Here is a 62202-nt window from a genome sequence, read left to right as displayed (position 1 = left end):
GTTACTGGCCTTTGTAACTCTTTGTAACATGATTGGTCCTGAAGAGTGAAAAATGATTGAAAATTAAAATGATTTTAATTCTTTTGAACACCACTCTATACTGAAATTTTCTAAGGTCATTTAATATTTTTGTGTAAAGGTGTCAGCCTCAAACCACAGAAACAAAATGCATTATATTATTATATTTTATTGTACATGTTTATGTGTAGAAATAACTTTAAAAACTAAATAATCTTTAGTTCTGGGCACCCATTGGAGCCAGGTGCACATTTATTTCATGTGTATGAGGATTAAATCAAAGAAAGGGCTGTGATAATAACTGTACTGAGTATAGAAAAAATGCATAATGCCATAAATGCAGCTGTAATTTCTGAACTTTTCCTCTTGTAAAGAATACAGAACATGAACAATTTGTATCATATGGGATGTTATGAGAGCCATATTATTCCAAATTTATAAAGAGAAAGTGAACAGATTAATGTAGACTGAAATCAGTACTATTAAGTGGCAGACATAGTAAACTCATTTTTCAAATCACAAGTTCTGTAGCACATGCCCTTAAGACCAATTACACTACAATTCCACATGACTGCATGTGGAAGAGCATGTGACCTGCTGCTCTGCTTAACTAACCACCAGACATATCCAATTCTTCTAAACATTTTATAACCTGTTGTTACTAATCCCATTTCTTTTTATTTAACTACTAAAAAGTCCACTAATGTAAAAGAATGTCCTCACTTCAATTAAGAAAATATGTACCATTATCAATAAACTTTTTTGAAGGCATTTGAACTTTTAATTTGGAAACTTTCCACCTTTTGAATCCAAACTCTGTAAGACGGTTCAAACCATTTTATATATTTACAGTAGCATATACTGTTGTAAAAATTACATTTTTACTCGGTAAACTCGGTAAACCTTTACTCGGTAGCAGTTCACTGAACAACATTGTTGTGTCAATAGTGCAGTCTCTAAGATGAAACTCCTAATCGACAATTGGATGGTAGAATTGGATTAATTTTTATTGTTATTGTTTTTTTGCTTGATGAGTACTTGAAAATTTGTTTGAAATTTGTTGTGGCAAGTAAATCTATCACAACTATCATCTAGCCCAATTGTAATCAGCCAGTCCATGTGGCATATTCATGATTTAAATTGAATTTCTCTGGTCCCATGATTTGGATTAAATTTGGAGCCCATTTTCCGTTAATGGACCTCACATGTTAGCACCACTATAGGGAAAAATACTGGGCAATATATTAACTTATTCTCCACAGTTGTGTCATTGTATTTTCAATTTGCATTGGGCATGCAGTCTCCCAGTTTATCTCTCAGTTGATTTGGCATGGTTGATGACAACACTGAGTTGTAAGCCAATCAGAAGGTTGAGGTTGCTAAGAAAGTTCTGGTTTTGGCTTTACTTAAATAGTCTGAAATCTGTTGTCTTATTTACACACTCCACACCTCAAGCACATTGTTTTACCTTCAAGCCACACTACCCTTCCTCAGAGACAACAACATGCACTGTAAAGATCAAATCAGGTAAGCATGCTATTTTTAATTTTTAAACAGTAACATGGATAGTCTTTAATTCTATTCATGTATATTAAAGTTTTTAAAGTATTTATATCTAGTCTTAAAATATAAAAGCATAATTTCATGAAATAAGTTTTTTTAAAGAGGCTTGTTATTACTTTGACTACTAGAAACTAATAAATACATTTTCATATTCAAATTAGTAAAAAAGTAACCAGCATTAATTGGTGGTTTTAATAGTAAACCAAGGAGGGCACGGTGGCTTAGTGGTTAGCACGTTTGCCTCACACCTCCAGGGTTGGGTGTTCGATTCCCACCTCCGCCTTGTGTGTGTGGAGTTTGTTCTCCCTGTGCCTTGGGGGTTTCCTCTGGGTACTCCGGTTTCCTCCCCCGGTCCAAAGACATGCATGGTAGGTTGATTGGCATCTCTGGAAAATTGTCCGTAGCGAGTGTGTGAATGAATGAGAGTGTGTGCCCTGCGATGGGTTGGCACTCCGTAAAGGGTGTATCCTACCTTCATGCCCAATGACACCTCAGATAGGCACAGGCTCCCCGTGACCCGAGGTAGTTCGGATAAGCGGTAGAAAATGAATGAATGAATGAATGAATGAATGAATGAATGAATGAATAATAAACCAAATAAGCCAAATGTTTAAGATCAATATTAAACAATGTTCATAACATCAATAAGTAGAATAAAAAAACACAATGATAACATGAACTACAGCTTAATTGACATATTTGAGGTTGCAGATTTCAATTTGCCTCCCCAATTCAGAAATTAAACTAAATATAATATTTTATATAGTCTAATATTTAGATGAAGTCCAGTGTTCAATAAGTTATAATGTAAAAGAATTTTGTTCATGACTTAACCATTAATGGAATACATTTAGTATTTGTTAACATTTAAAACTGTGTATTAGCTGTGTCTATTTATGAGATACATAATTTTATATTTATATAATATAAAAAATATATTTGTGTGTTCAGAAATTTTAAATCACCACAATTACCAGTGATTTCCCTTAAATTTATCATCACATAGACTAATTGTACAGCAGTAATGTATGATGAAAGATAATTATGAAATCAAACCACCAAAAGTAACAGGGAAATTACTAATATCTCTTCACAGTCACAAAGACTATCAGAAGACAGTGGATTGGCTAATTTCCCAAACACAGTATAGACCTAAAGTGGCCATCATCTGTGGATCTGGACTGAGCATGCTAGCTGAATCTCTCCAGTGCCAGGACTGCTTCAAATACTCTGATATTCCTGGCTTCCCCCAAAGCACAGGTAAGGTTTGGATATCAAAATGTGACAAGTGATCAATAACTTACATCAGACATACTTCATTTTATGACGAGAATAAATGTCCTGGGGTCTCATTTATAAAACTGTGCGTACGCACACCTGTAAGCAATGTTCCCGCAGATGTGCGTACGTGAACCAGCCTCATATCCCGCCCTGTACACGCGAATTTTTACACGCCCATTACACGCTCCACAACTGCACGGGCACGAGAGTGGACCTCATTATAATGCGCTCTGCGGGTTTAAAAATGGGGTGAGGAGCCAGCGTCTCAGTGTCAGCGCCACTGTCGCCTGCAGGTTATAATTATATTAAAAGCAACATTGTTATAATTATATTAAAAACAAAATTACTACAGTTTCTACTTTTTAATATTGTTAAACTCACCAAGAAGCCAGCCATCACGTACTGCGCCTGCATTTAGTCTGTTCCCTACACTGCTATGTGTAAAGGAATCATGTGTTGAACCAAGCCAGCATGCCACAATGTTTGTGAGGGTCATGTTGGAGTCACATATGATTTGCACATTAATAGAATGCACATGCTTTCTATTAACATAAGCAAATTCATTTTCAGATGGTGCCCTTTTAGCAACATTTGTGTCAATTGCACCGATTACATTTGGGAAACCAGACATTGCTGCAAATTGCATTTTAATTTCAGCCTGTTCTCACACAGTGTAGGGGAACCTGATGTATCGGCTACCCATATTAATATGCTTAAGTATACCATTCAAAACGACAGATATTATGGCACTCAGGGATGGATATAATATATCAGACATATAGGGTGAGATGATAGATCCCAATAGAATTATTTCATTTACAAAAAGGTCTTAGAGACAAAGTGAGGATTACTTATAGTTTTTTTATATAAACCGGGTCACCGGAGGATTTATATGTTTCTAGCAAATAGACTGATCATTAACACCTTGACAAAATCACAGAATTAATTTGTTGGCGAAAATTTAAGACGAAAATGTTATAGTGAACACATGCTTCTTCATGATGGTTTTGTAATGAACACCGTAATAGTTAGGACCGATGATGAGTAGCGCTTCATGACTGTATTTGCAGACTTTTTATGATATATGTACATTAAGGAAAATTTTTCGTTTTCGTTCTCTAATAAAAAGGTATTTCATGCCATTCTGTATCACATGTAGTCGCGCCATCTCCTCCTGTGCTCCCGTTGTAGACAATGTGACTGTAAGGCAGCGCTGAGTATTATTATTTTTTTTAAAATACATTTTGAATTACGTTTGGAATTTACTAGATGTATATAGCCTAAAGCAATTGTCACAAATAACACTGTTGTTGATGGTGCTTACAAAGCATCATTATTGTTATTCTGCATACTTATTATTATTATTATTATTATTATTATTATTATTATTATTATTATTATTATTATTATTATTATTGGTGCTTGCTAAAGCAACATTCTTATTCTCTTGCACACTTATTATTAATGTGCTTGCTAAAGTACATTCTTATTCTCTTGCATACTTATTAATGGTGCTTGCAAAGCATCATTATTGTTATTCTGCATACTTATTATTATTAAGGGTGCTTGCAAAGCATCATTATTGTTATTCTGCATACTTATTATTATTATTATTATTATTATTATTATTATTATTATTATTATTATTATTATTATTAATGCTGCTTGCAAAGCATCATTATTGTCATTGTTATTCTGCATAGTTATTATTATTATTAATGCTTGCTAAAGCACATTCTTATTCTCTTGTATACTTATTATTATTATGTTGGCTTTGGAGAAGCCAACATTCTGATTTCCGTTATAAGCTTATTATTGTTATTATTATTAGACAAAAATTTATTTTAAAAAATGCGGCCTAGAGCGTTCGAGCCACATGCACCAAATTCGGATATGTCGTAGACCTTGGTCTGAAGTTTGTTGCTTCTATTTTTATAAGCGATCGGAATTCCGGCATTCCCGGTACGGAAGCTGAAAGTGGCCTTTTTTCCCATAGACTTCCATTATAAACTTTTGAGGTTCATAACTCGGCAAGTTTTTGAGCGATTTACACCGAACTCGGAGAGGTTCTTTAGGACCTTACTGCGGACAAAGTTTTTATTTTTATAAACTTTCGGTTTTCCTGTAGTCGACGCTCGAACTTCCCATAGACTTGAATAGGGAATTCCGAAAAGTCCGCTAAGCTCTCACACACACAATACATCCAACATTAAGAATTACATGTACTGTTCTATGCAGTATAATAAGTAGAATCCCATAATGACTGCAGTATTGACATGAAATGTCCAAACCCTCAGTAGCCACTTTTTGCCAAAAGTATTGGCACCCCACCGGGTATTCAGGTGACGTCACTCGACACCACATGACGTCACGTGTAGCCCCGCCCCCAAAACAAGCGAAATAAAAAATTTGCATGGACATGTGACATATCAAAACACTCAGCACAATGAGGGGAACTGCCCCAGGGGTATTCTGGTCATGTCACGTGACGTCACTTGATGTCACATGTAGCCCCGCCCCAAAAACAAGCAAAATTAAAAATTTGCACAACATGGACATGTGACATATCAAAACACTCAGCACAATGAGGGGAACTGCCCCACGGGTTTTCTGGTCACGTCACTTGATGTCACATGTAGCCCCGCCCCAAAAACAAGCAAAATTAAAAATTTGCACAACATGGACATGTGACATATCAAAACACTCAGCACAAAGGGGGGAACTGCCCCACAGGTATTATGGTCACGTCACGTGAAGTCACGTGACGTCACATTTAGCCCCGCCCCAAACACAAGCGAAATTTAAAATTTGCACAACATGGACATGTGACATATCAAAACACTCAGCACAATGAGGGGAACTGCCCCACGGGTATTATGGGTAACTAGATTTGTAAAGTTCGTCGCAACAAACTTTGATGTTGGCTTTGACGGTGCAAGTATTCGAAAAGGCCCGTGCAATTTGGAGGCGAGTGGACAGAAAGATTGTGAAAGCTACTGGACCACTAGGGTGCCAATACTTTTGGAGGTGAGTGGACATGAGCATGTGACGTCACATGTAGCCCCGCCCCAAAAACAAGCAAAATTAAAAATTTGCACAACATGGACATGTGACATATCAAAACACTCAGCACAATGAGGGGAACTGCTGAACGGCTATTATGGTCACGTCACGTGAAGTCACGTGACGTCACATGTAGCCCCGCCCCAAAAACAAGCAAAATTAAAAAAATTTGCACAACATGGACATGTGACATATCAAAAGATGCTCATGTCCACTCACCTCCAAAAGTATTAGCACCCTAGTCGTCCAGTAGCTTTCACAATCTTTCTGTCCACTCGCCTCCAAATTGCACGGGCCTTTTCGAATACTTGCACCGTCAAAGCCAACATCAAAGTTTGTCTTGACGAACTTTACAAATCTAGTTATGTTGGCTTTGTAGAAGCCAACATTCTGATTTCCGTTAAAAGCTTATTATTATTATGTTGGCTTTGTAGAAGCCAACATTCTGATTTCCGTTAAAAGCTTATTATTATTATGTTGGCTTTGTAGAAGCCAACATTCTGATTTCCGTTATAAGCTTATTATTATTATTATTATTATTATTATTATTATTATTATTATTATTATTATTATGTTGGCTTTGTAGAAGCCAACATTCTGATTTCCGTTATAAGCTTATTATTATTATTATTATTAAAAATATTATTAATATTATTATTAGACAAAAATTTATTTTAAAAAAATGCGGCCCAGCGCGTTCGAACCACATGCTCCAAATTCGGATATGTCGTAGACCCTGGTCTGAAGTTTGTTGCTTCTATTTTTCTAAGCGATCGGAATTCCGGCATTCCCGGTAAGGAAGCTCAAAGTGGCCTTTTTTCCCATAGACTTCCATTATAAACTTTTGAGGTTTGTAACTCGGCAAGTTTTCGAGCGATTTACAAGGAACTCGGACAGGTTCTTTAGGACCTTACTCCGGACGAAGTTTTTATTTCAGAGTTCCGACGGAATTTTCGGTTTTCCCGTAGTCGACGATCGAACATCCCATAGGCTTGAATAGGGAATTCCGAAAAGTCCTCTAAGCTCTCACACACACAATACATCCAACATTAAGAATTGCATGTACTGTTCTATGCAGTATAATAAGTAGAATCCCATAATGACTGCAGTATTGACATGAAATGTCCAAACCCTCAGTAGCCACTTTTTGCCAAAAGTATTGGCACCTCGGTTTTCAGGTGACATCACTCGACACCACATGACGTCACGTGTAGCCCCGCCCCCAAAACAAGCGAAATCAAAAATTTACACAACATGGACATGTGACATATCAAAACACTCAGCCCAATGAGGGGAACTGCCCCATGGGTATTCTGGTCACGTCACGTGACGTCACGTGTAGCCCCGCCCCCAAAACAAGCAAAATCAAAAATTTGCACATTATGGACATGTGACATATCAAAACACTCAGCACAATGAGGGGAACTGCCCCACAGGTATTCTGGTCACATCACGTGAGGTCACGTGACGTTACGTGAGGTCACGTGAAAATTAAAAATTTGCACAACATGGACATGTGACATATCAAAACACTCAGCACAATGAGGGGAACTGCCCCACGGGTATTATGGTCATGTCACGTGACGTCACGTGACGTCACATGTAGCCCCGCCCCAAAAACAAGCAAAATTAAAAATTTGCACAAGATGGACATGCGACGTATCAAAACACTCAGCACAATGAGGGGAACTGCCCCACGGGTATTCTGGTCACGTCACAGGACGTCACGTGATGTCACATGTAACCCCGCCCCAAAAATAAGCAAAATTAAAAATTTGCACAACATGGACATGTGACATATCAAAACACTCAGCACAATGAGGGAAACTGCCCCATGGGTATTCTGGTCATGTCACATGACGTTACGTGTAGCCCCGCCCCCAAAACAAGCGAAATCAAAAATTTGCACAACATGGACATGTGACATATCAAAACACTCAGCACAATGAGGGGAAATACCTCACGGGTATTCGGATCACGTCAAATGCTCATGTCTGTTCTTCTCCAAAAGTATTGGCACTCTATCGGTTCAGTAGCTTTCACAATCCTTCTGTCAACTTGCCTCCAAAATGCACTGGCCTTTGCGAATTCTTGCACCGTCAAAGCCAACATCAAAGTTTGTCGAGACGAACTTTGCAAATCTAGTTATTATTATTATGTTGGCTTTGTAGAAGCCAACATTCTGATTTCTGTTATAAGCTTATTATTATTATTATTATTATTATTATTATTATTATTATTATTATTATTAGACAAAAATTAAAAAAAAATGCGGCCTAGGGCGTTCGAGCCACGTGCACCAAATTTGGATATGTTGTAGACCCTGGTCTGTAGTTTGTTGCTTCTATTTTTCTAAGAGATCGGAATTCCGGCATTCCCAGTACGGAAGCTCAAAGTGGCCTTTTTTCACATCGACTTCCATTATAAACTTTTGAGGTTTATAACTCGGCAAGTTTTTGAGCGATTTACACGAAACTCGGACAGGTTCTTTGGGACCTTACTCCGGACGAAGTTTTTATTTCGGACTTCCGATGGAATTTTCGGTTTTCCGATAGTCGACGATCGAACATCCCATAGACTTGAATGGGGAATTCCGAAAATTCCTCTAAGCTCTCACACACACAGCGTGCGCAGAGCTCAGGCACGGCTTCTCTCTCTGTGATCCACGCAGTATAACAATAAGTAGAATCCCATAATGACTGCAGTATTGACATGAAATGTCCAAACCCTCAGTAGCCACTTTTTGCCAAAAGTATTGGCACCCCATCAGATATTCTGGTGACGTCACTCGACACCACGTGACGTCACGTGTAGCCCCGCCCCCAAAACAAGCGAAATCAAAAATTTTTACAACATGGACATGTGACATATCAAAACACTCAGCACAATGAGGGGAACTGCCCGACGGGTATTCTGGTCACGTCACGTGACGTCACGTGTAGCCCCGCCCCCAAAACAACCAAAATCAAAAATTTGCACAACATGGACATGTGACATATCAAAACACTCAGCACAATGAAGGGAACTGCCCCACGGGTATTATGGTCACGTCACGTGACGTCACGTGATGTCACATGTAGCCCCGCCCCAAAAACAAGCAAAATTAAAAATTTGCACAACATGGACATGTGACATTTCAAAAGACTCAGCACACTAAGGGGAACTGCCCCACGGGTATTCTGGTCACGTCACGTGACGTCACGTCAGGTCACGTGTAGCCCCGCCCCTAAAACAAGCGAAATCAAAAATTTGCACAACATGGACATGTAACATATCAAAACACTCAGCACATTGAGGGGAACTGCTCCACGAGTATTATGGTCACGTCACGTCACGTAACGTGTAGCCCCGCCCCCAAACAACCGAAATCAAAAATTTGCACAACATGGACATGTGACATATCAAAACACTCAGCACAATGAAGGAAACTGCCCAACGGGTATTCTGGTCACGTCACGTGACGTCACGTGAGGTCACGTGTAGCCCCGCCCCCAAAACAAGCAAAATCAAAAATTTGCACAACATGGACATGTGACATATCAAAACACTCAGCACAATAAGGGGAACTGCCCAACGGGTATTCTGGTCATGTCACGTGACGTCACGTGAATTCACGTGACGTCACGTGACGTCACGTGAATTCACGTGTAGCCCCGCCCCCAAAACAAGCGAAAACAAAAATTTGCACAACATGGACATGTGACATATCAAAACACTCAGCACTATGAGGAGAACTGCCCCACTGGTATTCTGGCCAAGTCACGTGACGTCACGTGTCGCCCCGCCCCCAAAACAAGCTAAATTAAAAATTTGCACTACATGGACATGTGACATATCAAAACACTCAGCACAATGAGGGGAACTGCCCCACGGGTATTCTGGTCACGTCACGTCACGGGACATCACGTGTAGCCCCGCCCACAAAAGAAGCAAAATAAAACATTTGCACAACATGGACATGTGACATATCAAAACACTCAGCACAATGAAGGGAACTGCCCCACGGGTATTCAGATCACGTCACATGCTCATGGCCGATCACCTCCAAAAGTATTGGCACCCTAGCGGTCCAGTAGCTTTCACAATCTTTCTGTCCATTCGCCTCCAAAATGCACCGGCCTTTGCGAATACTTGCACCGTCAAAGCCAACATCAAAGTTTGTCGCGACGAACTTTACAAATCTAGTTATTATTCTTCTTAGACAAAAATTTATTTTAAAAAATGCGGCCCAGAGCGTTCGAGCCACATGCACCAAATTCGGATATGTCGTAGACCCTTGTCTGAAGTTTGTTGCTTCTATTTTTCTAAGAGATCGGAATTCTGGCATTCCCGGTACGGAAGCTCAAATTGGCCTTTGTTCCCATAGACTTCCATCATAAACTTTTGAGGTTTGTAACTTGGCAAGTTTTCGAGCGATTTACACCGTACTCAGACAGGTTGTTTAGGACCTTACTTCGGACGAAGTTTTTATTTCGGAGTTCCGACGGAATTTTCGGTTTTCCCGTAGCCGACGATCGAACATCCTATAGACTTGAATGGGGAATTCCGGAAAAGTTCTCTAAGCTCTCACACACACAATACATCCAACATTAAGAATTGCATGTACTGTTCTATGCAGTATAATAAGTAGAATCCCATAATGACTGCAGTATTGATATGAAATGTCCAAACCCTCAGTAGCCACTTTTTGCCAAAAGTATTGGCACCCCACTGGGTATTCAGGTGACGTCACTCGACAACACATGACGTCATGTGTAGCACCGCCCCCAAAAAAAGCGAAATCAAAAATTTACACAACATGGACATGTGACATATCAAAACACTCAGCCCAATGAGGGGAACTGCCCCATGGGTATTCTGGTCACGTCACGTGACGTCACGTGTAGCCCCGCCCCTAAAACAAGTGAAATAAAAAATTTGCAGAACATGGACATGTGACATATCAAAACACTCAGCACAATGAGGGGAACTGCCCCAAGGGTATTCTGGTCACGTCACGTGACGTCACGTGTAGCCCCGCCCCCAAAACAAGCGAAATCAAAAATTTACACAAGATGGACATGTGACATATCAAAACACTCAGCCCAATGAGGGGAACTGCCTCATGGGTATTCTGGTCACGTCACGTGACGTCACGTGTAGCCCCGCCCCCAAAACAAGCGAAATCAAAAACATGCACAACATGGACATGTGACATATCAAAACACTCAGCACAATGAGGGAAAGTGCCCCACGGGTATTATAGTCACGTCACGTGACATCACGTATAGTCCCGCCCCTAAAACCAGCGAAATCAAAAATTTGCACAACATGGACATGTGACATATCAAAACACTCAGCACATTGAGGGGAACTGTCCCACGGGTATTCTAGTCACGTCACGTGACGTCACGTGTAGCCCCGCCCCCAAAACAAGAAAAATAAAAAAATTGCAGAACATGGACATGTGACATATCAAAACACTCAGCACAATGAGGGGAACTGCCCCACAAGTATTATGGTCACGTCATGTGATGCCGCGTGTAGCCACGCCCCCAAAACAAGCAAAATCAAAAATTTGCACAACATGGACATGTGACATATGAAAACACTCAGCACAATGAGGGGAACTGCCCCACGGGTATTATGGTCACGTCACGTGACGTCAAGTGACGTCACGTGAGGTCACATGAGGTTAAGTGAAAATCAAAAATTTGCACAACATGGACATGTGACATATCAAAACACTCAGCACAGTGAGGGGAACTGCCCCACGGGTATTATGGTCATGTCACATGACGTCACGTGATGTCACATATAGCCCCGCCCCAAAAACAAGCAAAATTAAAAATTTGCACAGCATGGACATGACACTCAAAACACATATCAAAACACTCAGCACAATGAGGGGAACTGCCCCACAAGTATTATGGTCACGTCATGTGATGCCGCGTGTAGCCACGCCCCCAAAACAAGCGAAATCAAAAATTTGCACAACATGGACATGTGACATATGAAAACACTCAGCACAATGAGGGGAACTGCCCCACGGGTATTATTATCACGTCACGTGACGTCAAGTGACGTCACGTGAGGTCACATGAGGTTAAGTGAAAATCAAAAATTTGCACAACATGGACATGTGACATATCAAAACACTCAGCACAGTGAGGGGAACTGCCCCACGGGTATTATGGTCATGTCACATGACGTCACGTGATGTCACATATAGCCCCGCCCCAAAAACAAGCAAAATTAAAAATTTGCACAGCATGGACATGTGATATATCAAAAAATTCAGCACAATGAGGGGAACTGCCCCACGGGTATTATGGTCACGTCACATGACATCATGTAATGTCACATGTAGCCCCGCCCCAAAAACAAGCAAAATTAAAAATTTACACAGCATGGACATGTGATATATCAAAACACTCAGCACAATGAGGGGAACTGCCCCATGGGTATTCTGGTCACGTCACGGGACGTCACGTGTAGCCCCGCCCCCAAAACAAGCGAAATCAAAAATTTCCACAACATACACATGTGACATATCAAAACACTCAGCACAATGAGGGGAACTGCCCCATGGGTATTCTGGTCACGTCACGGGACGTCACGTGTAGCCCCGCCCCCAAAACAAGCGAAATCAAAAATTTGCACAACATGGACATGTGACATATCAAAACACTCAGCACAATGAGGGGAAATACCTCACGGGTATTCGGATCATGTCACATGCTCATGTCTGCTCACCTACAAAAGTATTGGCACTCTAGCGGTCCAGTAGCTTTCACAATCCTTCTGTCCACTTGCCTCCAAAATGCACCGGCCTTTGCGAATTCTTGCACCGTCAAAGCCAACATCAAAGTTTGTCGCAACGAACTTTACAAATCTAGTTATTATTATTATTATTATTATTATTATTATTATTATTATTATTATTATTATTAGACAAAAATTTATTAAAAAAATGCGGCCTAGGGCGTTCGAGCCACATGCACCAAATTCGGATATGTCGTAGACCCTGGTCTGAAGTTTGTTGCTTCTATTTTTCTAAGAGATCGGAATTCCGGCATTCCCAGTATGGAAGCTCAAAGTGGCCTTTTCTCCCATAGACTTCCATTATAAACTTTTGAGGTTTATAACTCGGCAAGTTTTCGAGCGATTTACACCGAACTCGGACAGGTTCTTTAGGACCTTACACCGGATGAAGTTTTTATTTCAGACTTCCAACGGAATTTTCGGTTTTCCGGTAGTCGACGATCGAACATCCCATAGACTTGAATCGGGAATTCCGAAAATTCCTCTAAGCTCTCACACACACAGCGTGCGCAGAGCTCAGGCACGGCTTCTCTCTCTGTGATCCACGCAGTATAATAATAAGTAGAATCCCATAATGACTGCAGTATTGACATGAAATGTCCAAACCCTCAGTAGCCACTTTTTGCCAAATGTATTGGCACGTCGCCGGGTATTCAGGTGACGTCACTCGAGACCACATGACGTCACGTGTAACCCGCCCCCAAAACAAGCGAAATCAAAAATTTGCACAACATGGACATTTGACATATCAAAACACTCAGCACAATGAGGGGAACTGCCCCACGGGTATTCTGGTCACGTCACGTGACGTCACATGATGTCACATGTAGCCCCGCCCCAAAAACAAGCGAAATCAAAAATTTGCACAACATGGACATGTGACATATCAAAACACTCAGCACATTGAGGGGAACTGCCCCACGGGTATTCTGGTCACGTCATGTGACGTCATGTGAGGTCACGTGTAGCCCCGCCCCCAAAACAAGCGAAATAAAAAATTTGCACAACGTGGACATGTGACATATCAAAACACTCAGCACAATGAGGGGAACTGCCCCACGGGTATTCGGATCATGTCACATGCTCATGTCTGCTCACCTACAAAAGTATTGGCACTCTAGCGGTCCAGTAGCTTTCACAATCCTTCTGTCCACTTGCCTCCAAAATGCACCGGCCTTTGCGAATTCTTGCACCGTCAAAGCCAACATCAAAGTTTGTCGCAACGAACTTTACAAATCTAGTTATTATTATTATTATTATTATTATTATTATTATTATTATTATTATTATTAGACAAAAATTTATTAAAAAAATGCGGCCTAGGGCGTTCGAGCCACATGCACCAAATTCGGATATGTCGTAGACCCTGGTCTGAAGTTTGTTGCTTCTATTTTTCTAAGAGATCGGAATTCCGGCATTCCCAGTATGGAAGCTCAAAGTGGCCTTTTCTCCCATAGACTTCCATTATAAACTTTTGAGGTTTATAACTCGGCAAGTTTTCGAGCGATTTACACCGAACTCGGACAGGTTCTTTAGGACCTTACACCGGATGAAGTTTTTATTTCAGACTTCCAACGGAATTTTCGGTTTTCCGGTAGTCGACGATCGAACATCCCATAGACTTGAATCGGGAATTCCGAAAATTCCTCTAAGCTCTCACACACACAGCGTGCGCAGAGCTCAGGCACGGCTTCTCTCTCTGTGATCCACGCAGTATAATAATAAGTAGAATCCCATAATGACTGCAGTATTGACATGAAATGTCCAAACCCTCAGTAGCCACTTTTTGCCAAATGTATTGGCACGTCGCCGGGTATTCAGGTGACGTCACTCGAGACCACATGACGTCACGTGTAACCCGCCCCCAAAACAAGCGAAATCAAAAATTTGCACAACATGGACATTTGACATATCAAAACACTCAGCACAATGAGGGGAACTGCCCCACGGGTATTCTGGTCACGTCACGTGACGTCACATGATGTCACATGTAGCCCCGCCCCAAAAACAAGCGAAATCAAAAATTTGCACAACATGGACATGTGACATATCAAAACACTCAGCACATTGAGGGGAACTGCCCCACGGGTATTCTGGTCACGTCATGTGACGTCATGTGAGGTCACGTGTAGCCCCGCCCCCAAAACAAGCGAAATAAAAAATTTGCACAACGTGGACATGTGACATATCAAAACACTCAGCACAATGAGGGGAACTGCCCCACGGGTATTCTGGTCACGTCACGTGACGTCACGTGTAGCCCCGCCCCCAAAACAAGCGAAATCAAAAATTTGCACAACATGGACATGTGACATATGAAAACACTCTGCACATTGAGGGGAACTGCCCCGCGGGTATTCTGGTCACGTCATGTGACTTCACGTGTAGCCACGCCCCCAAAACAAGCGAAATCAAAAATTTGCACAACATGGACATGTGACATATCAAAACACTCAGCACATTAAGGGGAACTGCCCCACAGGTGTTCTGGTCACGTCACGTGACGTCACGTGACATCACGTCTCGTGAAAATTAAAAATTTGCACAACATGGACATGTGACATATCAAAACACTCAGCACAATGAGGGGAACTGCCCCACGGGTATTATGTTCACGTCACATGCTCATGTCCGCTCACCTCCAAAAGTATTGGCACCCTAGCGGTCCAGTAGCTTTCACAATCTTTCTGTCCACTCGCCTCCAAAATGCACCGGCCTTTGCGAATACTTGCACCGTCAAAGCCAACATCAACGTTTGTCGCGACGAACTTTACAAATCTAGTTGTTCTTCTTCTTCTTCTTCTTCTTCTGATTATTATTATTATTATTATTATTATTATTATTATTATTATTATTATTATTATTATTATTTTTATTAATGTGCTTGCAAAGCACATTCTTATTCTCTTGCATGCTTATTATTATTATTATTATTATTATTATTATTATTATTATTACTATTATTATTATTCCGGACACTTTTTCGGCGCTTAACTTGTCCTGCAGCTTTTGTCCTAGACCCATAAATGAGGTGTCAAATCGACCGGCTCATTGAGGAGAGGTGTGCTATCTATTTTGTAAGCGATCAGAATTCCAGAACTCCCAGTATGGAAGTTCAAAGGGGTGTTTTTTCCCCATAGACTTGAATAGGGCAGCAGACACCAGTGAATCTGTCAGATCAGACAACGTTGGAAGAAAAAGATCAAGGACGGAAGTACATTTTTCGGTCAGAAACGCGTTTTGGATTAAAGCGTTTTGGATTAAAAGGCTTACATATTGCAGTTCCTTAGACTCTTGGGGATTTTTTACAAGCATTTGTTTTGGAAAATAAATTGAGAGCCAAAAACAAAGGACGTAAGTGGACGAAGGACGTAAGCAAAGGACGCAAGATTGTTGTTTACACATTTCGGTCAGAAGCGCGTTTTGGATTAAAAGGCTTACATATTCCAGTGGTCGCGTGCCTTGGACAGCACGGCGGTAACATATGTTGTTGTTTCTGCCATTTGTATAACTTTTTGTTGTTTTCAACTATCAGTGTAGTTTTTATAATTTTTATTTCACTTTAAACTAATGTCCTTTTAAGAACAGCAACGGCTCTTTTAAGAGCCACCCATTAATTAAAATTAAGCGCATTTTTTCTTTGTCTCCTCACATTACATAATTATTTTTTTAAACATATGACACGTATTTCACAAAAAATGATAAGAATGACTGTAATATAATAAAGCTTGGGTATTGTTAGATGCGCCATTCTTCACATTAGTGAATTGATACATAAAACCGCGACGGCGTTCTCGTCTTCCTGGATGGTCTAGTGGATAGCGAATCCGTTTAGCATGCAGACATTCGGGGTTCAAATCCACCCTTGCACAGTTTTTTTTTTTTCTAAAACTTTATAATAAAGGTTCATTAGTTGACATTAGTTACCACATTACTTAACATGAACTAATAATGAACTGCACTTCTACAGCATTTATTCATTTTGTTCATGTTAATTTCAACGTTTACCGTGTTAACATTACTTAATATACTGTGAACATGAACAAAGAATAAACTTTATTTTAACAATGATTACTAAATACAATAATTTATTACTCATGGTTAGTAAATGTTAGTTAATACATTACATTTGAACTAATGATCCTTATTGTAACGTGATTATATTTTTTCCCAGTAAAATCACTGATTGATGCTTTAGTTCAAGATCTTCATGGCGCTTGTTTCAGGAAAAGATAAATGGATTTTCAGGTGTGCTCTTTTGTTGCAGGTGAGAAACTAGTCTGCAAATATAACCATAGTAACTGTGCAGCCATACCCTAGCAACAATGTAGTGCACCTTATGAACCATATTGCAATATAAAGAAGCCATATCTCAGTTACACAACATAGAACGCTCAGCACGATGAGGGGAACTGACGTCACGTGTAGCCCCGCCCCCAAAATAAGCGAAATCAAAAATTTAGCACAACATGGACATGTCATATATCAAAACACTTAGCACGATGAAGGGAACTAACGTCACGTGCAAGCACATTCACATTTTCTTTAGTTGTATTTAGTAATCTTTGTTAAAATAAAGTTTATTCTTTGTTCATGTTAGTTCACAGTATATTAAGTAATGTTAACACGGTGTTAATAATGTATTAGTAAATGTTGAAATTAACATGAACAAAATGAATAAATGCTGTAGAAGTGCAGTTCATTATTAGTTCATGTTAAGTAATGTGGTAACTAATGTCAACTAATGAACCTTTATTATAAAGTGTTAGAAAAAATACTGTCCAAGGGTGGATTCGAACCCCAAATCTCTTGCATGCTAAACGAATTGCTATCCCCTACTCTATTCAGGAACATGAAGAAGTCTTTGCGGTTTTATTGTATTATTATTATATATATGTGTGTGCTATGACTTTTATAAGCGATCAGAATTCCCAGTACGGAAGCTCAAATGGGTTTTTTTTTCCTACAGACTTGAATGGGGAATTCTTAAAATTATTTTGTTCTCTCTGTAGATGTAATGCACACTCTCAATACAGGTAACTATCAACTCCACACTATCAATCCAATGATTCCACAAGTATTGGCCCCCACCCGGTATTCATGTGACATCACGTGTAGCCCCGCCCCCGAAATAAACAAAATGATAAATTTTGCACAACATGGACGTGTCATATATCAAAAGACTCAGCCCAATGAGGGGAACTGCCTCACGCGTGTTTTGGTCACGTCACGTGACGTCACGTGTAGCCCCGCCCCCAAATAATCGAGATAAAAAAGTTAGCGCAACATTGACATGTCATATATCAAAACACTCAGCACGATGATGGGAAGTGCCTCACGCGTGTTTTGGTGACGTTACGTGACGTCACGTGTAGCCCCGCCCCCAAAATAAGCGAAATCAAAAAGTTAGTGCAACATGGACATGTCATTTATCAAACACTCAGAATGATGAGGGGAAGTGCCTCACGCATGTTTTGGTCACGTCACGTGACGTCACGTGTAGCCCCGCCCCCAAAATAAGCGAAATTAAAAAGTTAGCACAACATGGACATGTCATATATCAAACACTCAACACGTTGAGGAAAAGTTGCCACGTGCAAGCACCATTCACATTTTCTTCAGGAAATGTACTGTTCTAGGACAAAACTTTGGCACGTAACTTGTCCCGCAGCTTTTGTCCTAGACCCATGAATGAGGAATCGACCGTCTCATTGAGGAGAGGTGTGCTATGACTTTTATAAGCGATCCAACCAAGGATGTTCGCACAGCGAATGACAAAGCAGCCAAAAAAGTCCCATAGACTTGAATGGGAAATTCCTAAAATTCCTCTAATCTCTCTCTCTCTCTCACACACAAACACACACACAAACACACACACACACACACACACAAACACACACACACAAAAGCAGCCAGCCTTAGGTGCTAGGAGCCCGGCCAAATCTGCCGCCTGTCCCTGCGCTCCAGCAGGCCCCGGGCACCCACACTTAAGCACTCCTCCACTGACGATGGTATGAGACAGAAAAGCACAGACAAAGAAGCCTGGCCCCTGGGATAACCACCCATTCATTTTGCACTGACCCCTGGTATAACCACCTATACTTTACCATGTTTGTCTGAGTTTATTCTGCCCTCAATTGATGATATCTTAAAACTTATTAATCAATCTAAATCTTCAACTTGTGTTCTTGATCCTTTACCAACTGTCCTTGTTAAGGCTACTGTTTCCTCTCTGTCCCCTTTTATTATGGATATTATTTATTCTTCCCTTACCACTGGATTTGTTCCTTCTCTTTTCAAAACAGCTGCTGTAACTCCAATTCTAAAGAAACCAGGTTTGGACACCAACAACCTTAATAATTTTTGTCCTATTTCTAATCTTCCTTTTTTTTCAAAAATTTTGGAAAAAGTTGTTGCTGCTCAACTTCATATCCATTTGTCTGGCAATAATCTATATGAACAATTCCAATCTTGTTTTCGCCCATTTCATAGCACTGAAACAGCTCTATTAAAAGTCACAAATAATTTGCTTATAGCAGCTGTTTATGGTTTACTATCCATCCTCCTTCTCCTTGATCTGAGTGCAGCTTTTGATACAATTTACCACGATATTCTTTTAGACAGGCTTTCCACTATTGGCATCACCAACATGCCTTTGAAATTGTTTCATTCATATCTCTCTGATTGCACACAGTTTGTTCAACTAAAATCACTCACCTCTTCTGTAGTTTCCTTTACCTTTGATGTACCCCAGGGCTCTGTCCTGGCCCCTTTGTTATTTATTACTTACCTTTTACCTTTTGGATATATTTTTCATAAACATCAGGTTAAGTTTCATTGCTATGCTGATGACACCCAGCTCTACCTTTCCACAAAACCACATTCCAAACTCCCTCCATCTTTCTGACTTTATTTTTCTGTCTCATTGACATAAAGTCATGGTTTTCAGCTAACTTTCTTAAACTAAATAGTAATAAAACAGAATTTCTCAGTATAGGCGCAAAAACTGTGCTTAACAAATTTTCAAATTTTCTTATTTCCATTGATGAATCTCTTATAGCTCCCTCATCTCAGGTTAAGAGTCTTGGTGTCATCTTTGATAGTACCATTTCTTTTACCTCTCATGTAAATAATGTTACTTGGGCTGCATACTTTCACCTTCGAAATCGACCCCTGGTATAACAAAGTGTTATTTTTTTTGTTTTGTTTTGTTTTTTGGCTTCTCTTTTGTGTCCTCCTATTGACTATAGATGTAAGGAGAATCTCAATACATGTAACTATCAACTCCACACTATCAATCCAATGATTCCAAAAGTATAGGCCCCCAGCCCGATGATGGGAACTGACGTCACATGTAGCCCCGCCCCCAAAATAAGCGAAATCAAAAAGTTAGCACAACATAGACATGTCATATATCAAAACACTCAGCTCGATGAGGGGAACTTGCCACATGCAAGCACCATTCACATTTTCTTCAGGAAATGTACCGTTCTAGTTTAGCTCATTAGAGATAAATAAAACTTTTAAATTTATAATTTTTTTATCCTGAATATATATACTAATTTAAAGCTGCTTTGCAACAATGTATATTGTAAAGCATGCTTTATAAATAAGAATTAACTAAATATATTTTTATAAATGCATCTCTAATATTCTTGGACTTTTTATTTAAAAATAAATCTAATCTCCTACTCATGCATGTGTTCTGTTGCAACTACATGGATAATTTTAATATTGGATAATTTTACTTAATAAATATTTATAAAGTATAATATTTTTGGCTTATTTGTTTGATAAGGATCACTTTGTCCACCTTTAAGACTTGTGATTTTTTAGGTCATATTTATGCAGAAATCAAGCATCTCGTTAGATCAGGCAGGCCACATCGTCAAGCTGTTAATCAGCTTTTCACAACACACACCAATCCGGTTACAACATCCATATTATCCGACCCTTTAAATTCACATTCATTGAGCCGCTTTCTAGCACATTGCTGCTGCTGTGACTTAAACTCCCTCCTCCAACCCCGACTCCACCTACCTGGAACCCGTTGTTCATTGTACCTGTTTACGTTATAAATCTTCACATATTTTTTATTTCTCCCTCTCTCTCTCTCTCTATTTATTTATTTATTTGTTTGTTTGTTTGTTTGTTTGTTTTCCAAAACATGTAAGTGCGCATATTTAATGCTATGCATGATCAATGCTTCTGCTGTTATACAAGGGTCTATTCTATTTTCTATTTGCTGCGCTGCCTGCTCTGTTCATGCATGCGCACAGACAGGTGCGTGGATTTTTGCCTAGAGCAGAACCATACCGCCAACACTAACTGTATGCATATCATCTAATAAATTCTCATTTGACAAACTGGTCCTGACTGAAATATAAATAGGTCAATAGGGTTCACAAGCATTCAAGGAGCACCTTAAATACTAAAAAAAAAAACTAAAAGATTCTACTTTTCATTGATGTTGTAGTCAGTATTGTAAATCTTTTGAATATAGTAAATAGAAAATACAGTTCAAAAGAATGAAAAATAGAATAATTTTTACATCATTTTAAGTCATCTCAGAAATCTGCACTCTACTGTGGATGTGATTATGAAAAATAAAGTAAGTATGTAAATATTTACTGTGTGTGTATACAGTGCAGGGACATGTTGGGAAGCTGGTGTTTGGCGAACTCAAAGGGAAGACATGTGTTTGTATGCAGGGACGATTCCACATGTATGAGGGACACTCACTGTGTAAGGTGAGACAAGTTTCTCTTAATATCACAGTTATTTTCTACCACAATTAAAACCATTATAATTATAATTACAAAACAATTTACACCAGTGGGGGCAAACCTATGACCTGTTGCCAGAACTGGAGGGAAAAGGTTTCAATGTTTCTTACATAATGAATATAGAATCTGTGTTCTAAACAAAAGCCATTAGCTGGGCCAGCTGAATTGAAAGAATGGAAGAAAACTAATCTCTGTTTTTCCATTAGGAAGAAAAAGGGTTAAATAAACCTGTCTACTTATGGGTGCAAATGAAAGAAAATATCTTTTAATTTCTTCCTTAGGAAGCATTTCCCCAAATAACCAGCTTTGTGGTTAATCTGGCTGACTGCAGAAGGGTTAATACTTATGCAATCACAACTTGTTCTAATTTGCATCTTTTATATAAATACTAATTTGTTAATGAACATATTTAAGAAGACTTATTAATTTTTAAATGACTATTTATGTGGCTCATAAACTAAATAAGATACTCCTGGTTTACACAGTTCTGTATGCTATAAAACTGAACTGTGTGAAATTCAAAGTATGATGGTTGGCCTGTTGTTCTGCATCTCCATAACAGGTCACTTTCCCAGTGAGGGTGTTCAAGCTATTGGGTGTGGAGACCCTGATTGTCACAAATGCTGCAGGGTCCATAGCAGAAAGTTATCACTGTGGTGATATCATGATTATTAAAGATCACGTTAACTTCCCTGGACTTGCTGGTTTAAACCCACTCACTGGCCCTAATGATGACAAGTGAGTCAAGACTGATCTGACTTTAACGACTGTGATGTTTAAGAATAAATTGATAAGCTTGGTGGACCTAAATTAGACTAACCCATTCATGCAACATTGCAATATTCACAAATGGTAGCTGCAAGAAATGTCTAGCTGAAACCCTCACATATTCAAAGTAACTACTCTAACTTATGTTCCACCTCTTAACTATGCATGGTTACTCCTTAGGTTTGGACCTCGTTTCCCACCTATGTCTGGAGTTTATGATAAAGATTTGCGAAAGCTGGCATTTGACATCTGTAAGAAGATGGGCGTCACCCAATTTGTCCATGAGGGGGTGTATGGTATGGTGGGTGGGCCTAACTTTGAGAGCATAGCAGAAGCGACGCTTCTGCACAAACTGGGAGTGGATGCCGTGGGTGAGCTTCTTTTAATAGTAAATGTTAAAAGTTTAAATAAGTCTTGTCTATTACATTTCTTAATTATTAATATAAGTAAAATTGTCTATGAAAGAGATGTCATATGTTTGCTTATTTGGCTTTAATATTTTTAAAAAATGTATTACTTTTGTATACTGCACAGCCTTTGATAAAAGTACTAAATGAAGCACTAAAGTATAAACATAACTAAAAAACCCAAAGGACTAAAGGGCTAATATTATTATCACCTTAGTGCAGTACAATGTTTGTTACAATTAGTACCAATTTCTTATTTCTCATTTCTTATGAGAGTGGTATTATTTGCACTGTATGTTAGTCAACGATTCAGAAAATATTATAATCTTACAATCTTTATGTTCTTGTCTTACAGGCATGAGCACAGCCCCTGAAGTCCTTGTGGCCAGCCATTGTGGCTTGCGTGTGTTTGGCCTCTCCCTTATAACCAATAAAGTGGTGAATACCTATGAAAACTCAGAGTCCACCAATCATGAAGCCGTTCTGGAAATGAGCAAAATGCGATCAGAAATGATGCAGAAGCTCATAACTGAAATCATTATTCATATGGACATTAATAACAATGAAGCATGACCATAGATCCAAGTATTTTCATTGAATCCACAGCCAAATCTAGCTAACCGAAGGTTTCTTTATTGTTTATTTTTAATAACAATAACTTCTTCTTCTTCTTCTTCTCATCATCATCATCATCATCATTATTATCATTATTATTATTATTATTAATTTTGTTGTTGTTATTATTGTTATTAGGTGGCCAGCCACTATGAATGAACACCTTGTTGTTTTGAATTTCTAAAAATATTGTACTAAAAGATGTTTAACTAATCACTCACAATACTACATTTGAGGGTGCTATAATATTGAAATAACACTGCTTGTTACATTTTTTTAAATGTTTTTGAATGTTTGTTGGTGTTCTGTAATTGGCCTTTCTGAGGAATTATTCTTTTTCTTAGAGACTCTGGTTCAAATAGATAATTTTACAAATATTCATGTTTCTTGGCTTAGGTTCTGATAAATCTAATCTGAGCATCACTGAGCTACAGATTAAGCAAGGCTCTTCGACAAACCTTCCAAGTTACCACAAGAAACCAAGCTTTTTTCAACAAACTGGCTAAATTCCATCGAGTTTAGTTCCACAAGGGAAGTCATTCTTAAAACTGTTTAGTGACATGTTTCATCATATTTTCTGACTGCTGATCTGAAATTTGTCCAGAAGACGATCATTGACACCCTTCACAAGGAGGGTAAGGCACAAACATTCATTGGCAAAGAAGCTGGCTGTTCACAGAGTGCTGTATCCAAGCATGTTAACAGAAAGTTGAGTAGAAGGAAAAAGTGTGGAAGAAAAAGATGCACAACCGCCTAAAGAACCGCAGCACTGAGAGGCTTGTCAAGCAAAATTGATTCAAGAATTTGGATTAACTTCACAAAGACTGAGGCTGTGGTCAAGGCATCAAGAGCTACCACACAGACATGTGTCAAGAAATTTGGCTACAGTCATATTCCTCTCATTAAGCCACTCCTGAACCACAGAAAACCTCAGGCATTTTAGCTGGGCTAAGGAGAAGAAGAACTGGACTGTTGCAAAGTGGTCCAAAGTATTCTTTTTAGATGACAGATAGTTTTGAATTTCATTTGGAAACCAAGGTCCTAGAGTCTGGAGGAAGAAGCTCATAGCACAAGTTGCGTGAAGTCCAGTGTTAAGTTTCCATAGTCTGTGATGATTTGGGATGCAATGTCAGCTGGTGTTGGACCACTTTGTTTTTTGAAAACCAAAGACACTGCTCCCATTTACCAAGAAATTTTAGAGTACTTCAGTCTTCCTTCTGCTGAACAGCATTTTTAAAGATGCTGATTTCAGTTTCCAGCAGGATTTGGCACCTGCCCACACTGCCAACAGCACCAAAAGTTGGTTATTAAATGACCAGATGTTGGTGTGCTTGACTGGCCAGCAAATTCACCAGACCTGAACCCCATAGAGAATCTATGGGGTATTGCCAAGAGGAAAATGAGAAACAAGACACCAAAAAATTCAGATGATCTGAACTCCACTGTCAAAGAAACTGGGCTTCCATACCACCTGAGCAGTGCCACAGACAGATCACCTCCATGCCATGCTGAATTGAGGCAGTAATTAAAGAAAAAGTATTGAGTACATATACAGTAAATTAACATAATTTCCAGAAGGCCAACAATTCCCCAAATGTTTTTTTTATTAGTCTTATGAAGTATTCTAATTTTTTGAGATAGTGAATTTGTGGGTTTTTGTTAAATGTGAGCCAAAATCATCACAATTAGTTTCACTACTTGAGTTGAATTACTGAAATAAATTTTTAAACTTTTCGAAGACATTCTAATTTATTGACATGCACCTGTATGTTTATTCCACCTGATCACAAAGAAATGAATGCAAAAACTAATAAAGTCCTATACACTGTATGGATAATCAAATAATGCAATAATTATGCTTCCCTGAAACATATCAAATCAAATCAAATTTTTATTTGTCACATACACATACATACAGAGTACGACATGCAGTGATCAGCAAACTTGATAATGTTAGTGTAGTTGGAAATGGCCACACAGTCATATGTGTATAGTGAGTACAGCAGGGGTCTCAGAACACAACCCTGGGGAGCTCCATTGCTGAGGGTGAGGGTGGATGAGGTGTGTTTGCCCACCCGTATGGCTTGCGGTCTGTCTGTCAGGAAGTTGGAGATCCATTGACACAGTGGCAGGCTGTTTCAAAATGGCCAAAATGCTATTGGTGAAAGAGGCCAGTTGTGATGACAAGGAATTTATAAACTGCTCCCATACACCATGGTTACATAAGAGGGGATGATTCCAATGAAGGACTGAAAGCAGCAGCACATATATTTTTTCTGTTCTAACAAGTCTAAGTGTGTCAATGTCTCAGCAAACGAATCCTCATCCTGAGTCTGAATGAAACATTCACACTTATTTGCTTATAGTTTAATCTGATGTTTCTGTAGTGTAAGCTACATAGATATACACTAGATGTCGCCTTGGGTACAGCAGTACATTGGAATGAATGCGTCAATAGAGCCGCCATCTTGGTAGAGGGGACCCCCTCCTCTTAATGCATCAATGTCAATGTAGGCAAAGAAATAAAATTACCATAAATCGTCATGAATGTGATTTTCTAGGTTTTTTGGTTCGTTCCAAAGGTCAGACATGTATTTATCATTAAGTCCAGAGAATTCCCTCTTGGACTCCCTTGGAATCTGTCTCTTAGGTGTTCGCACATAGAGACTTGTGTATTTTGTCCACCAAGGAGGAAAGCTGATTTTGAGGAAAATTGGGTTGTAGCTGCCTCTCTACATTACTACAATAGAAAAGAGGTGTTATTTGTGTAAAAAGAGCTTTTAGCTCTGGAGTTATTGACTGAGGAAAATCGAATCTGTGAATATGCGGCCAACTTTACTTAAGTCCAGTTTAGGCTAGTAACTAATAGGCCTATGCTGTTACTGTATATAGTTTATATAGAATTAAGTTAGCATTAGAAGAGTTGTTTGTTTTGCAGCACTGAGCAGTTATTTTACATAACTTTATCATAAAAAACAGTACAAATGCATTTCCAGATGACAAATATCAGTACATGCCTAGTAGTTAATGTTAATTATTGTTTTCTAAGAACAGAATGTCAAGTCAACGACATCCCAATCAATGATTAAGGCTGCAAAATCAGCCACCAGCACTCACAATAGAGCACATGTTAATCTGTGAACATGTTAATCACATGTTAATCCTATTTCTGTAAAATGTTTGTGAAAATGTAATGTAAATCTCCCAAGAAGTTCTGTACAGATACCAAATACTTTGACAATCAATATATACTTAGTACACTTCTGCTAATGGAAGGATTTTGTGTTTGTATTTTTTTCCACACCAAGCCCCGCCCCTCCATAAGCCACTCCCCATAACCAAAGCCCCACCCCAAATATCTCACTCTAAGCTGAACTCAAAAGTTGGCAGCCCTGAGGCACAGACAACCAGTGAAATTAAGCTAAAATGATGGTTGTGTATGCCATCTTGAGTCTCAACAATGTGATCACAAAGACCAAATATGTCATATTATAATTTTTTTTTAATTAACATATGATAAAAAATATCCAAATCAAATCCCTTTTCAGGCATAATGTCATTAAATGTCCTTAAGTGAAGTAAGTAAACTTGATAAAAGAGCATTCTGCTTGTGTTAAGTCCAGGACAATCTAATAAAATATGTTTGACAGATAAGGGAATCTTACAAAACATACATAAAGTTGGGTCTTCACTTTTAAGCAAAAAAAGCGGGTAAATTTTTAATGTCCTTATTAAGAGCTTCGGAATCTACAAACATTTTCCTAACTGTCAAAAACTAATGGGTAACTACAGTAGCATGGATTAGCTGCGGTCATTAACCAAGGACTGAAACAAACCAACATAACCAGAAATATAATTTCGTAACATTCAATATCATAAAACACATTCTCACTTGTGAAATGTTATTCCTTGCTGTTTGGTTTTAAGATTTCTTTCTTTTTAACATAGAAATGCAGCACAGACGTCTGGCATTCTCCATGAATTCAAAGTACAAGACCCCTGTACAAAGATGGGGCGGTTTCGACGCATTTTTAGGACCCCAAGGCAACATCTATGTATAGATATCTATGTGTAAGCTAGATAATATAAGTAAGTTTGTTGAACGTAGTTCTTGTTTTAAAATTGTTTGCTAAAAGTGTCCTGACTGTGTTTGGTTTTAAAATTTACAGTTTAATATTCCCTTACAGTCAATAATTTTGTGATGCTGCTGTTTTCCTTAAATTGTCCACTTGTGACGGTAGTTGGCCTTAAAAGGTTGAGTTCGGGCGCCAGGTGTAAAAACCACCACAATTATGTACTTATAACTTAATTTAATAGTTAGAGACACTACATGTATCAAGTAAAACCAGGGACCACCAGAAAGAAGAAGTTAAATTCAGAGTTTTCTAATCCGATTTTATTCCGACACAGGACAATTCAGTACATCATATTCAACTCAAAAGGGAAAAAAAATGGAATAATAAAAAAATCAATTGCTAAATTCAAACTCAGTCACATTTACCTTTTAATTACCTCAACAAGGATTGAGTGACAAATCAACAATAAATAAATAACTTGACTAAGTAATAGCGAGAAAATCAATACAAAAAATCTTATGCAGAGACAAAAATTAAGGAAAAGGCAATGCATGAGAGCAAAAACAGGCATAAGAAAAAAAAAGAAAAAAGATCATCTGCATCCAAAGTTCAAAAAAAGTAAACAAATTTATTTACTGTGCCACTCATGGACTACTGAGCCTGAAACATAACTCATAAATTATATTTAATAATATAAATAACACAAATAATAATATTTATAAGCTAATCTGGCAACTCAAATGCCAAAATAAACACAAAAGGAAAAACCTCCCTAAACAAAAAACCCTCCTCAAAACATACTAATGGCACGAATAATGATGCCCTGAATTAGCATCCCGACCATGACATACCCCAGATTTGAAAAACAAAGCTCTCTCTCTCACGCAACATGGCCAATCGCTCTTATCACAAGTTCCGATACTTGACGAACTCAATGAGGTAACCACACTCCTCAAAATAAGGATCGTAAGCATTAAAAAGCAAAAAAAAGACCGCCGCAAAGAACGTAGCATTACCCCATTAATGCAATGCGGCAACAACGGCCAATACTCACAAGCCCTCCGCTAGCGGCATGACTGGAAATAACCTGCACCTGACAACAACGGCGAGAGCGCTCGAGAGAGAGAGCGTGAAAGGTGCAATCACACTTCCTTTAATACTTCCTACCTGGTTTCCCGGATATACGTTCAACAGCGCCACCACAGTACAGAATAAATAAAGCATACTGACGACTGTCACATTCTTCCCCCCGTGGAGAAAGATCCCCTAATATTCTACAATACTATAAATATATGCTCGTCAACAGGAAAATGTCAATACATGAAACCCTGCAACAACAACAGCATAAAACACTAGTTCATGCATTTAGATTCAACCATTTGTAGATCATTTGCAATATACCTTGGAATATGGAGTACTATCTAATCCAGGTCATAATTCCATCAATATTAAAACCCTAGAAAATCCTCATCATCTGACTCCTTAGCAAAAACTTTCAAAACTTCCTCCCTTTCCTTACAATCCAACTCTGCAGCGGCAGGAAAGGCAGGCTTCAAATTGCACACATGAACTGTGCGCAAGTCCTCTCCATTGTCTTCACGCACCACCCGATAATTTACTGGACCTAATTTTTCAACAACTCGATAAGGCCCAACCCATTTCGCTGCAAACTTAGCTGCAAATCGTTGAGAGGCCTTGGAAAGGGGATGTGCTTTCAACCAAACCCTATCCTTCTGGAGTAAGTCACATTCCTACGTCCAGTATCATAAAACCGTTTCTGTTTCTCCTTAGCTCTAGACAAGTTCTTTTTTACCATCTCCTGCAAATCTTTAAGAACCCTAAGACTGGTCTGGTGTGGTTCTAGAGCACGCTCAAAAGGTCCTTTCAACCTTCCTTGCAAGAGTAATTCTGCTGGAGAGTCATGGCAAATAATGATCCCAATGATTATGCTCACCAAACACGTAAGATGATATCATCCCCTTAACTGTCCTATTCACACGTTCTGTGAAGTTGGTTTGGGGGTGGTATGCTGTTGTCAATTTTTGCACCACTCCCCACCGGCTACACAGCTCCTGCAAAATTTCAGAGGTAAATTGAGGACCCCTATCTGACAACAAAAATTTTGGAACACCAAACCGTGTCAAAATTTCCTTTCTTAGCATCTGTGCGATTGTCACTGCAGTAGCTTTTCGAAGCGGAAACAACTCCACCCAGTGGCTATAATAATCTACTACTACCATAAGCTGGGTGTTACCTTGCGTGCTACGAGGCAAGGGTCCCATAAGATCCATGCCGAGCAATTCCCATGGTTCATTTGCTTCAGTCTACTGTAACATACCAGCCGGTTTACGACACTCAGGCTTACATTGTTGACATCTGACACAGTTTTTCACAAATAACGAAACATCTCTCCATATATTTGGCCAAAAAGCAACTTCCATTAACCTTTTTTGTGTCTTATAACGACCAAAATGCCCGCTTAATGGATTAGAATGATATGCTTCCAACAGAGTCTGGCGCAGGACATGTGGGACATATACTTGAAAATAGGTTCCCTTGGAAGGGTGAGTCACCTTCCGGTAAACCTTGTCCTCTAAAATAACAAATCTAGAACTAGAATCATCAGGACTCTGCATATTATCAACTATACTCTGAGGACCTCTACATCTTGCTGTTGTGCTGTCCAGATATCCTCATCAGAGAGAGGAAACTGCAACACCAGACTATCCTGGGTTTGCTTATTGGTATATGCAGCAACTATTGGGGTAGAATCAGGGCTACTGACACGGGACAAAGCATCAGGAGCACTGTTAAGCTTTCCCTTGCGGTATTCAAGAGTAAATTCAAACTCTTGCAATTTCAAAGCCCAACGAATCAGGCGAGAGTTTGCCTTAGTAGTGTTAAACACCCAAAGGAGAGATGCATGATCCGTCACAACAATAAAAGACTTGCCTTCCAAATAATGCCGTGTCGGAAATTTTTGGAGAGCCACCCTCCAAGTGGACATATGCCAGGGGTGAATTACAGCCAAATTAATAATCAATTAATAATCAATAATAGATAATAGTCAATAATAGTCTTTCACACTTAATACTTTAATACTAAAATAAGTAATTTTATAATACTTAATATTTATTACTACTTAATACTGATCAATTAATCACACTTTAATCTTTATACTTAGTACTATTTGAATTTGAATAATAAGAAAACTTTCCAGACCTGGATGAGAATGAGCAAAACTCTTTATTGATGCTGATCGGCCACTGCTTCCATTGAGCTCAAGGAGGAAAAACTTCTAAGTCGAAAGTATCAAAGAAAAAACCCAAACAGTGCATCCCCATGCCACCCAAAAAGTTCCCCCACAAAAAAGCAAGCAAGCAGGAGCAAGAGCGCCCCCTCCAAAGGAATCTCCTCAATATATACCCTGGCACCTCTAGATGCGTCTATACCTTCTTACGTCAATCCACCTGACCCGTCTGACTTTTCTCCTGACACTACAGAATTGCCAGTGGCCCCCCTGCCTCATTTCCCCGAAAAACAAGTCTGCCCTTTTACCGAAAATTAAGTCTGGCCTGTTGTTGTTGTTCCCGCCGACTTTCTGAACTTCTACATTACTAAAAATATGCTGCGTTGACAAAACTATTGTCCAATCTCACCAATCTCCCTTTATACAATTACAATGAGTGAGTTTCTCTCTATCTTTTTCTATGTTTTGTATATGATGATTTGATATGATATGAATTCTCCGGATTATACGCCTATATACACATATACACATATATATATACATATATACATATATATATACATATATACACATATACATACACACACACACACACATATATACATATATATATATACATATACAAAATGATTACCTGTATTGTATACCTATACTACATGATTACCTGTGTTAGTAGTATGATTATCTGTATTGTACGCCTATACTATGTATGGTTATCATGACAATCACCTATAACCTATTCGCCCTACACTAAATTAATCACTTCTCTACATATAACCTAAAGATATTAAAGATGTAACTAATCAGCACAGTGATAATACTCAATTCCGCAATCACCTACCATCCCTATGATATAGGAGTTCTGATTTATGATATGATTAATATGATTATGACATTAGCCGTAGTTGACTTACAAGTAGGGTTTTTTATCTGGTTATTAGACGTACTGCAATATTCCTTAAGCTAAGCTTTTGCATTTTATAATGTTGTTTTGCATATATGTGGAGATCTGTTTATGCTGACTCCTTAAATTTGCTAGACTTATGATCTCAGTCTGTCTTGTTTGTCCAGACTGGGCCTGCACATGCATTCTATTTTAAGCCTTAGTTCCTCTGTTCTCTCCTATAGGACAGGTTCCCCTTCTTCTTGTTTTTCTCAAATTCTCAGAGTTTATAACTTCAATAAACCCAATAAACCACCTTATTTCTGTTAACACTTGTCTCGAGGTATCTAACACTATATATATACATATATTATATTATAATCATATAACTCATATAGCTCAACACTATTACAATATCTGGCCTACCCCCATATGTCCTTGTTGGAAAAAATCTTAGTAGAAATAATTAAAATATTATTCCTTACAATACTATAACCAAAGTAAAGTATTAGGCCTTGCAAAATATTACAATTGCTGTCATAAGACATATGTAGGTGATGTTGTAGGCCAAAGATGTTTATTGCAACCAGATTTGGGGCTGTCAGGCCTAGTCAGTCTGAGCACATTTGTAATAACAACTTGTTATGTAGAAGGGAAAAGACCATTGTTCCCAGACCTTAGCTCATAAATTGTTATGGAAAATGAAGAACACCATGGTTCTCAGACCTTGGTCCATAGCAATAACATGTTATGTAGAATGAAAAAAAAACAGTGGTCCACAGACCTAGGCCCTGAAAAATAAGGGGAGGAAAATCCATAAATGGGCATGTGGTGCTCATAAACTTGTTGTACAGACTGAAGAAGGCCCAGGTGTTTAGTCTGAGGTCATGAAAAATAAGGGGAGGAAAATCCATAAATGGGCATATGGGTGAAAGGTAATGGGAAATAATGGGAAATTGGGTCAGTGTATTTAGAAAACACAGGAGATGATTCCGGTAAATAAGGTGATATGGCACCTGGGCTCCTAGGAGCGCCAGGGTATATATTGAGAAGATATCTGAGGATTTTTTTTGGTTCTTCGGGGGCGAAGGTGTATGTGTGCGTGTGGGGGCGCGTGCGCGCGCACGCGGGCGCGTGCCCGTGTCCGCCGGTCAAGGTGGGTGGTTTTTATTTTTGCAAGGACGTCACGAGAGTTCTTGTTTTTCTTGATTGATTTTGCATGACATGCTCTTTTTGGGGGTTTTCATTTGTTACTTTGAATTTGGCAATTTGTTACTTTTGATTTGGCAATTTGTTACTTTTAATTTGGCAATTTGATACTTTGAATTTGGCAATTTGTTACTTTGAATTTGCCAAATTATAATTTGTTGGCTGATTGACCACAATAAAGAAGTTTGCTCATTCTCATCCAGGTCTGAGGAGTTTTCTCAGTATTTTTGTAGTAATTATAGAGTTAACAGTGAAATTTAACTAAAGGCCTAAGAGAAGAGATCACCCTGTGATGTGTCGACTTGGAGACCGGCTCTGAGTTCCGACATCCTACAACATCAATTGTAATAGTTCATATAATAAGAGCACATATCAAGATTTTTTCCAACAGCCGCCACCTTTCAACCGCCAAACAACGGCCAAACACTCCCTCTCTGTGGTGGAATAATTCCTTTCTGCCCCAGTAAGTGTACGGCTTGCATATGCTAGTACTTCTTCTGTTGTACCAAATGTAGATGGTCGTTGGCCAAGAACAGCACCCAAACCGGTTGAACTAGCATCTGTATAAACTATAAATGTATAAGCATGGTTAGGGTGTCCCAGTATTGGTGAAGAAGAAAGATGTATTTTCAAATTCTCAAAAGCAGCCTGACAGTCAGCTGACCACTGGAAACGAGCTCCTTTCCGTTTCAAGGCATTTAAGGGTTCGGCGATAGCTGAAAAATTAGGAACATACCTATGATACCATCCACTCATCCCCAAGAACCGCTGAAGTTCTTTTAGATTTTTTGGAACAGGGAAATTCTGGATTGCTTCTGTCTTAGCAGGATCTGCTTTCACACCTGCAGTAGTCACCACTTGTCCCAGAAACTTAATTTCTGTTAAACAGAAGTGACATTTCTGAAGTTTAAGGGTTAATCCTGCCTTTTGCAAACACTTCAAAACCCTTTGAAGATCTTGTATATGCTGACTGAAATTTGATGAATAAACGACTATGTCATCTAGATAAACCAAACAACACTGTCCTAAACATTCAGCCAACACCCTATTCATGAGCCTTTGAAATGTGGCTGGGGCATTCTTTAAACCAAAAGGTAAAACTTTAAATTCATACAACCCAAAAGGGGACACAAAGGCAGTCTTAGCCATACTGTCTGGGTCCATTGCCACTTGCCAGTACCCACTGTTAAGATCCAGGGTACTAAACACACTGGCTCCAGCAAGAGACTCCAGAATTTCCCCCACAGTAGGGAGCGGGAATGCATCACTTTCACTCACAGCATTTAATCTCCGATAATCAACGCAAAACCGCTGACCTCCATCTTTTTTTGGGACAAGTACAATAGGAGATGCCCAAGGAGAATGAGATAGCTGAATAATGTTTCGTGAAAGCATATCATTAATTTGTTCCTTAACTACTTCCTTTTTATGTACTGGTAACCTATAGGGCTTTTGCGCAACAACCACATCTGTAAGGACAGCAATCTTATGCTGAACCATATGAGTTCTACCAAGAGTGGGAGTACATACTTCAGGATGATCATACAAAAGAGTAAAAAGAACATGAGACTCTTTGTCTGGTAAATTACCCTCATTAACCTTGCTTTGCACTAGCTCGCCAAGTTCAGCACCAGTTTTTTCCTGCATATAATTCTCTATATACTCACTCACTGACCATTCAAACTGGACAGGAGGAACAGATGAATAAAGAGAAGCAGTAGGCTTACAATCTACAGGTGGTTTACAAGACCTCCAAGAATCCCCTGAGGTAATTGGTGGCTGAAAGGGGAAAACACGTTTTTCCCGGTCCCCGGAGAAACTATACAACTGATCTTTGATATTAAGCTGCAAACCAGTCAAGGCTATGAAATCTAACCCCAGCACCACTGAATATACAAGTTTATGAGCTGGAAGGACTACAGTAGGAACCTGAAATTGCAAATCATGAAAATAAAAATCAAGCATTTTCTGTCCAAGAGGGACAGTAGCATCACCATTAGCCAGATAAAGCGGCCCTTCGTGCCATGCATCAAGTTGTTCCTTAGGTCCTTTCATCTTGTTCCATAAAACAAAATGCAATAGTGTGTAGGTGGCCCCTGTATCTACAAGTGCTTTCCCAGTGCAGTTCCTCACAGTTAAGGGAACTACCAACTGTTTAAGAACTACAGGGCCAACTCTTTTGTCCTGTCTACTAGTTGGATCTTTCTTTACAAGTCGTTGAGTATCATATGCAGATACTACACCTCGTTGATGACTACGACTCTGGGGTTCTTTAAAACCCTGTGCATGCTCTCCGGAGGGTTTTCCACTTAAAGAAGCCTTAAAATTAGGACAAGAACCTGGAGAATGATTTTCATGACACCTCCAACACAACAAACTTGGGTTTCGTTGCTCTACAGGCAAGATAGCTTTTGTTTCTACCTCTTTTATTTTTCTAGCCTGTGAATTCTGGCCAAATGTAGTGCTCTTGGACAACTGAAGCTGATTATACTTTCTCTGATGATCATAATCTCTTTCTATTTGAGTTTCCAGCCTCACTAGTTCCTCAACTGTCTGTGCACGGCCTCGAAGCTGACTAGCAAAACACGGGTTCATAGCTTTTAAAAGGGCTTTTAAAACTTCATCCTCAGTAGCTTCCTGTTTCCAACGCTTAAACAAAGCTTGAAATGAGAAAGTAAAGTCACGAACACTTTCATTTGCCCCTTGTACTCGATTTCGTAGTTGATCCTCCAACACGTCTTGATAATCTTCTGGTAAAAAAAACAGCTAAAAAAGCTTGCTGAAAACTTTCCCAGGTGTCAATTTTAAATCTCACTGTCTCCCACCAGTCACGAGCAGAAGCATGTAAAACACTACGCATCGTTGCAAAAATTTCACTATTCGACATTGGTCTGAGAGCCAAGAAGTCTTTACATCTTTCCAAGTAAACTAATGGATCGGTCTCATCATGCACCCCCCAAACGATGGCAATATCATCCTAATAGGCAGCACACGGCCACAGGTTAAATTAGATGGAACAGTAACCTGACTGACTAAATCACCAGTATTACACGGTGCAGTTGAACCTAAACATACCCGAGAAGGAGCAGGTGCCACACCCTCCCGTTCAACTAACTTACTGTCAAGTTGAGGGCCTTTCTGCACAAGCGCATCAAGGGAAGTCTGCATAGTAAACACTTGCCGCTTCAAACTACGTATTTCTTCTTGCAACTCCTTTCCACTTACACTATGTTCTTTGATAGCTGTTTTGGTAAGAAGAAACTAATGAGCGGTTAGCTTCATCAAACAATTCCTTAAACTCGGTACATGACTGTTTTGCATTCCACTTAATGACATCAATTGTTTGCTTGGTAAAATTTTGCATACGATCATTAAGGACCTCCAAAAAAATCAGTTTGAGCCTTATAAACTAAAGTTAATGTCTCTTTAGGAATGTCTTTAGAACAAAGCTTAGCATTTTCCTCAAACCATTTTTTCTGCCAAGCTACAGTATCCACAAATACACTTTTAAGTGAATCAATTGCTTGCGAAAATATAGATAACTCATCTGCTTGGTTCCTTGAACCAATCAGAGGGACACCAAGAAATGGTTGTTCTAAACCTGTGTCATCGTCTAATAAAGACCGCTCAACATTCTGAGGAGTGGAAGGACTATCATGAAATGGTCCCAAATTGCCATCATCTCCAGAGTCAATAAAATTAATAAGAGAAGAACAGGGTTCCATAATTACACAAATGATCACAATAGGCCAATAACACACAACATCTGAGGGTCCCTGTTTGGGCGCCACTTCTGTGATGGTAGTTGGCCTTAAAAGGTTGGGTTCGGGCGCCAGGGGTAAAAACCACCACAATTATGTACTTATAACTTAATTTAATAGTTAGAGACACTACATGTATCAAGTAAAACCAGGAACCACCAGAAAGAAGAAGTTAAATTCAGAGTTTTCTAATCCGATTTTATTCCGACACAGGACAATTCAGTACATCATATTCAACTCAAAAGGGAAAAAAATGGAATAATAAAAAAATCAATTGCTAAATTCAAACTCAGTCACATTTACCTTTTAATTACCTCAACAAGGATTGAGTGACAAATCAACAGTAAATAAATAACTTGACTAAGTAATAGCGAGAAAATCAATACAAAAAATCTTATGCAGAGACAAAAATTAAGGAAAAGGCAATGCATGAGAGCAAAAACAGGCATAAGAAAAAAAAAGAAAAAACATAACTCATAAATTATATTTAATAATATAAATAACACAAATAATAATATTTATAAGCTAATCTGGCAACTCAAATGCCAAAATAAACACAAAAGGAAAAACCTCCCTAAACAAAAAACCCTCCTCAAAACATACTAATGGCACGAATAATGATGCCCTGAATTAGCATCGCGACCACGACATACCCCAGATTTGAAAAACAAAGCTCTCTCTCTCACGCAACATGGCCAATCGCTCTTATCACAAGTTCCAATACTTGACGAACTCAATGAGGTAACCACACTCCTCAAAATAAGGATCGTAAGCATTAAAAAGCAAAAAAAAGACCGCCGCAAAGAACGTAGCATTACCCCATTAATGCAATGCGGCAACAACGGCCAATACTCACAAGCCCTCCGCTAGCGGCATGACTGGAAATAACCTGCACCTGACAACAACGGCGAGAGCGCTCAAGAGAGAGAGCGTGAAAGGTGCAATCACACTTCCTTTAATACTTCCTAACTGGTTTCCCGGATATACGTTCAACAGCGCCACCACAGTACAGAATAAATAAAGCATACTGACGACTGTCACAACTTTCCTGTCAAACTTAATTTTTTCAAAGTACAATTTGTTTTATTTCTAAAGACAGCAAGCTGAGCTTTTTTAATATTTAACACATATTCAAAGGGTATGTAACCATTAAGTGTGACAAACAATCTGTTTGTCCAATTCATGAGCTGCAGGATGCTCAGTAATTCTTCCACTGTTATTAGTAGTATTTGTAATTGTGATTGTGAAGTATATTTTAGTTAGCTTTCTGTCAGAGAAGATTGCAGCATTAGAAGTGTGTATCCAGATGCTAAAGACAGTACAGTGAGAGCAGTGTAGTCTGTGAAGGGGAAAAAATGTAAAAGTGGCATCAGTTACCCCCCAATTCCAGCACTAACAAAATAACAGCAAATCAATTTTGATGTTAAAGAATTTTTTTTAATTAGCTTAACTTTAAGAAAATTAGCTTAACGCTTTCTTTCTAGTGGTGATTTTAAACTGTTCAAATGTTCACTGATAAATTGGCATGAACAACAGTGATTTAAACTTGCTGTCAACAGACTAAAATTCAAAGGACTTCTAGCTCCAATTAATTAATGTTTTTAAATGAGTGGATTAAAAGATTAAAAAGAGTGGCATGATGTGCTTGTTCTGCTGTCCAACAAGTCACTACAAAATCAAAATAAGACTGTTCAGGGATGAATGTTATGAGCTTCCAGTTATGTACTTTCAGTCAATTTGATAAACTAAGCTGAAGAGTCTGAAAACTGCAAGTTAGAGCCATTAGTGCAAGAAGGCATACAAAGGAGCTCTCAGATATGTGAGGGGAAGAGAAGCAAAGATCAAAGCTTAACTTCAGATTGGCTTATTAGTAGGGAGAACTAACAATACTTTACATAGAGCTATAGACAATGCCAATTTAACCCTCTGGGGTCTGACCATTTTGGGACACTGGCAGAGGTTCTGACATGCTCTTACATTTTGGTCTTTTTTCAGTTATTTCAAAACATATTAATGGCTAATATCACATAACATTGTATTCAGCACAAACTGGGCTACAATATTATGTAAGCAAAATGTATGTACATGTTTGTATTTTTAAGTAAATGATGTTTATGTGTGGGTTGTAAAAAAAAAGAAAAAGAAAAGATGCTGAAATAAGGCCAAGAAACACATACTAAACATTTGTTCACACACAATAAAGTTCTCTACTCTTGTAGAGTTGATAATTTGCTACAAAAATATGTGAAAACCATTTTACCCACTCATTCACATGAAACAATACATTGATTTAACTTTTGTAAGACAGTTTTTGTTGTGTGAAAGCAATATGCAAGGGAGGGTCAATGGTCATGAATATTGTTGATTTACACCTGAGGAGGCCCAACCCCCTAATGGCTTAGTCTGGATTGTGTTGACAAAAGAATGAATGTGGGGAGACTTAAAGAGAAAATCTTTTGCTTGTAGTTTAATAAAATAGTGTACAATGAAGTACAAAAGACTTAAGATTTTATTTATACCTGTACTTGACAAAATAAGACTTTTATTTTACCAATGTTAAAAAAACATGAACAATACAATAGAGTCAAGAGTCAAGAAGCTTTATTGTATGCAATGATTCAAAATGTCAGCTGTAAATGTACAGTTTGGTTTTACATATAAATTAAATACTTATATAAATATAAATTTTTTAAATGTTGTCATGCCATTGTTCAAAACAGTTAATATTTAACTGAACACACAAAGGAACATTACATGTTTTGCATTTCCAAGGTGTGTCCTGTCTTTTACCATGCACTGTCTTGCAGCGCACACATTTCCGGCGACCAACAGTGGCAGTATTTCTTACATCAGAGGTCGGCCGAGATACCGGAACTGGCACATGTTTACTCCTGGTCTGTTTTGGTTCTGCTTTATCTGTTATGCCACAGAGCTCTACAACTAGCTGTTCCATGTACTTTTTGTGGGTCATGTTACCATATAGCTCCTTGTGCATAATGAAGGCATTGGTGGCAGCAATGTCCAAGAAGTGTAACAAGATCTTTCTGTACCACTTCACTGTCTTGTGTTGTGCAGTGTAGTACTGTACCAGCTGATCAGAAAGGTCAACACCCCCCATGTGTTGATTGTAGGCAGTCACAGGTGCAGGACATGGAAATGTCTTTGTGCTCCATGTGTCTTTTGATTTTACCCTCCTCTGCACTGTCTCTCCTGTATAAGCAGGGTGTACTGTTGAACAGGCAGATACCTCTCGTGTGTCCATCCACTTCACAAACAGTAGAGGTCCATTCCTAATCCATCTGATTGAGCCCATGGAAGATTGCTTGGAGAGTGAATTTGCTGCATCCCATGGGCATTCCCTCCTAAAGTCTCTGTAAGTCCCACAAGCACCGAACTGCATGGCAAACAAGTCTGTCAGGAGCTTTGGGCTTGTGTAAAAATTGTCCAGGTGATCTCTTGACATTACTTTGGCAGGAAAAGGCACAGAGAAAACATTGTCCTGTCTCCAGTAGTCCCTGATGGAGATCAACTTTACCATGGCCATATAAAATATTAGTCCGATGTAGCGGTACATCTCAGTGGTGCTGACATCTTTCCATTTGTACTTGCAACCCTTTGCTGTTGCCCTGGCAGCCTGAGCGTTGGTGTTATGACTTAGAGTTGACACTGCATTCTCATGGAAAAACATTTTGAAGAGACTCAGGGGTGTGTGTGCATCTGCAGGACTCAGCTGTGGTCCAGGTTCCCGTGCAGGAAAGAAACTCAAAGTGTGTGGAACCGCATCAATATCAGTCTCTGTTTTCCATGACGGAACGGACTGCCTGCTGCTTGCCTGGATGTTGGTCTCTTTGCAACAGGTGCATTATCACTGTCTGTGTTAAATCTGTAAATAAATAAATAAATGGTAAGGGTTTGAAAAATTTTGAATTAAAAAAAAACTCTAATAGTAGGAAATAACCCAGAATCACTTAGTACTCAAGCAATAGTACCCTCTGGTGGGCTGAAGGAGAACTGAAAGTGGAGTTATTAAAGCAAGAAACAATATACAGTCAGGTCAAATACATCAAATACAGGTAAAAATAAAATAAAAAATCTCAGATCTTAGCTCATGATTTAGACAATGGTTTCATTTAAATTTGTTGAAAATAAAGGTTTAAAAATAGCCAGTGACTCAACTGTCTGGGGAACCTAGGGGAACCTAGGAGAAGTTCATTGTACCACCTTGGTGACAGAACAGAAAAGAGCATTGTAGTATACTTACGTCTTACCTGGAGAGATGGTGGGACCTGTTGAGCAGTGCTGGTAGATTGGGGGGTGTGGGTGCAGTGCAAGGAGCGAAAAGGGCTTTGAGGTAAGAGGGAGCTGGCCCATTTTTGGCTTTTTAGGCAATTGTCAGTGTTTTGAATCTGATGCCATATGGCTTTGAGGTAAGAGGGAGCTGGCCCATTTTTGGCTTTTTAGGCAATTGTCAGTGTTTTGAATCTGATGCGTGCAGCTATCTGAAGCCAGTGGAGGGATTGTAATAGCGAGGTTGTATACGAGAATTTAGGCAGGTTGAAAACAAGTCATGCAGCTGCATTTTTGATCACTGGATGAATTGCGTTTATAGGTAGAAATGCCAGCAGTGAGTTGAAGTGGTCCAGTCTTGAGATGACAAGAGACTAAACAAGTACCTGAGCAGCCTGTGGTAAGAGAACTTGTGTGAGGAAATAACTTCACCAAGAGAGTGTTGTGAAAAATCCCAGAACCCAGGAATGAATTAAAAGCAGAGTGACATGCCTTAAGGCGATTATGATTGGAGTCATAAGACATGTTGTAATAATCTTAAGGTAATATATAACTAGAGAATAAAATAACCACACTTGAGTCAGAGGGTGGATAGAAGGTGAGATGTTTATTATTAGAACTTAGTAAAGGGGGGTAGTAGGAGTGTAATCTGGAGATCCAGGGTTAGAATCGGAGGAAGAAGATGCAAAGGTGGGAGAGAAGGGAGGAACATAGGCCTAAGGAGGAGGGGAGCCGGGAGTTCCAAGCTCAAGGGAGCAAGGGTGAGCATGAGGACAGCCATCAGTTTGGGTTCAATGGTCCACGAGGTTAACCAGAGGGGTTTGAGAGGAGGACGTGCGAACAGGAGGATTCCTCACAATATGGGACGGCAGATAAGCATGCTCAGGTAGTTCAGGAGAACTGAGCTGTTCCAGAAGCATAGTGAGCTCAGAGATGATATGACGCTGTTGGAAGCGGCGATAGCCGGCCATGGTGTCAGCAGTCTTGGATAGGGAGAAGGACGAGGGATCCGGCTGGTGTGATCAGGCTGAATTGACTGACCTGGAGGTGAAGGATCTAGGGAGAGAGAAGAGTAACTAACTTAGTAGAGATAGAGGAACTGAAGCTTGAGATATGTTAGCAAGCCCAGCCAGGGGGAAAAAAGACAGGCTGAGATCATACTGTAAACAATTTAGCAGGCTTGATGAGTCAAAGAACTCCACTTGTACACAAGCAATATTACAGCAGCAATAGCTTAGCAATAGTAACAGTATAAAATAACGAATAGGTAAGAGCTTTTAACATAATATCATGTGACATAGAATAGACTCATAGAGTGACTTATAATCAGTAAAAATCATATACAGGAGAAGATAGCAAAAGGGAAACTTACTCATTTTAGTTGAATGCAGGATTAATCCTCAGGACGGACGTCTGTCGTAAAAGACTCAGAGGCAAATGGCAAATGTAACTTTGACGAGGAAATGGAGCCCTTTTTGTGCACATTTGTAATAACAAATGTAAACTTGTTATGTAAAATGGGAAAGACAGTGGTTCTCAGACCTTGGTTCATAGCGATAACTTGTTATGTAGAATGGAAAAGACCATTGTTCCCAGACCTTAGCTCATAAATTGTTATGGAAAATGAAGAAGACCATGGTTCTCAGACCTTAGCTCATAGCGATAACCTCTCACTCTCACTCACTCATTTTCTACCGCTTATCCGAACTTCTCGGGTCACGGGGAGCCTGTGCCTATCTCAGGCGTCATCAGGCATCGAGGCAGGATACACCCTGGACGGAGTGCCAACCCATCGCAGGGCATAGCGATAACTTGTTATGTAGAATGAAAAAGACATTGGTTCACAGACCTAGGCCCTGAGAACTAAAGGGAGGAATATCCATAAATGGGCATGTGGTGCTTATAAACTTGTTGTGCAAACTGAAGAAGGCCCAGGTGTTTAGTCTGAGGTCATGAAAAATAAGGGAAGGAAAATCCATAAATGGGCATATGGGGAAAAGGTAATGGGAAATAAGGGGAAATTAGGTCAGTGTATTTAGAAAACATAGGAGGTAATGCCGATAAAAAAGGTGATATGGCACCTGGGACTCCAAAAAAATACTGGGAACTAAAGAGGGGGCGAGGAGCGCTAGGGAATATATATTGAGAAGAAATCCGGGGCTCGCAGGTCAAGGTGGGTGTTTTTATTTTTGCAAGGACGTCGCAAGAGTTCTTGTTTTTCCTGATTGATTTTGCATGACATGCTCTTTTTGGGGGTTTTCATTTGTTACTTTTAATTTGGCAACTTTGTTACTTTTAATTTGGCAAATTTGTTACTTTTAATTTGGCAACTTTGTTACTTTTAATTTGGCAAATTTGTTACTTTTAATTTGGCAATTTCTCTTATAATTTGTTGGCTGATTGACCACAATAAAGAAGTTTGCTCATTCTCATCCAGGTCTGATGAGTTTTCTCAGTATTTTTTGTAGTAATTATAGAGTTAACAGTTAAGTCTAACACATAGTTTTTAGTAACCAAAAAGGTCTAAGAGAAGAGGACACCCTGTGATGTGTCAGCTTGGAGACCGGCTCTGAGTTCCGACAAGAGTGAGTATACAGGGAGAAAAGAAGAGGACCACGTACTGAGCCCTGGGGGACACCAGTGAAGAGTCTGCATGGAACATGTCCCCTCCATGTTACCTGATATGAGCATTCTTCCAGGTAGGGAGAAAACCATTCCCATGCTGATCTGCAAATCCCAAGACTCCTGAGGGTGGACAAGAGAATCTTGAGGTTTACAGCATATCAAATGCTGCTGAAAGAGTGCCAGAAGCTACAGAAGAAGGGGAGACCAATAGTTCAAAAGAGTCAGGAGGAAAGAAAATCGAAGCTTGCCAGAGGGGAGGTTTAAATCGCCAAGCACTGTTAGAGGGGAGCTGTCAGAAGGGAAAGCACTGAGCAGTGACTAAATTTCTTCCTGGAAGTCTCCTAGGGGACCAGGAGGGTGGTAGACAACAATGACGAGAAGGTTGATTGGAGAGGTAACTGAAATGGCATGAAATTCAAAAGAAGAGATGGTTAAATGAGACAAGAGGAGAGGTGTAACCCAACATCTCTTTGACAACAGACAGAGAAACAGACCTGTACCACCACTCCTGCCTGTTTCTCATGGTCAGGGAGAGAAATCAAGTTCAAGTCCAACTTTATTTCATTTCCCGAAGGCAATTTTGTTGCAGCATACAGGCATATCACAAAAACAAAAAACAAACAGAACATAAAGGAACAACACATTCACACAATTCACAAAGAATTAAAAAACTTTACCTCATATTTATAAGTTTAACAGCTGATGGAACAAATTAATGTTTGAACCTATTTGTTTTACTAATAATGCTACCGTACCTAATACCCGAGGGTAGAAGGTCAAAATCATTATACATAGGGTGGGAATCATCTGATAATATAGTCTGGGCTTTCCCCTAAAACACTCTGCAGTATAACTGTACAACGTCCTCCCTGTTATTTTACTTCCCTGATTTACAATTCTTTCTAAACTTCTCTAAATATTCACATTTAGAGAATTAAACCAACAAACAAGTGAAAAGGACAGCAATGACGCACCATAGGATCAGTGTTTTGTCCACATTAAATGACCTTAATTTCCGCAGACAATACAATCTTTGCTGCCCCCTCTTACACAAAACCTCAGAGTTTGGAGAAAAGGACAATTTATTGTCCAAAATAGTACCCAAGTATTTATACTGTTCCACACTCTCAATACTCACTCCATTTATACTAGTTTGTTGGAGTTGAATAGGTACTGCGATCGCTGTAGACTGCTTCCACCGTTCAGGTACTTTTTGTTGTTGAAGGGACAAAACGAAAATTTTATAAAATATTGGTCCTAACTGCTCCGCACATTCCCCAAGTAGTGGACCACTAATATTATCAGGCCCACATGCTTTCCTAATTTTACACTGTTTAAAAACGGTTATCACATCTTCCACATTAAAAAACGTGCCACCGTACTCCCGTTTGGTATTGACTTTACATTCATTTTTCAAATTCTCAATTTCTTGGTTAAAATCATAGGAATCAAATCTTAAATAAAAATTAAATTCCTGTGACAAAATTGCATCTGAACTGAATTCCTTCAAACTAATTCTATTTTTTGTTTTCCTATTTTCTTGAGCTGTTATTAAGTGCATCCCCTCCCAAGCAGAGCCTAAATTTCCCTTTCTTAGTTTTAACTCAATATCTTCCTTATAGGCTACTTTAGCTCTCTTAATTATGTTGGCTTTGTAGAAACCAACATTCTGATTTCCGTTATAAGCTTCTTCTTCTTCTTCTTCTTCTTCTTCTTCTTATTATTATTATTATTATTATTATTATTATTATTATTATTATTATTATTATTATTATTATTATGTTGGCTTTGTAGAAGCCAACATTCTGATTTCCATTATAAGCTTATTATTATTATTATTATTATTATTATTATTATTATTATTATTATTATTTTGGCTTTGTAGAAGCCAACATTCTGATTTCCGTTATAAGCTTATTATTATTATGGATTTGTAGAAGCCAACATTCTGATTTCCGTTATAAGATTCTTCTTCTTCTTCTTCTTCTTCTTCTTCTTCTTCTTATTATTATTATTATTATTATTATTATTATTATTATTATTATTATTATTATTATGTTGGCTTTGTAGAAGCCAACATTCTGATTTCCGTTATAAGCTTATTATTATTATGTTGGCTTTGTAGAAGCCAACATTCTGATTTCTGTTATAAGCTTATTATTATTATTATTATTATTATTATTATTATTATTATTATTATTATTATTATTATTATTATGTTGGCTTTGTAGAAGCCAACATTCTGTTTTCCTATTTCAGCGTAGACAAAAATTTATAAAATTTAATGCGGCCTAGAGCTTTCGAGCCACATGCACCAAATTCGGATATGTTGTAGACCCTGGTCTGAAGTTTGTTGCTATTACTTTTCTAAGCGATCGGAGTACCAGTATATCCGGAACCGGGTCTCAAATTGGCCTTTTTCCCCATAGACTCCCATTATAAACTTTGGAGGTTTATAACTCGGCAAGCTTTTGAACTATCTACACCAGACTTGGCCAGCACCTTTAGGGTGATACTCTGAACAAAGGTTTAAATTGGTGTACCAACTGGCCTTCTGGTTTTGCCGCAGCCCCACCCTCAAAATATGCAAAATCAAAAAACTTTTTACAACATGGACATGTGACATATCAAAACACTCAGAACAATGAGGGAACTTCCTCAGGAGTATTCGAACGATGTCACATGCTCGTCTCCACTTGCCTCCAAATGTTTTGGCACCCTAGCTTTCTGTCTATTTGCCTCCAAAAGTAACACTGACCCTTATGTCCACTCGCCTCCAAAAAGCACCGGCCTTTGTGAATACTTGCATCGTCAAAGCCAACATCAAAGTTTGTCAGGACGGACTTTACAAATCTAGTTATTGTTATTATTCTTAGACAAAAATTTATTTTAAAAAATGCGGCCTAGGGCGTTCAAGCCACATGCACCAAATTCGGATATGTCGTAGACCCTGGTCTGAAGTTTGTTGCTTCTATTTTTCTAAGCGATCGGAATTCCGGCATTCCCGGTTCGGAAGCTCAAAGTGGCCTTTTTTCCCATAGACTTCCATTATATTTGAGGTTTATTTTGAGGTTTATAACTCGACAAGTTTTCGAGCGATTTACACCGAACTCGGACAGGTTCTTTAGGACCTTACCCCGGACAAAGTTTTTATTCTGGAGTTCCGACGGAATTTTCGGTTTTCCCGTAGTCGACGATCGAACATCCCATAGACTTGAATGGGGAATTCCGAAAAGTCCTCTAAGCTCTCACACACACAATACATCCAACATTAAGAATTGCATGTACTGTTCTATGCAGTATAATAAGTAGAATCCCATAATGACTGCAGTATTGACATGAAATGGCACCCCACCGGGTAGTATTGGCACCCCACCGGGTATTCTGGTGACGTCACGTGACGTCACGTGTAGCCCCGCCCCAAAACAAGCGAAATCAAAAATTTGCACAACATGGACATGTGACATATCAAAACACTCAGCACATTGAGGGGAACTGCCCCACGGGTATTCTGGTCACGTCACGTGACGTCACGTGTAGCCACGCCCCCAAAACAAGCGAAATAAAAAATTTGCACAACATGGACATGTGACATATCAAAACACTCAGCACATTGAGGGAAACTGCCCCACGGGTATTCTGGTCACGTCACGTGACGTCACGTGTAGCCCCGCCCCAAAACAAGCGAAATCAAAAATTTGCACAACATGGACGTGTGACATATCAAAACACTCAGCACATTGAGGGGAACTGTCCCACGGGTATTCTGGTCACGTCACGTGACGTCACGTGTAGCCACGCCCCCAAAACAAGCGAAATTAAAAATTTGCACAACATGGACATGTGACATATCAAAACACTCAGCACATTGAGGGAAACTGCCCCACGGGTATTCTGGTCACGTCACATGACGTCACGTGTAGCCCCGCCACAAAACAAGCGAAATCAAAAATTTGCACAACATGGATATGTGACATATCAAAACACTTAGAACAATGAGGGAAACTGCCCCACGGGTATTCTGGTCACGTGACATCACGTGACGTCAAGTGAGGTCACGTGAGGTCACGTGAAAATTAAAAATTTGCACAACATGCACATGTGACATATCAAAACACTCAGCACAATGAGGGGAACTGCCCCACGGGTATTCTGGTCACGTGACGTCACGTGTAGCCACGCCCCCAAAACAAGCGAAATCAAAAATTTGCACAAAATGGACATGTGACATATCAAAACACTCAGCACAATGAGGGGAACTGCCCCACGGGTATTCTGGTCATGTCACGTGACGTCACGTGATGTCACATGTAGCCCCGCCCCAAAAATAAGCAAAATTAAAAACTTACACAACATGAACATGTGACATATCAAAACACTCAGCACAATGAGGGGAACTGCCCCACTGGTATTCTGGTCACGTCACGTGACGTCACGTGACGTCACATGAAAATTAAAAATTTGCACAACATGGACATGGCCGCCCCCAAAACAACTAAAATAAAAAAATTGCACAACATGGACATGTGACATGTCAAAACACAGCACAATGAGGGGAACTGCCCCATGGGTATTCTGGTCACGTCACATGACGTCACGTGTAGCCCCGCCCCCAAAACAGCCAAAATAAAAAAATTGCACAACATGGACATGTGACATGTCAAAACACTCAGCACAATGAGGGGAACTGCCCCATGGGTATTCTGGTCACGTCACATGACGTCACGTGACGTCACGTGAAAATTAAAAATTTGCACAACATGGACATGTGACATATCAAAACACTCAGCACAATGAGGGGAACTGCCCCACGAGTATTCTGGTCACGTCACGTGACGTCATGTGTAGTCCCGCCCCAAAACCAGCGAAATAAAAAATTTGCACAACATGGACATGTGACATATCAAAACACTCAGCACAATGATGGGAATTGCCTCACGGGTATTCTGGTCACGCCACATGACGTCACGTGACGTCACGTGAAAATTAAAAATTTGCACAACATGGACATGTGACATATCAAAACACTCTGCACAATGAGGGGAACTGCCCCATGGGTATTATGGTCACGTCACATGCTCATGTCTGCTCACCTCCAAAAGTATTGGCACCCTAGCGGTCCAGTAGCTTTCACAATCTTTCTGTCCACTTGCCTCCAAAATGCACCGGACTTTGCGAATACTTGCACCGTCAAAGCCAACATCAAAGTTTGTTGCGACGAACTTTACAAATCTAGTTTCATGTTTAGTTTCTATTTTTAGCCTATCACATTCCTCAACATTTCCTTCTTTAAAAGCCCTATTTCTTTTAGACAGAAGGATCTTAATTGATTTTGTGACCCACGGCTTACTGTTTGGAAATATTCAAACTGTTTTCTCAGGAATTAACATCCTCACAAAACGTAACATAATTACACATTACATCACTTTTTCATCAACTTCATCACTTCATCAACATCTGAATCAGTATCCATAAAAATTGTCCAGTCTGTACATTCCATGCACCCTTTTAAGACCTGCTGGACAAGTGACGAAAATATCTTCAAACTTGGTAAGTGTCTCACTTCTCAACTTCCCCTTAAAGGGATAGTTAATCCAAAAGATTGAAATGAAATTTTAGAATCACATCAGGCTCCCAATCTTAAAAAAGAGGACCAGCCCTCTTGAAACGACCCAGCAGTTGGATGCATACTGAAGTCCTTCCCATCTGTGTGCCAGCTACAGTATCACTTAAACTTAATACGGCACTCCCTGCCTCAGCAGCCTGTGAAAGACTGTTTAGTGTTGCAGGGCTGATCTTCAGGCCAAGAAGAGCATGCATTGGCTCAAAGAACTTTGAGAGCCAGCTGCTTTTGTGGCTGAATAAAGCCTATTGGTAACTGTTCTGTGGTTACTTGATGTTGATTACCCTGTTGTTGTTTGAGTCCACTGTGTTTGTTTCAATAAAGGTTATTGATGACATGCCTCTGAAGTTTGACTTTTTGCACTATTACAATACTTATTATAGCCAAATAGCCATATCTTCCGCTCCACGAAACACAGCTCAGTAGTACACATATATAGTTCTTTAATGTATTTGCATTGTACTAAAATGCATTCTTTTTCAATGGGCATATACAGTATATGGCTCCCAAATTTTTCAACATTAGCCTTTAGAAATATGTTTTTGAGGAGGTGGGGTAGTGCACAATAGGCCCCTGTGGCACAGCCTAAGCTTTTGTCCTTAATGGCATTTTTTCCTTGCATTACTTTTACTTTTATACTTTTAAGTAGTTTTGAAACCAGTACTTTTACACTTTTACTTGAGTAAAAAGCTTGAAACGTCATGTTGACTTACATTGACAGCAAGGGAATGAAATGGACAGGCTTCAGGTGGGAGATGTGAAAAAAGATCACCTGTCTGATACAAATAGAACTTTGATATAAAATCCCCATTTTATATGGGTTTTAACAACATTGTTCATCAAGGAAAATGCATGAACCAGTATTTCTGCCATAGAAGAGTGGCTTGTCTACAGTTTGTTTCTGTTTTATGATGATTTTCCCTTCACTAGAGACAGTGTGTTTCTGTATCCTCAATGTTCCTAGCACTCGGGTGGCTCTACACTTGAAGCCATTCAAAGAGCTTTTTCAGATACAAATTTAGTGTTACAACCTAGAAATGAAACAGACTTACTTTTGAATAAGCTTTTTAAAAACTTTAAATGAAAACATGGTCCACAAGACAATTAATTTAGAACAAGAATTCTACAATTGTTTTATCTGAATTAGAACCTTTATCAGGAAGTATATTTGACACCCCTGATATAGTTGGAGTGGAGTACAACTACTGTATCAGCCAAAACATTAAAACCACGGTCAAGTAAAGTGAATAATAATTATTATCTTTATAATGTAACAAGGCTTTGGATATATTAGTGAGTGGTCACTTATTGAAGTTGATGTGTTGAAAGCAGTAAAAATGGCTAAGTGTGACTTTAAAGAAGGACAAATTGTGATGGCTAAACAAGTGGGTCAGAACATCTCTAAAACAGTTTTTTTTGGGGGTATTCCTGGTATGAAGTGAATAATATCTACCAAATGTGGCCCAAGGAAAAGAAAACTGGTGAACCAGCAACAGCACCCAAGGCTCACAGGTGCGCATGAGGAACGGCTAGCCTGAAGCATGAAGAACGTCTAGCCTGTCTGGTCCAATCCCATTAAAATGCCACTAAAATGCCACTGTAGTACAAATTGTTGAAAAATGTAATGTTGGCTATCATAGAAAAGCATCAGTACACACAGTGAATTCCAGCTTGGTGCATGTACTTAAATACTTACTAACCCTAACCCTTTTCCTCACAGAAAGTGCCTACTATGGCCATGTATTCATATACATCATGTGGATGGCCAAGTGCAGATGCATTGCTGACTTGGGGATGAGGTGGCACAAGAAGGCACTATTGGAAGAAGGCAAACTGGGAGAGGCAGTGTGATGGCAATTATCAAAAAACATTGCTTGGAAAACATAAATATAATTATTGCATGTATTGCTAACAAGCAAGACTGAGCTAACACTGGCAATGGAAACTCCCTGAGTTGACATGAGGCAAAATCCTTGAAAGAAACCAGACACAAAAGGGAATCTACCCTTATGAAGATAATTGATGCAAGATTTGAGGACGCTGAGGACAGATTTTTCAGTTTGGTTATTCACAATGTTTCTTCCTCAAATAGTCTCAGGGACTTTTCCTTGCCACTGTTGCCTCAGGCCTGCTCATAAGGGATAAATATAAAATTAAATTAAAACATTATAATTGTTATACTGAGTTTTATATGTTTGTAAAGCTTCTTTGAGACAACATCAATTGTTAAAACACTATACAAATAAAATTGAAGTGAATTGAATATTGGATTTTCTGTTATTTTGAATTTCTTTAACATACTATTGAAAACTTGTCCTAAAACATTGATACTATCACCATCAAATTTAGAATGTATCATCTACAAATAATTTTGCTTGGGCAGACATTGTGGCCACTGTTATCCAGTGAATTTCTATAGTGAAGACAACAAAATAGGAAAAGTGCTATATGTCAGCAATGCTTGGTTAGAGTCATGGCAAATTTGGTGTAAATTTGGTTAGTAGGGGGAATATTGAGTACTCATGGAGTTTCATGAAATTTGGCTACATGGGGTGATATAGCCGAAAACAGAAAAATAATTTAAATATCTATAACATTGGAACCAAAGCAGATTGAAAAAAATATTGTGCACTTTCACAGTAAAGGACCTTAGTGGGGAAAACATGAAGCCTGAGTGTCAGCCAATTTGTTTTCCAGTCTTCTTGGTATTATTGTTTTTCTATGGCCTTGAAGCCCCAGGTGGATGCAAATGGAATCTCATACCCTCATAACGCACAGTCAAATGTATTTAGGCACCAAATTGGAGTCAATCCTGTAGTTCCAGCAACAGGCCAAATTTCAGAGCACATCCTATGAACCATTTGCCCTAGAGGAATGATTAATTTCGCAGAATTTCTGTGTTATGATGAAATGAATAGACAAATTGAAAAATTTGGCCTGAAGAGGAAGTTAGTCTAGCTTGTTCTAAGCTAGACAACTGCTTTCTGACTTCAGGCCACATGCCATCCCCATGCAGGCAACTGCCATTTTTTCCAGACCTCCATGCTGAGGTATGAAGGTACTGGGGAATCCCTAATCAGCCTGTCTTTTTTCCTGGCCATTTCTAATTATTCGGCCATTGTAGCATTTAAAAATTATTATTATAATAAGACACTTGCAAGCTACCGCTCCCCTACATTTCCAACATAGAGGAAGCCTGCACACTGTTCTGAACTGTGTAGGTTACCTCAGCCCTTGTGGGGAAGGCTCGCATGGCAGCATGCTAAAGGCACTGCACCCCTGCACAACATGGCGGTCTTGCAGGCCTACCAGACTGACCTGCTAAAAGAGCTCAACTGTGGTGAGGAATTGAACCCTGAGGAAATATCTGAGTTCCACTAAGCCACAGATCTTGCATGGACCACACCAAAGGCCCTCCTATGGTTGCATTTGCTGCCATGGAGAGGCACCTGTGGTTTAATTTAGCAGGGATTAAGGAAAGAGATAGGTCCATTTTTCTGAACACATCAATGGGCCTTTTGTTCTGACAGGCACCAGGAGGTGAAGTGCCAGTCATCAGCATTCAGGGAATTTATCCCTCACTGCATTGAGCAGCCTGGTCCATCTTCCAGCCACAACCAGACTCTTCTAGCTCTCTCAGATCAGGAAAGAGTTTTGTGGCCTGAGCCGCCCCTTCAGAGTCTATGCCTAGGCATGCCAAGGCCCATCAGAGGAGAGATGACCATAGGTCTGTCATCTCTGCCAGGCGGGCTAAAAAGGAATCCTGATGCCCGAGGACTAGAATTCATAAGACCATTCATAACAGGGCACCTGCCTCACCGCCTCTGGCATGTCAGGGTTCTGTAAGGACTGCCCTTGCTCCCTTTTCTTGCACAAATCTGTCCCCTAGTTCAGCACCTTCCAGCAGGAGGTCAGCACAAGGTTGACACCTCTTTCATACAATCTGGCATCATGGAAACTATTGCCACTGTGTGTCAGTGGGTCCTAGATATTGTAGAAAAAGGTTACAGGATTGAGACTCTTGAGTCTACTTAAGTTTTTACAACCAGTATTTTGTTGTGTTCAAGAAAGACATCCAATTTTGGACCTGCATGCTCTAAATTGTGCACTGAAGAGGTTCCAGTCTAACATGCTCTAACTTATTGCATCGCAGGTCAGATCAGAGGACTGATTTTTGACCCAGGATCCTCAGGTTCATTTTCAGGGTGAAGAACCAGTATTGTTCACCATGCATGCAGAGATGTCTGTCATCCTGTCAGGAGTGAAAGCTCTTTGGCTAGGTTAAAGCCTATCTGTCACCAAGACCCAGAGAGTGCCTGACCTCATGGTGGCAACAGGTGATATTATCCTTTTGGGTCTGCTTCACATGAGGCATTTCCAGCTCTGGCTCAGGGGTGTGGGCTTTTATCCATGCATACATCCCCTCAAGTTTATAATGGTAACATGTGGAAAAGATAACGGTTCCTGACCTTTCAACTTTTTCAACGTATGCCACACTGCACTTTTGGGCTTCGGCGTAGTCTTTGGTGGACACCCCACCCAGTGTCAGTGATTCTCATCCAAGGTCATGTAAATTGCAATTGCCTTATGTAAATGCTAATTGACACTAAATTGCTAATTGAAGCTAAATTGCTAATTGACGTGATGTAAACAAGTGTAAATTGTAAATAAGTGTTTAGTACTGTTTTTGTACCAGACAATATTTTAAATCTCACTCATGGTTGACTCAGATATGTGCCTCAAACCCATCTTTGTAGGCACCTCTTACCATCACAGGTGCTCTGATCTACAGAGCAGAGGTCACATTTCCAGTAACCCCATCTACCCTCCTCTGTTGTGTGAGTCTCAAACAGTGGTGGTAGGCAGGGGCGTAGCACAGGATTGTGGGCCCTATGCAAAGATACTGCCTTAAAGCATTGAAGTATATCATGTATAAAATAGTATAAAAATGTGTTATTTGCATTCATTTCAATACAGAAGCACTGCATACCATATTTTGATCATAATATGTCCTAACCTTTAAAATAGATGGAACAACTCAGTATCTTTTTATAAAAAATTGCAGTTTAACAATATTTAATTGAACTGTTTTATTTACAATCAAACATTAAACAATCAACATGGCATACTTTGTGATGTAAAACATTGCGGTATTTCCAAAAAAAAAAAAAAAGCAGATCTGGCTAAATCTAAAAAAAAAACAATAAACAAAATAAATACAAAAAAATTGGATGCTGATATTGACATGCACGGACATGGTCACTGTCCTAATGCGCATTGGCAGGTCTTCTTGTCTTGTGAAATCACTGATGAGATCTTTTAAGTCCAATTTGTTTGTTCCCAATAGTCAGAAGTGCGAGACTATATAGTCTCTCCTGAGACATTGTTGACCTCAGATAGTTTTTCACAAACTTTCACTCACCTTCAGCGACAGTCACAGGCAGTGTGCAGAATATCCTTAATGCAATACAGACCTCTCCAAAAATACTCTGTAGCTACATTTTGTAGATTGCATTAAGGAGCTCAAGAGGAGGCAGACTGTTGAAAATGAGAGATTTATTCAGTTCAAGGATTTTTATAAGAATACAGGCAGGGAAATTTCTGCAATGATTGAGGATGTATTGGAAGAAAATGGAATGCCAATTTGAGTTCATGTTTGCTGTTAAGAGCACTTGGGGATGGTTGTTTTTGCTCATGTGAAAACAGAAGACATGGGATGCAAAACAGAGATGATTCACTTTTACTGTAAATTAAATAATCTCTTTTTATCTTCTCCCGACCATTGGCTGCTTTAGCATATTGTAGATAATTTGGAAAAAGGGGGTGTTCGACAGAGACTAAAAAAAACTAAGCCCTTCCTACAATTGTGTTGGTGAATGTGCATTCTATACGGAAGAAAACAGACAAGCTTCAAGTGATGATTAAATTCCAGCATGATTACAAAAATATCTGCATTATGGCTTACGGAGACTCCGAAAGAGATTCAGACTCCAGTCTGAAGCTGGATGGCTTCAACATACCTGTTCTTATGGACCGGGATCCGATTGTAACCGGTAAAGCACACGGAGGTGGAGTATGTTTGTATATTAGAGAGAACTGGTGCAAATATGTGACGGTGAAGGAGAAATTCAATTCAATTCAATTCAATTGGAAATTGTTTGCCTGTCTTATCTTTTGGAGCAATTTTGGTTAAATCAGTTTCTTATGGATTTGGATTTGCCAGTTTAAGAATGATTGAATCCTGCTGCTGACTTCTGGGGCACCTGCCATAATGCTGGATCAACACCTACAAACTGACAACTAAAATCATTTCTTTCTTCCTCTACCACTTTCAGCACATTATCCTTCTCACTGTCTCGCTGTGGCTGTGAGGAATTGTTTGCTTTTGTTTCTACACCATCTTCTCTGGCCCTACTGCTGCCTCCTGCATCTATAGCCTTCTCTTTCTGTGGTGTGAGTACCTCTACAAGCATGAATACAGGATTACAATTACCCAGAGTCATGAAATACATGTCTGATGTTTATTCTACTATTTAGTCTACCATCAGTTACAGTACATTATGTGCATAGTGTAAGAACACACAGTAAAAGAGGAAGTAATGACAAGCTTATTATATTTAAAGACAATTTTAAAAATTAATAAACAATATAATTTCTGTACAAAAATGTTTTAAGTTTGTTGGATACATAAACAATTTATGGTTGTCTGACTACACTTCGTGGCTGACTGGGCTTACCTTCACTAACTTTCTCATCACCTTGACCTGCATTAAGAATGTTTGAAGGGCATCGTTCACTTTCTGTGGCTGTTTCTGGAACAGAGTGTTATGTGCTTAAATGTTTTTAATTCATTCATATTTTGCCAGTTTACAATTATATATACCATTATTTATGTAAAATGTTGGACCACGTTCATAATGTTTTGATGCAAAAACACACAATGTGCAAACATTGTTTTATATTCACATTTAATTTCTAAAAATACTTCTCACACTTTCCGTGTTACTTCAGAGTTTAGTAGTATGATAAGAACATTTATCAAATGCTTGGAAACAAGTTGTGTCATGGAAATAGAGACAATTGTGCAGCAACTAAGCAAGCATTTATTTTACTGGCTAGCACTGACTAAAACAGATCGACATTGTGCAGTGCTCAGCTGTTCTCTTTAGAAAAAACTTGTGAGGAGTTGTTTTCCCTCATTTTGTTTTCTTTTTCTCTCCTCCCTCTCCTTTCTTTTCTGATAGCCTGATTTCTCTCTACTATCCCTCACAGCCAATGCGTGCTTTGCATCGCTTCTAGGCAAACAATAAAATTATGTCCAGTCTGTGCATTGCTGCATGCACGCTCAAGGTGGGAGGGGTCTACATAGATTCGTGTCAAAGCAGCGGAGAACTAGATGTAGCACATAAGCGCGACTGTCAAATAGATCGTGCAGATAATAAAATAATAATATTAATACAAATTATAAAATGATCGTCAAGGGCCCCTCACATGCCAGGGCCCTATGTACTCAGTCTCCCCCCCTCCCCCCCCCGCACACTTACGATGCCCCTGGTGGTAGGTGATCTCTGGAATTGCCAGTCTGTGGTAAGGAAAGCTGATTTTATTTCGGCTTTAGTCTCCCGCTACTCCTTTGATTTTCTTGTGCTAACAGAGACCTGGATATCCCCATAGAACACTGCTACACCAGCTGCTCTGTCCTCTGCCTATGCATGATGGCCCTGCGCATTCGGCGACTTGCTGCAACAGGTGTCATCGTGAGTGTGTGCGTGTTTGATGTTTGTTTGTCGTTTTTTTTATTATTTTAATGACTCTTTAAGACTCTTAAATTGATCTTTTACGAGGATTATGCTGACTTTTGATGTACATATATTTGAAGAAGGATTTTAAGAGAAGAAATGGAGAAAATGGGGATACTGAATGTTTTCAGTAAATGTTTTACTGACCCTAATGCACCTGAGTTTGTGTTTGTTTGAAATATCTCAGGATTCAGTAAGAATCCAATACTCCCAGTTTCTTTTAAAACTGAATAAGCTTAACATTGTGAAGGTATGTGTGGAATCTGTGGAATGTGTATATTTTGATCAGGCATGTTGTTCACCTTTTAAGCAAAAACAAAGTGGCCCCGGACGAAATGATTCAACATCAAAACTCCGGCAGAGAGGACGAAAAGGGGGTGTTCGACAGAGGCTAAAAAAAACTAATCCCTTCCTACAATTGTGTTGGTGAATGTGCATTCTATACAGAACAAAACAGACGAGCTTCAAGTGATGATTAAATTCCAGCATGATTACAAAAATATCTGCATTATGGCTTACGGAGACTCCGAAAGAGATTCAGACTCCAGTCTGAAGCTGGATGGCTTCAACATACCTGTTCTTACGGACCGGGATCCGATTGTAACCGGTAAAGCACACGGAGGTGGAGTATGTTTGTATATTAGAGAGAACTGGTGCAAATATGTGACGGTGAAGGAGAAATTCAATTCAATTCAATTCAAGTTTATTTGTATAGCGCTTTTTTCAATGGGCTTCGTCTCAAAGCAGCTTTACAGAACATAAACATAGAACAGAAGTTAAACATAAGGAGAAAAAAGAATTAATATAGTAAAAAATTAAGATATATATAGTTCACAGTGTGTATGTATGTATGTATGTATGTATGTATGTATGTATGTATGTATGTATGTATGTATGTATGTATGCATGTATGTATGTATGTATGTATTTATTTATTTATTTATCCCCAATGAGCAAGTCTGAGGGCACTCAGGCAGTAGTGGAAAGGAAAAACTCCCTTAAATTGGTAAGGAAGAAACCTTGAGAGGACCCAGACTCAAAGGGGAACCCATCCTCATATGGGTGGAACTAGGGGTGAGATTACAAATATACAGTCAAACAAATGTTGAATTTGTGTAAAGATCACATGGAGTTCAGATCTCCTCTTGGTATCATAGAGTCCAACTGGAGCTGGTAGATCTGGTCCAAAATCTTCATCGCACATCGATGTATTATGTGTGTGTGTACGCCTGACTTAGAGAGCGTGAAGGATTGTAGCGTGTTAGAAGACTAGTTAGATACATGGGAGCTAAACCATTAAGAGCCTTGTATGTAAGTTGCAGCAGTTTGTAATCAATTCTAAACTTAACAGGTAGCCAGTGTAGAGATGATAAAATTGGGGTTATATGGTCATACTTTCTTGTCCTAGTTAGAACTCTGGCAGCTGCATTTTGGACTAACTGTAGCCTATTTATTAATGATGCAGGACAACCACCTAGTAATGCATTACAATAGTCCAATCTAGAGGTCATGAAGGCATGAACTAGCTTCTCAGCATCAGATACAGGCAGGATGTTTCTCAGCTTTGCAATATTTCTAAGGTGGAAGAAGGCTGTTTTTGTAGTATGGGCGATATGATTTTCAAAAGACAGGTTGCTGTCTAGTATAACACCCAGGTCTTTTACTGTCGAGCTATTAGTAACAGTACATCCCTCTAAGTGAAAGTTTCTGTGTACTGGTTTTTGGGCCTAATAGTTGGTTTGTGTAATGGTGTTGGGCCTAATCTCTCTAAGGCATTGAGTTAATTTGGACACTTTGGCTATTTCATCTGGTTTTGATGAGATATACTATAACTGTGTATCGTCAGCATAGCAGTGGAAACTAAATCCATGTCTTCTAATGATGTTCCCTAATGGAAGCATGTATATTGAGAAAAGCAGAGGTCCTAGAACTGATCCTTGAGGGACCCCATGATTAACTGGTAATAAACTGGAGGATTCACCATTTAATTCTACAAAATGGTATCGGTCTGACAGGTAGGATCTAACCCAACTTAAAGCCTGTCCATGAATACCTGTGTAATTTTGTAAGCGATCTAGAAGGATGTTGTGGTCTATAGTGTCGAAAGTAGCACTAAGGTCAAGTCATTTGTAACTTTAACAAGTGCTGTTTCTGTGCTTTGATGGGGCCTGAAACCTGACTGAAACTCTTCGAAGATATTGTTCTCCTGTAAGAAGGAGCTCAGTTGAACAGACACAACCTTTTCTAATATTTTAGACATAAATGGAAGATGTGAAATAGGTCTGTAATTTGATAGTACATTTGGATCTAAATTAGGTTTCTTAATGAGTGGCCTAATGACTACCAACTTGAAAGACTTAGGGACGTAACCTAAAGATAGCGAGGAGTTAATAATATTAAGAAGAGGCTCACCAGCTTTATGTAACACTTCTTTCAGTAAATTAGTTGGAATGGTGTCTAGTGAGCAAGTTGTTGATTAGATGTGGTAATAAGTTTATCTAACTCTTCCTGTCCTGTACTTGTAAAGTACTGTAGTTGTGTGTCTCGAGCCTTAAGTAAGACTGGGTCACTAGTTGCTCTCATATGTTGAGCGTCACCTATTTTATTCCTGATACTTTCGATTTTATCATTGAAGAATCTCATAAAGTCCTCACTACTGAACTGTGATGGAATAGTGTGTTCAGATTTCTGTTTTTTTGTTAAACTAGCCACTGTGCTAAATAAATACCTGGGATTGTTCTGGTTATTTTCTATGAGTTTGCTCAGGTGCTCAGCCCTAGCAGCTTTTAGAGCCTGTCTATAGCTGGACATACTGTCCATATACGCAATTCTAAAAACCTCTAATTTAGTTTTTCTCCACTTTCGCTCGAGGTTACAGGTTTCTCTCTTGAGGGTGTGAGTATGACTATTATACCATGGTGCAAGCGTTTTATCTCTAACCTTCTTTAATTGGATTGGGGCAACAGTGTCTAATGTGCTAGTGTATATAGCGCCTATGCTGTTAGTCATTACATCTAGGTCGTTTGTGTTTAAGGGTACAGTTAGAAGTCCAGACAGATCAGGCAGGTTATTTGTGAATCTGTCCTTGGTGGTCGGGATAATAGTTCTACCGAGTCGATAACGTGGGGAGACATAGTTAGTCTGTTCTATAGGTAGTGTGTACATTATGAGATAATGGTCTGTTATATCATCACTTTGAGGTATGAGATCTATATCAGTGACATCTATTCTGTGTGATATTATTAAATCTAGTGTGTGATTACGACGATGAGTTGCTTTAGTGATGTTTTGTTTAAGCCCAAGTGAGTTTAGTAAATCCATAAATGTGAGTCCTAAAGCATCGTTTGTATCGTTAACGTGAATGTTAAAGTCTCCTACAATTAGTGCTTTATCAAAGTTAAGCAATAAGTCTGAAATAAAATCTGTAAATTCTCTAAGAAAATCGGTGTAGGGCCCTGGGGGTCTGTACACGGTCGCTAGAGCAAGAGACATCAGGGATCTCTTCGTGTGGATGTGCGATAGTGTAACCTTAAGGACAAGCACTTCAAAAGAATTAAATCTATACTGTGTTCTCTGGGTAACAGTAAGGTAATCACTAAAGATAGTGGCAACACCACCTCCACGGCCAGTCTGACGAGGCTCATGCTTATAAATATATCCTGATGGCGTAGACTCATTTAGACTGATGTAGTCATTTGGTTTAATCCAAGTTTCGGTAAGGCAGAGCGCAGTAAGGCTATTTTCTGAGATGATTTCATTTACAATAAGTGCTTTGGGTGTAAGCGATCTAATGTTCAGAAGCCCAAACTTTAGGAACTGTTTTTGTTTGTTTCTATGGCATTTTTCTGGTCTAATTACAGTAAGGTTATTTCGAGAACTTCTCACGTATTTACTTTTTGATCTCACTGCTCGGGGAACAGACACAGTTTCTATAGGGTGAACTATGTGTGCATTTGTGTCAATGTGTTGAGGTGAAGGATGACTATTGAAATTTAAATTTAAGGAGTAGTTTACCTCTCCTGTGGGCCCACCACCTGCAGGAGAAACCGTAAGGGGCCGGTGCAATGTGGATTGGGTGGCAGTCGAAGGCGGGGGCCTCGGCGACCCAATCCCCAGACACGGAATCTGGCACTAGGGACATGGAATGTCACCTCGCTGGGGGGGAAGGAGCCTGAGCTGGTGCGGGAGGTTGAGAGATACCGACTAGATATAGTTGGGCTCATCTCCACACACAGCTTGAGCTCTGGAATCCAACTCCTTGAGAGAGGCTGGACTCTCTACTACTCTGGAGTTGCCCATGGTGAGAGGCAAGGTATCTCTATACCCTCGCCAGGTTGCTGGAGGGTTCATGGGAGTTTGCCCAACCAGTTCACATGTGTTTTGTGGATCTGGAGAAGGCTTTCAACTGTGTCCCTCTTGGTGACCTGTGGGGGGTGCTCTGGGAGTATGGTGTCTGGGGCCCTCTGTTAAGGGCTGTCCGGTCCCTATATGACCGGAGCAGGAGTTTGGTTCGCATTGCCGGCAGTAAGTCAGACTTGTTCCCGGTGCATGTTGGACTCCTGCAGGGCTGCCCTTTGTCACCGGTCCTGTTCATTACTTATATGGACAGGATTTCTAGGCACAGTATGGGGCCGGAGGGAGTCCGGTTTTGGGACCACAGGATTTCGTCTCTGCTTTTTGCAGATGATGTTGTCCTGCTGGCTTCCTCAAACCAGGACCTTCAGCGTGCACCTCCAAGTCCGAGGCCATGGTTCTCAGTCGGAAAAGGGTGGCTTGCCCCCTTCAGGTTGGTGGAGAGCTCCTGCCTCAAGTGGAGGAGTTTAAGTATCTTGGGGTCTCATTTACGAGTGAGGGAAGGATGGAGCGGGAGATCGACAGGCAGATTGGTGTATCTTCTGCAGTGATGCGGTCGATATACCGATCTGTTGTGGTGAAGAAAGAGCTGAACCACATGGCAAAGCTCTCTATTTAACGGTCGATCTACATTCCTACCCTCACCTATGGTCATGAGCTTTGGGTCATGACTGAAAGGACGAGATCCCGGATACAGGCGGCCGAAATGAGTTTCCTTCGCAGGGTGGCTGGGCACTCCCTTAGAGATAGGGTGAGGAGCTCGGTCACTTGGGAGGAGCTCAGAGTAGAGCCGCTGCTCCTCCATATCGAGAGGAGTCAACTGAGGTGGCTCGGGCATCTGTTTCGGATGCCTCCTGGACGCCTCCCTGGGGAGGTGTTCCGGGCATGTCCAACCAGGAGGAGGCCCCGGGGAAGACCTAGGACACGCTGGAGGGACTATGTCTCTTGGTTGGCCTGGGAACGCCTCGGTATTCCCCCGGAAGAGCTGGAGGAAGAGTAGTTTACCAGTCAGAAGGTGTGCAGCGCCCTGG

At 39.6% G+C, this 62202-nt stretch overlaps 1 protein-coding gene across 1 annotated transcript; it reads left to right on the top strand.

Annotated features, from left to right (window-relative positions):
• Positions 1–1457: 1457 nt before the first annotated feature.
• Positions 1458–24888, top strand: pnp4a (purine nucleoside phosphorylase 4a). Its single transcript, XM_047810068.1, has 6 exons — positions 1458–1545; positions 2678–2841; positions 21376–21479; positions 22078–22253; positions 22464–22654; positions 23046–24888. Exons 1-6 carry the CDS (start codon positions 1523–1525, stop codon positions 23261–23263), a joined length of 876 nt encoding a protein of 291 aa, XP_047666024.1. The 5' UTR covers positions 1458–1522; the 3' UTR covers positions 23264–24888.
• Positions 24889–62202: the final 37314 nt, after the last annotated feature.

Source organism: Tachysurus fulvidraco, chromosome 2, assembly GCF_022655615.1.
Source record: "Tachysurus fulvidraco isolate hzauxx_2018 chromosome 2, HZAU_PFXX_2.0, whole genome shotgun sequence".
In the NCBI taxonomy this organism is placed as follows: domain Eukaryota; kingdom Metazoa; phylum Chordata; class Actinopteri; order Siluriformes; family Bagridae; genus Tachysurus; species Tachysurus fulvidraco.
Note: the sequence above shows the minus strand (reverse complement) of the source record. Positions and strands in the feature narration are given on the sequence as shown.

Bases quoted from the DNA above. Each gene is read 5' to 3' on its own strand.
- pnp4a (XM_047810068.1), top strand. From the start codon at position 1,523: ATGCACTGTAAAGATCAAATCAG. The intron at 1,546-2,677 runs GTAAGCATGCTA...ATCTCTTCACAG, and splicing joins CACTGTAAAGATCAAATCAG to TCACAAAGACTATCAGAAGA. The intron at 22,254-22,463 runs GTGAGTCAAGAC...GTTACTCCTTAG, and splicing joins ACTGGCCCTAATGATGACAA to GTTTGGACCTCGTTTCCCAC.